Source organism: Saccopteryx bilineata, chromosome 1, assembly GCF_036850765.1.
Source record: "Saccopteryx bilineata isolate mSacBil1 chromosome 1, mSacBil1_pri_phased_curated, whole genome shotgun sequence".
NCBI classification, from domain to species: domain Eukaryota; kingdom Metazoa; phylum Chordata; class Mammalia; order Chiroptera; family Emballonuridae; genus Saccopteryx; species Saccopteryx bilineata.
Genome location: NC_089490.1, coordinates 375,777,532 through 375,849,620, shown reverse-complemented (window position 1 = coordinate 375,849,620; position 72,089 = coordinate 375,777,532). Strand labels below are relative to the sequence as shown.

Sequence of the window (72,089 nt, the reverse complement as noted above, 5' to 3'; positions counted from 1 at the left end):
AAAGTATTTAAAAAATATGTGCCCTGTGCACTGTTTCCATTTGGGACCAGCATGTTAATACAAGTTCCAGGACTTTTCAATAATTTAGTCTCCTGGCAAGGAGTAAAATATTGCAGATGAGGGAGACCTGATGTAAGAGAAAATCACATGGAAAAAAAATCTAGAAGTTTCTTTAAATGAAAGTTCCAGGTGAAGCATCGTGTAAATAGCTGCCAAACAAACAAACAAAAGACACTTGGGGAAAATACAGCAGGAATTAACACAGCAGGGTAAAGCGATGCTCCGACAGACAGATGAAATCTTGATTGTTCTGGCCCTCTGCGGGTTAAACTCTTTAGAAAGGACTTGACCAACTAAAGTGGGTTCAGATAAAAACAACCAGAACACTGAGAGTGTCAAAAAGTATGTTAATTCAGAAGTTCAAGGAATAGAGAATGTTTCTTTAACTGGGCTGTCAACAAAAGTTCTAGCAGGAAACTGAGTCTACCTCAGATGGTTGAAAGATTTTAATAACATGGCTACTTACAACTGGGTGGGCAGGGTTAACTGGGTGGGCATGGGGGAAGGGCTGTTGGACAAGGGTTATAGTCACAGAAGGACCTAAACACAACCAAAAATGGGGATCGGGAAGAGAGGGGAAAGAAATCACTAACCTCTCTTTCCTTCTGACATCCAGATTTCTTGGGTCCTTCCCATTGACCAAACCCAAGTAGGAATCAGCTAATAAGAGAGTCCTGACCAGTGCTCTGTAGGGTTCAGCTTCTCGGGACCTGTACAAGGGCACATAAGGCAAAAATGGGCCCTTAACAGTGTGAAAGAAGGGGAAACAAACAGAAAAAAAACAGCATACCTTCAAAATTAACGGACTTGAAATAGTTGGCGATGGATGTATGGAACACAGGATGCAGTCAGAGATCATACTGGATCACTGTACAGAAACATTCCTATGACTCAACTTGTGTGATGATAAAAACTCTGCCACATTAATTAGTGAGCTTCCTTTTCTGTACAGTTTGATCAGTAGTTGGATGATTGTCTATTGGGTGGGAGGTTATAGGTAGAATTTCTCCTTATGGTTCTCCAAATACACTATTAGGAAGAACAGAAGCATTGGTCCCCACCCTGGATCTGCCATAATTAACTTTGTTAACTCATTGAAGTCATTTTAGTTCTCCAGGGCTTAAATTTATCATCTACTGAACGAGGGGTTTGAACGTGCTGATCCAGGAAGGAAAGGCTGACAGCCGGAGTTCCCAATCTATCTTAGCATCCCGGACTGCATGAGGGGTTGTCGCTCCAATTCCTGACTCTCATCACATTGGACCCCTCCTAATTCAGAATTTGCTAAAACAAGGCAATCTCTAAGTTTATATTCCTTGTATTATTCATGCTGATCAACCCCTCAATTCACAGGGTAAATAAGGGAAATCTTTGTACTTCCATAAACTCAATCCTTTATTGAAAATTATCATTGAGAATGTTTTAAATTCGAAGCCATTTGCCTTCCGTGGACAAAAAAAAAATTATCAAGGCAACATATTCCTCACAGTCTAGTGTCAAAAGTGTAGTGACTCTCTTCTTTCTGTCCTACCCTAGTCCCAGAAAGAGCTTGAATAATAATCTGTAAAATAAAACCTTAGTTTTTGAATCTGTACCATGACTAACTCCTCAACTTTCCAAAACATCACCAAAAGTATGCTTAGATTTCCACAGACATAGTAACTTCTTTTATTGAACTGAAAGTCACTCATTTCAGAAGCCATGTCTGTCTTAGACATGTAATGGTATAATAGGGACAAAGCAATAAAGAGAGGCTCAAATACGCTGCAGAAGGTGGAATATTCCAACAGAGATTAGGAAACATCGAACAATGGCCACAGTAGTTTGAAATCAGTGCTAATTCAAGAAGTTGAGATAAAAGAACACATCTCCTCTCCTGACCTTCCCCAAATCCTGGGGACTCTAGTTTAGGCTGCCAGCCTGCCTGAGATGTTAATTTGTTCCTCTTTTCAATCCAGCTCCATTAAACAATACTGTGCACATTTAGAGCCCTTGATGGCTATTGAGTTAATCTAATAAATCACACCTGTGAGGTTTAATTAATGTTTATAAAATTCCTCAGGATCTCGGGAAGAAAGGAGCTAAATGCTCAGATTGGAAAGTGTAACTATTATTATTGTGGATCTTTTTTCACTGAACCCAGTCCTCACTGATAAGTTATTGGTGGTCATGAGACTCTGAGATTCATTAATTTCAGATGACTCTTAGGAGGACTTTTCAAGACTGTAAATGATCTTGGGAACAGCTCATTTCAATTTCTGTACAGTACATTATCTTTATTCATTAAAAAATTATCACAGTGATGGATTCTGCTTAATTTAAATTGACTTCTTTGTGGGGGGGGAAGGCAATTAAAGTTAAGAATATTTAAAAGGACTCCTAGGTGGGGGAAAGTATATCAGTGGGAAAATAAAATGGCACCTTGACACTCACACAATGTGGTTTCTTCTTTCCTCTGGTTGGAGAAAACCCATTCTCTTTCAAGTTTCTCTCTGAAATCTTTTAAACCAAATTGGTAAAACTCGAGCTACGTGGAAAATGTTTGACCGACTGTCTGAAAATAACCAAAATGAATATTCACCTCTCAAAGGAGGAAATCTACAATGTTTAAAATTGATAAATTAAGCAAAAATCGGGGATGTCTTTTAGAGACATGAAAATATCTCTTAAGGAGAAGACACGGTGACCAATCAGTGGTCCCAGTTTGTTCAGGACTGCCCTTGGTTTAGCACCAAAAGTGCCGAGTCTTGTGAAATCCCTCAGTTCTGGGAAAAGAGAGATGGTTGGTCACCTTAAAAATAGACACTAAGTATAAAAATGGTTCCTCAAAGAAGTGTACTAAAGGGTGGGAATTTATTTATAAGCCCTTTGGTATTCTTTGAGTTTTAAATCATCAATACATCAATACATGGCTTTGATCTCAAAGTTAAAATTTAAATATAAAGCTATTTTAGCAGGGAAGAAAGAAGGTAACTCTATACGGCAGGGAAAGAAGCAGTTGAGTAGGAACAGCAGGTGGTAAGTAGGGCAATAGAAAAAAAGATAGAAAGTTGAGCATTATTGTGTAGAGGCAGAGGTTACACAGATAAAGGAGAGACCACCACACTCTAAAGACTCTTCTTTGTGCCTTTCATTACCTTTACCCATTCCTCTCCCTTCTTTCTTTTCTTCCTTTTTCTTCTTTAGCTTCTAACTTAATACTTTTTTTTTTTAACAGAGACAGAGATACACAGAGAGAGGGACAGATAGGGGCAGACAGACAAGGAGGGACAGAGATAAGAAGCATCAATTCTTCGTTGGGGCACCTCAGTTGTTCATTGATTGCTTTCTCATATGTGCCTTGACTGGGGGCTACAGCAGAGCGAGTGAGCCTTTGCTCAAACTAGTGAACTTGGACTCAAGCCAGAGACCTTGGGCTTCAAGCCAGTGTGACCTTTGGGATCAAGCCAGCAACCATGGGGTCATATCTACGATCCCACGCTCAAGCTGGCGACCTCAGGATTTTGAACCTGAGTCCTCTGCATCCCAGTCCAATGCTTTATCCACTGCACTACCACCTGGTCAGGCTCTAACTTAAAACTTTCAAATGTTTCCTATAAGGTAGAAATCTTGGCATTTTTCATTTGATTTAGGCAAGATTTTGCCACATAAGATATAGGATGTACAGTTAAATTTGAATTTCAGATAAAGAATAATTAGTTTGTTCAAAACATTGTCCTAAGTATGGCATGAGATATAGTGATACTTAAAAAATATTTGTTTATCTTAAATTCAAATTTAATAGGACATCTGTCTTTTTATTTGCTTAATGTTATATGTGCTGTGGGGGAAGGGTCTGAGGTCGAAATTGAGAAAGATGGGTTTGTTATTTGGGCCTATTATTTAACTGTTTGGGGCTTCAGCTTTTACATTGGCAAAATAAGGGTAGAGATCCAGATAACCTCTCAATTTATATTCAACTGTAAAATTGATAAACTTACCTGGCTTAAGAATGTCCTTGACATAGCCACACATACGTCATGAGTGAAGGTTAAAAATGTTATTCTTATCTTTTCCTGACCCTTCCAAGAGAGAAGCAGGAGAGATTGGATGTTTCCACCTTGTGTCATGCCTCTGGCCAGACTCTCTGAGGTAATAGATTCCTGATAGGCTTACAGTGCAGGACACATTTTATGGCTCTTTCAAAATTTGGCAGCAAGAGAATTTGGACGAGACTTAGAAGATTATTTCCTGAATTTCCCGTTTGAGGAAGAAAGACAAAACCAGTATTACATGGCAGTTTCGGCCTGAGGTACGAGGGATACATCACGTTTACTTTGAGAAACAGGTACCCAGCCTCCATGGCTCAACACACGGATTCACCTGGCTTTGGAAATTTCATCCTTTAATAGATTAAACAATTTTCATGCATGAGCTGTGTAAATCCAGTAGCCACGGCCACCATCACAGCTGTCTGGCCCATGCAGGTTTGCATTTGATTTGGACAGACGGTAATGAAACAACAAAGGCAAGTACTGGTGAGCCATTAGCTTTAATCCTAGCTCGTACCTGGGAGGCAAGAAATACACACAGTGGGAAAACACTTCCTTTTCCATTCAGGGCTCCCAAAGCCACTGACTTATCCAAGTTTCCTAGAATCAAAGGTTTCTACCTCACCAGTCTTATTCACTCCTGTTCCCCATCTCTTTCTCTCTACACAAACTCTGTACAAACTGGCTTCTCTTTCAACACTCTGCCATCTTGGCTGCTTCTCCTCTTCTCCACATGGCCTTTCTCTGCTGTCCTCTCTAATGCTAATCTCAGGAACCAAAAGAGAGCAAGCTCCCGGTCTGCCCCACTTTTATAGTGTAGAAATCAAAACCTTTAATTCAATATACAAACAAGGAAGTCTCTGATAGAAAGTCACTTAGGGTGGGAAAGGCTTAGTCTTAAAACTAAGCCTTAGGCTATAACCACCCTGCCTGCTTACAGCCTGTCCCCCACACCTAATGCAAACCATAAGCCAGCAAACCTATATATCATATTTATAAACTTATTTGACCAACAAGCTGAAAGCCACCATTTCATATTTATAGCTGGGGGTGAGGGTCAATGTCATACAGTGGAGAGTTTACATGCTTTGAAATCAGTAAGCTAGTATGCAAATTCTAGTTCCAACCCATCCTACAGTTTGACCTTCAACAAGGAATGGCTCATGTTGAATGAGTACTTACCATGTTCCCATACCAAATGCTTTATTTGTTCACCTCAGTAAACCCTCACATTGTCTCTAAAACATAAATTATATTATTGATTATAATTACAATATAGTTTTGTCAACAATTACATATTTTCAATTATAAATGAGAAAACTAAAGTTAAAAGAAGTCTAAATTCTGGCCAAGGTCATATGGAATATGTGATGAAGCCAGAACTTGAAATCAAGTCTCTCTGTCCAAAACTCATGTTCTTTCCATTATATTCATTGCCTTACTATTGGTCAAATAAGTTTGTAAATATGATGTATATGTCTGTTGGCTTATAGTTTGCATTGGGTGTGGAGGACAAGCTGTAAGCAGGCAGGGTCGTTACAGCCCAAGGCTTAGTTTCAAGACTAAGCTTTTCCCCACACCCTTGACTGTTGCATAATGTGGGGTGGTGTACTCTCATGAGGAATCCCATTATGCCTCAGATAAGTGGCTTTGTATCAGAGACTTTCTTATTTATATATTGGATTAAAGGTTTTGATTTCTAAACTATAAAATGGGGCAGAGGAGCCCATGCAGGAGGAGAGCAGAGAAAAGCCATGTGGAGGAGAGCAGAAGCAGCCAAGATGGCGGAGTGCTGAAGGAGAAGACAGTTTGTGCAGAGAGAAGGAGATGGGGAACAGAGGTAGATAAGGCTGGTGAGGTAGATACCTTTGATTCTAGGAAACTCCAATAAGTCAGTGGCTTTGGGAGCCCTGAATGGAAAGGGAAGTGTTTTCCCACTATGTGTATTTCTTGCCCCCCAGGCGCAACCTAGGATTAAAGCTAATGGCTCACCCGTTCTTGGCTCCATTGTTTCATTATTGTCTGTCTGAATCAAATGTAAACCTGCATGGGCCAGGCGGCTGTGATGGTGGTCGCGGCTACTGGTCTTACATTTACACTTATAATGTTTCCCTTTTCCACAAGGCATTTCTATCTCTAAACATGTATCTTTCCTAGTGCTGTAGTGAGGATGTAAGATGTCATATAAATAAAGCAAGTAGCACAGTGCCTTGCACAAATGGGCACTCTACATTATTTTCATATTCTTTTCATTTGACAGTGATTAGTAATTATAGTCAATGCTAACCAAAAAGAATGTTGTAAGACTTGAATATTTCTTATTTTCCTCTAATCAAATGATTTGAGCACTTAAAACCATTCAAGCCTAGGGAACAAAAAACTCACTGGTTTGAGATGTCTATCAATACCTTAAAATTTCATTATTTTAGACAAGGGTGGATAAACCACAGTTCATGAACCAAAGCTAGCCAGCCTCCTGTTTTTGTAAATATTTTTAAAAGACATAGCCAAGTTCCTTCATTTGTCTGTTGTCTGTGGGTGCGTTGCTGCTACAACAACAGAAATGAGTAGTTATGACAGAGACCATATGACTCTTGAAGCCTAAAATACTACCACCTTTCCTTTACAGAAAAAGTTCTTAATTTCTGTTGTGGACCATACCAATGCTATAATTGTAATAACTGGAAAGCCTAATGTTGGGCAGATAAAATATATTATGCTCACTTTGTTAAAGATGGTGCTGCTTATGTGGAATCCTGTTGCCCAGGTGATGATATTAGTTGCCCTTCTCCCTTGGGAGGGGCGTGATAATGTTAATATGTGTTGGGGGAGGGCTTTCGTGTCAAAAGGTTTTAAAAAGAAGAGAGATCACGTTGTTCTGGGGGAAGAGTGATTATGTTCTAGGAGAAGCCCATGCTGTAGGAGAGTAGATAAAGGCCACGTGGAGGAGAGGAGAAGCAGCCAAGATGGCAGAATGCTGAAGGAGAAGCCAGTTTGTGTAGAGTTTGTGCAGAGAGAAGGAGATGGGAAGCAGAGGTGAATAAGGCTGGTGAGGTAGATACCTTTGGTTCTAGGAAACTCAGATAAGTCAGTAGCTTTGGGAGCCCTGAATGGAAAGGGAAGCATGCCGGGCGTGGTGGCGCGTGCCTGTAGTCCCAGCTACTCGGGAGGCTGAGGCAGGAGGATCGCTTGAGCCCAGGAGTTCTGGGCTGTAGTGCGCTATGCCGATCGGGTGTCCGCACTAAGTTCAGCATCAATATGGTGACCTCCCGGGAGCGGGGGACTATCAGGTTGCCTAAGGAGGGGTGAACCGGCCCAGGTCCGAAAGGGGAGCATTTTCCGATTGTGTGTATTTCTTGCCCGCTGGATGCAAGCTAGGATTAAAGGTGATGGACCACCAGTTTTTGGCTCCATTGTATCATTACCATCTGTCTGAATCTAATGCGAACCTGCATGGGCCAAGTGGCTGTGATGGTGGCCGTGGCAACTGTCTTTACACCTAGAAAGGAACAGAGCTTCATGTAAGGAGTTTCCTAGCGTTCCTACACAGATATGAGAATCTGTATGGGAGGCAAGGGCTGCCATGAACATGGCCATTACATTTATAGATCACAGTTTTCCACATGTACACAAATCTATGCTATAGCTGAAATTAAAAAATATTTTAAACCTTTATTAAATCCATTCACAGGAGCTCTGAATGGGGCATTCAACCAATGAATAATAAATATAACTGCTGCCATAAAAGGACCTTTAGAATTACTTTTTAAAAGGGAGTTCTAATGATATAACAATGTATTTTTGCTATCATAAAAAGTTAATATAACAAATTCTTCAAACAGCTTTGAGCAGGGCCCCTTGTACAATGACTAAAGGTGCCATTTTATAAGTCATTTGCTTAAAAAAAAAGGTAAGTTAAGATTTACAGGATTCCAACCATTGTCATTAACTGCATTGTTAAAGATATCTCCAAAGTGGACGAAATGGAGTTACTTGCTGTTTGGTTATTATTTTTGCTGTTTAATAATAATAAATTCAGCCACTTTAATAATTCAGACTGACCATCACCCATTAAGTAGAAATGAATAGGTTGCACCTCTTGTAGAACATAGCATATTTTATGGTTGCTTTTGTTTTCCATTTTGTTTGCTTTTGCAGGAGTTAAGAATCTTTTGCTGCAAGTGACAGAAATACCAACTCAAAATGGATTAAGGTGAAAGAAGAAATTAATTTGCTGATAAAATTCAATGTTTCACAAATACATCTGGCTTCAGGTGTGGCTTGACTCAGGGACCAAGCAATGACAGTAGCATCGGTTCATTGGCTTTGCCTCCTGGGGGTAGCTTCCTATAGGTTTGTTGCATTTTATGCTTTGTGAATTTCAGTCTTGCCCCTCCAGCTTTAAGGTGGCTGCAGATCCCGGCTTTACCTCTGTTTCCTGACAATTACAGTGGTAAAGAAAGAAAACTTCCTTTCCCCAGAAACACTAGCTAACTTCTCCCACTGATTCCAATCCTCAAACCAAACTGATACAAGGGAGGAGATAGGCTGGCTAGTTTAAGGCAATCCAGATATATTTTTAGAGCAGGGCCAGTGTCAGCCCCATCCAAACCTGGCTGGCTGAAAGTAGAGGAAAGAGAAGTACCTGGGGGAAAAAAATGGAGTCCTATTGCTGAAAGCAAGGGGTGTGGGGAGCAACTTGTATGATGAAGAGGTGAACAATCGATGTCTCTACAACTCTAAAGCAGATTTTCTGCTCCCTAAACCGGTTTAAATTTTGAAGTAAAAAGAGGAAGTAGAGTTTTGTAGTCAAAAGTATGTGTTTTGGAATCCGACTCCTGGAGTTCAAATGCCAGCTCCCTTCTCAGCAGTGTGACCTTGAGCAAGGCATTTGACCTCTCTGCACTTAATCTCCTCTTCTGCAAAACGAAGATAAAAATACCAACTTTACAGGTTGTCGTAAAACTAAAGAAGTTAATATTTACAAAGCATTTTGAACAGTGATGAACAGTGAACATTGCATGTATATTTTACCATTATTATGTTTAGGTTAAGATAAGTTAAATATGCATAGTGTTGCAGAACAGTTGCTGGTATGGATATCAGCAGCTAGTTTATTTTCTATTGCAATAATGACAAGATAGGATGAATTCCCCTCAGCATTTGTTCTCTCTTGTGTTTATCAGGATGGATTATGTTAAACTACAATAACAAACAACCCCCAAATGCTCAATGTCTTTGAACAACAAAGGATTATGTTTTACTTCAACCACAGGTCATCTGGTGTTATTGTTCTTACTTTGGGGCTGTGGATGACAGAGCAGTCACAGTCCGGAGCACTGCTGGTCTCCATGGCAGAAGTAAAGCTAATGTAGAAGAGTTGTACAGATTCTTAAAGCTTCTTCTCTTATGTTAATCCAGTGGATTAGCATTCCATTGGAAAAAGCCATCCACATGGCCATAAGTAGTTGAGAAAGTGCAATCCTATCACATGTCAGAAGGCGATAGACTAACTACATGCAGTCTTAATGACCATCAGATTATTTGTTGATATTTGTACTTAAAGTGTCATATTCTCAGATGACCTACCAACTTTTTGAGATATTTAGTTCTCATGGATTTTCCCACACAATCTAGTTCTCTGAATAGAGGTCTTTAATTGATATTGTCTGACATTAAGCTACCATATTTTTAATTGGTAATATTCCAAATGAGTCATTTGGATTATTGTCTCATTTATAAAAGGGAATGAGAGACTAGGAATTCAGGTAAAATAAGTGTTCAAAAACTTATTAGTTGGATAATCTAATTTTTGGGGTCTGTAAAATAGAAATAATACTAACATATAAAGTATTAAATGAGATAATGAGTACAAAGTCCTTGGTATAGTTTCTGGTGCATAGAAAATGCTCAGCATATTATAGCAAGCTCACATCTTTAGAAATATACCATTGTAGATTATTTCCCCATTAAGATTGACTATAGAAACAGAAATCATAGATATAAAGGATTCCATAACCAATCATTCACTGCCAATGAGGTAGCCCTTGTGAATGAGGATGGAGAGATTTCATCATTTTGGGTAGCTGGCTGGGAGGTGTAGGTAGGGTAGAGGGACAATTTTTGAGGAGGTGAGAGAGCTGATCACAGGCCATAGGAAGTTGACCAGCTGCCAGGACTAGTTTCATGGAAGTGTTACAAATGGCTGCACAGAGCCTCTAGTTTCTGCTACCTTCCTCCATAACTTCCCTGGAGGGAGGGACTGGTGATGGCAGTAGAGGCAGTAGAGCCTCAGCCACAAGGAGCATCTAAAAGGAAAGATGAACAAGTTCTCATTTCCCCCAGTGTGAACAGGGTCCTTCCTGAGGCTTTGGGTTCCTGGCTGGTGTCAGGCACAGTGGATTGCTAAGGGGGCTTCTTCAGTTTGGCCCATCTGGGAAATGTGATCCAGTCTTGAAGACAATGGCAGTATGTCTGTGAGGCAGGAAGGGATGAGATTGCTTATGTGTTACGTAGCACAGAGTCTTAATGCTTGAGACCTAAAGCAGTTACTGATTTTTGCTATAAATTGCTCATCTGGAAGTGAACAGAGAGAGATTAGTATCTTCCTCCTTCCCAGGAAAACTATGATGGAGTTCTGTCGAAGCAACAAGAAGCAGGACCAACTAACTGTAGGCTCCCAATGGAAAGGCCTCAGCAAGGTGCTGGTTGCGGGAAGGCCCAGGGCAGCCTGCAGGGCAGATGAGGTCAGCACACTCCCTTGTGGCTCCCTGGGAGATCAGACACACCGCTGAAACACTCGGGATTCACAGCCTTGTCACGGAGACTCCTCGCGGACAAAAGAAAGACATCCTGGAGAGTTTTATCCTTATGAAATATATGGAACATTCAGAAATATGCAGAAAATGTACCCACAACCCTGATTTAACACATTCTGACATTTTACCGTATTTGCTTTAGATGTAAAAAAAAAAAAAAAGAAACAAAATATTTCAAATTAGTGACTTTCGCCTGGCCTGTGGTGGCTCAGTGCATGGAGCGTCAACCTGGAAATGCTGAGGTTGCCAGTTCAAAGCCCTGGGCTTGCCTGGTCATGGCACATATGAAAGTTGATGCTAGCTGCTCCTCCCCCCCTTCTCTCTCTCTCTATACTGAATAAATAAAGTCTTAAAAAAAAATTAGTGACTTTCTTGTCATTTATTTCCTTTCTTCCCTCTTTCCCTAGACAGTCCTGCTGTGGCTTCTACTTTTACTGCAAATGCAGACATTCATAAAAATATATAGTATTATTTTCTATATTTTCAATTTTTACATCAGTGGCATCATAAAGTAGATATATATTTTATATACGTTTGTGATGGATCCGTGTTGCTAGATAGAGATTCATTGCATTCATTTTACGTGATGAATAGCATTTCACTGAATAAATGAATAGACCATAATTTATTTATTCCCTGCCATATCAGAGATAATGGGCATCCATGTCTTGCTCCTTACTTTAAAGAGAATACATTTCTAAGTTTCAGCATTAAGTATGATGTTTGCTAAGGTTTTTGACATGTGCCCTTTATCGTATGAAAAAAACTTCTTAATGTTTCTAGTTGGCTGAGTTATTACTTTACCAAATGTTTCTTTTTTTTTTTTTTTTTTTTTTTTGCACTAACAAGATGACCCTATGAATCTTCTCATTTAGCCTGTTAATATAATTAATTTATTTGCTAGGTATTTAAGGCAGATACAACTAGTTGCCTACTCAATATTTATTTTTTCTCCTTTTTCTTGTTAACAGAATCCTGGTTTTGCTCATGTAAGTGGTGGTGAAAGCTAATTATGAGCATCCTCTTCACTGTGGCATCCTCCCTGTCAGCTAGAAGGGGCCTCTTGCTAGTCCGGCTGATGACCTGTGAGGGCTATTCTGCCAAGAGGATGCCAGGGAAAATAGAAGGAGAAGGCAGAGCAGACAGATCCCTGCACCTTTCCTCCTCTTTCTTTCTTGAACCTGGGTCCTGTGCTGGAACTGGAAGCAGCCCTTTTATGACCCTCAAAAATGAGCTAAAATAAAAAATCACAGATTATCCATCTTGATATTGATAAACCACTGAGCCAATACCAGCAACTGTCTACCTCCAGATTTCTTGTCATATAAGTAAAGTAAATGCCCGTTTGTTCAAGCCATTCTAGACAAAATTTTTATTGCATGAACCTGAACATGGTTCCCGACAAAGTTTCTGTGATAATTATTATTGTATTTTTGAAATAGACCTTACTTGGTCACTGTGTATTTTAAATACAATATTGTATTTATTCCACTAATACATTAAGTTTTCTGCATCTGTGTTTATTAGATCTATAACTTTAAATGAAATTTCTGTCCAGTTTTGGTAGACCCATAAGAATAGATGAGCAGTTTTCCCCTCTCATTCTAATCTTCATAATATTCATATAACATGATGCATGCCTGTCAATATTGGAGCCACCTTTCTGGGTCTGGTTCCTTTATTTCTTTGGTGAATAAAGTTCTCGTTAATTTAATCTTTTTCAGTGTTGATTGTATGTACATTATAACAATATATTTCTTTTAAATTTAATTTTGAGAAGTCATGTTTTATTTCCTACATTATCTAAGACTTCAATATTACTGGAATAAACTTGTTCATGATATTTTCTGGTGGTTTAACCATCTCCAATGTCTAAAATTATTCTCTTTTATTCTTTTTAATATTGTTTGTCTGTATACTACTTTTTTCCATTCTGAATTTTCCCAATTGATAGCATTAGTCTTTACAAAGATCCAGCTTTTAACTTTCAGATCTTTATTGTTTGTTTTCTATGTTATCTTATGCACTTATTGTTCCTTTTTATTTGATTCAAGAGTTCACTGTTCTGGTGTTAGGGGGAGGGGGGCAAGGGGGATGTAGAGGGGAACACAGGGGTAGGAGGGATATATATTTGGGGGGACATTTGAATCTAGGTAAACACAATAAATTAAAATCAATAAAAATTAAAAAAATAATAATAATTTTTTTAAAAGCCTGACCACTGGTGACGCAGTGGATAAAGCGTCGACCTGGGAACACTGAGGTCGCCATTTCAAAACCCTGCATTTGTCTGGTCAAGGCATATATGGGAGTTGATGCTTCCTGCTCCTCCTTCCTCTCTCTCTCTCTCTCTCCCTCCCTCCTCTCTAAAATTAATAAATAAATAAAAATAATAAATAAATTTAAAAAAGAGTTCACTGTTCTTTTCTTCTACCTTCTTGAGCTAATTGCTTTGCTCATTTTCAGTCTTTCCTGTTTTAATAGTTGATGTATTTGAAGTTACAATTTTGCCTTTTAAATCTTTCTGTAGCTGCATGCTGAAGTTTAGCTGTGTAATAATTTCACTACCATTCGGTTTCAAACACTTCAGAAATTTCATTAAGATTTCTGCAGTAACTCATGAATGATTTAAAAGCATATTTTCCAGTTTCCAAACATTTGAGCATTTTCCCCTTTTTTTTTTTAGAATTGATTTCTGATTTTATTATATCATAGAATGTGGTCTAGGATAATGACTCATCAATATCTGTTGAGATTCCTTTTTCAAGGATTACTGATCAAATTTGTATGTGCAAATGGCCTTGTGGAGAGTACATAATATTTGTTGAATGTAGGATATGTATATGCCCATCAGATCAAAATTTTATTACATTTTTCAAATTTTCGGTATCCTTAATTGATTTTTGTTTGTTTCACTTACCAATTTTTAGAGGTATTGAAAAATCTTGTTTTATGATAGTTTGTCTCTTTTTTTCTTTATAAATTTTGAAACTACATTTGAGGTGCTCAGAAATAGGATGGTTATATATCTCCATTATAAAACTATATTAATTATCAAAAATAATTATCTTATTTTTAATGAAATTTATTATATCTAATAATAATATTGTTGCACCAGCTTGTTTGGCAAGAACAAAAAAGATAATGTGTATAATAAAAATCTCTTCCCACTCACCCTCATTCTCTAGGTTTCCCTCCTCAAGAAGTCAACTGTTGCCAGTTCCCCGTGTATCCTTTTGCAAATATTCTATGAGCACATGATTTCAATGAGAATATATTTATACCTGAGAGTTCTTTTGTGAATTTATGTTTTGTTTTGTTTTTTTGAGAAGTGTTCATTATTTTGTTTTGTTTTTTCATTTATTGGCTTTACTTTATAATACTTTCATGTGATTTTTAATTTTTTTGTTGTGAGCTCATCTTTTGAAGGGATTATTACTGTTGCCTGGTTTTATAAATAGGAGTCTGTGAACCCTGTATTGTGAAAGTGTCCCTAAAAAAGTTTTATAATCACTTCTGCCAGAGCTCTGGTGGTCTTGCCATTTCTGGCCTTGCTTTAAATTTTTCTCTTAGCTTTCCATCATTTTGAAGGCCCTGTATATATATGTGTAAGATGAGGTACAGAACTGGGTGTTTATATCTTACAAGTGACCTTTTTTTCTCACCTAGGTAAGCCTTGTTGATCTAGAAAACTACCTCCTCCTCCTCCTCCTTCTTTTTCTTCTCCTCCTCCTCCTCCTTCTCCTCTTCCACCTCCTCTTCTTCCTCCTCCTTCTTCTGCTCCTCCTTCTTTATCTTCTTTTAATTTTTCCATTGATTTGAAAGAAAGAGAGGAAGGGAGAGAGAGAGAAGCACCAACTTTGTTGCTCCACCTAGTTGTGCACTCATTGATTGCTTCTCACACATGCCTTGACAAGGGATCAACCCAAGACCTCCACACACCAGAATGATGGTCTATAGGCATTGAGCCATCTGACCAGGGCAAAATCTACATTCTTAATTTAGTGTGAAGAGTTATTCTAATTCTCTTTCCCTGGTTGGAAGATTCCTCAGGGCTCCAAGAATTGTCCAGGAAACTCAGTTCTAGCTTCCCTACCCTTTGTCTCCATTATCACATAGGCCATTGAAATCCCAGTCCTCAGCATTAAGAAACCATATGAGTTAAAAGCTTCTGTTCATTGCTGCAGCATCAAAAACTAACCATTGACTTCCTTTTGTTTTTTTCTGGCATCATTTTTCTTTCAAATTCAGCTATCAGTTATATTTAATTCATCATTTGTAAATATTTTTATTAGAGAGACATCCTTTGTCCTTGTCAACTAGTCTACCATTTTCTCCTGAAGTCTGGGATAGAGCTATTTGAATATTAAAATAAATTAATTATAAATCTTATAATATCCTTAAACCCATAACTCCATTTAATGTAAAGCAAGTGTCAACTGAGCTCATAGAAAGCCTCCCCTGAACAGGAGAAAGTATACATAGAATATAAATTACTCTGTGCAAACTCAGATATGCAAGAACTATTATATTTATTTTCTATACCTAATTTTCCGTTCTCAGACAAAGATTAACCTCTATTTTTCTATAGTTTTTCTCCCTCCCTCCCCTTTACTCTCACCTCTTCAACCATCTACCCACTCCTCTCTCTAAACTCTAGGTTGAGGGAGGGGTTGGCAAACAGTTCTATAGTGACATAGATAGAATGCCAAGACTTTGGGGGAAGTGTGACCAAGCTAATAAGTCATATGTCCACAAATTACCACTGAGATATTCATTGCACTAAGCAGCATAATTCTTCTATCAATTCTCTGAATTTTTAATTTTTTAATTACCTTTTTATACATGAAGTTATTTTTTTATAACACTGCATATGATTCCTTTTACTTATACTACAGCTATTTCCTTTATGATGTGTTACCTTGGGTTATATGCTAGAAGGGACACAATGCATTTCTGATAGTGAGTTCCATTAACGTCTCTAAGGACTTGCACCATTTCTAGATCTTTTAGGAGGTAGAGGTGCACCCGAAACTTGAGTCTTTTAGATCTCTTTCTATCTTTTTCTGTCCCACCTTCTATTCTCCTATCGTGCTAGAAGAGAAATCACAGGGGCAAGAGTACAGGATGGGGTGACTATAGGGAGATGTTTCTTTTAAGATTTTTCAATTTTCTTATTCATATTTTCATATTTTTTCCATTTGTTTGATTGGTGCCTGTGAGTCTTTTCTAATCTCAGAGCCTTAGTCTTCTAGAAACAAAATCTAGTTGAGAAGTATTTGCTAGAAAATTTACCACATCCTTCTCCTAAAACAATAAACAGAGTGGGTAAATACCTGCCTGAAATGGGGAGTAGGGAAAGAAGGTGGAGTGGAGAAAAAGAAATATAAATATTGTAGTATTTCAAACAAAGAACTCATCTCAAATGACAGAATATATTTGTGACTCTTAGAATCTTAGGAGCTCCTTCCCAAATATTTCTATATGTTTCCCATAGATCTTTCAATTGTCTTATGCATCTCTGACTATTTCCTACTAGAATCTTGCTGCTTTCAACTTTTATTTCCTTACCTGCCCTGTGGTCTTGCTAAAAAACAAGTCCCTAGATTATACTTAAATGATAACTGAATGAAGTATAGTATTCTAAATCGACAGTTACTTTCCCTTAGCACTTTGAATACATTATTCCATTGTTTCCTGTGAGATTAACCCATCAGAAAAGTTTTCTGACCAAATAAAGTTCTGTTTTCATCCCTGTGTTATCTTTTCTTAATCACATAGTCCTTTAAAATCTTTTAAATGTTATCATCTTTGAACTATGATTTTAAAATATTTTCTAACAGATATATAGAACTTAACCATTTAAAACACAGAAATGGCTGGTAAATTTTTAATTAAGTGACAATAATATTGTCATTGCTCAAATCACTTTAGAGATTTCTTTTTAGCACCTAGAATCAGCATCTCATTCTTTTAAAAAAATAGAATCAATGCCAAGTCTTGGTCCTTTGAGCAGTTTTGCAAGTTGCAGGCAGCAAAAGTTTTTGCTAACACAATAGATGGTCAAGTTGTGTTTAAAGATGACCATAAAGTACTGAACTATTATTTTTTGAATTTCATAAATAGCTTCCAAAGGTAAGATTCAAAGACATCTTCTAAAATTATTCTAAATAATGGCATAACTGTTGGAATGAATTTACAAACTCTTATTTGGTGAACAAGTTGCTAGACAAGTATTGTATCTTGATAACAAGATTTGAAAACTTGAACTTTTGGAATCAGAGATATCTAACTTTATACCCTGACTTTACCATTTACCTAGATGTATGACCTTGGGCAGATCATTAAAATTATATATGATTTAGCTTCTCGTATGGTAAAATGAGAATAATCATACTTATCTCACAGAGTTGTGCCAGAAACTCCCTTAAAAGGTTAAATATCAGAAATAAAAATAGAATCCTATTCATTTCAAAAAAAATAAGTTTTATGTGTTTTAAGCTCCAACATTGACACCCATTGCTGCCCTAACAACACCAAAACTCATAATAAACACAATTTCTTTTATAGTTAATACCACTTATCATTATACAGCCTAATAAGGTATCACCTTCATTTATTATTTTATAATTTTTCCCCTCTAGCTAAGTTTTTCTATAGCTTTTCTACACCATATTCAGAGGATTATACTCAGAAAGCACGTGTAACAGAATTCAATTTTAATGAAAAAACAAAACAGTAAGAGCCTAACAGTACAAAAGGGCACCATGAAAATGATAAAATTCATAGCACTCAGTGTATGAGATTGCCAGGGATGTTAAACCAGAGCTTTCGGGTGGCAAATGTCACAAGTTCCACCTTTAGAGCAGAAATGATGTCATGATAGCTTCCCTCCCAGCCCTGGGCGTTGTGTGTGCTACAAAATCCATGTCAGCCTTTGTCAGTGTAACTGACATAAATACCTTACATGCTGAAGAAGGAGTATACAATAAAAAGGCTTGAAAAGCTGAGCAATTATAACCCAAATAAGTCACTTCTGGGAGCACATATATATGAGATAAAAACTATATTTAGCACATGCCTGGCACATAAGAAGTGTTATAGAAATGGCATTTGGTGCTCCTATTGCTACATTTTTACCATTACAGCCTCTTCATTATTCTAGCTTAATTTTTATATTTGATCCTATAAAAGATAAAACTTACCTCCTTTTGTTTTTTACTTTGTTACTTGCAACCGATTTCAGGTTTAAATGGCTTTTATCCTTTTTCCTGTTAAATTTAAAATTGTGTTTATACCATTTGCAACTCACCCACATTCCCATGCCTCCGTGAAACAAATCTACTCGGAAAGATATATAATTGGCTTGTGGCTTCAGCAAGAGTCAATATGTCACTAAGCAATCATTTACATTTCCAAAACAAGATAAATCAGTAAGAAGTTAAAACAGCATTTTATGAAATAAGGGTTAAAGATTTTTTTTTTAATGTCATGAATTTTTCTCCGGAGAAAAAGTAACCAAAACTCATTATATTTAGAACAGATTTGTAGTTGTGGCCATATTCAAATTTTGTCCCCAAGTTTTATTTAAGATGATTTTTCTCTTCTTTAAGTGACCTTTGTCCCAAAACTCAGAGCCAGCATATAATGAGCATGAAACCCTGAGTCGGGGTGGAAACTATGACAAAGTAGCATCAGAGATTTTAATGAGAAGAGAAAATACAAGGGGGAAAAAAAATAATGGTTGAGTCCAATGTTCATTTCAATCAAATTAAGTATAAATATTTACTTTTGGAGCAGCGCAGGACCAAATCTTCATCTCCCTGCTGCACAAACTACCCTTTAAAACATGCCCGAGTCAAATCAGATGGAACTGTGAACAGTAACACTTTTGATTCTTCTACCTCCCCAGTCCACCAAACAGAATAATGAATAAGCCACCAAGTGCACCCAACAGCGCGTGCTTCATGATGTGTATTTGCAGGCACCATTCTTCTTAAAAGAGGCAAGTGCAGTCTGATTCTCTGGTAAATCACACGGTGATGATTTTGGCTCTGTGTGCTGGGTCATAATATATGAATGCTGCCACAAAACACTCACTGGCTGCCACTATAGCAGCCACAGTGTCACCCTGTGGGCTAAACACATGACTAAGGAAACACCTTTGTATGTGTGTTTCATTATGGAACTTATCTGTAAGATTTTCCTCTCCAGTCCTCCTTCTTGCTCTACTGTAAGCACATAGGCACTAGAATTCTTCTAAAACAATGTTCAAATACTAGCATGTCCTCTGGGAGCCGGGTTTCCTGGAAATGAATCAGAGATTTAAATTCAATGTTAACGGATGACAGCAATGAACATGAAGAAATTCAGATTTACCTTAAAAAGGCCAAATGCTATTCCCCTTTCTAAATACCCCAACTCTTATTAACGAAACATTCCTTACTGATTCTCAGGCTGATCACATGGATGAAAAGCTTTTTCATTTTCAAGTTGATCACTAGTTTAAAAATTAGGAAACAACACATTCTCTCATGATGTTGGATTAGATACTTTATATTAAAAATGTATGCAAAACGTTTGAAAGCTGCTGAACATTTTTCAAAGGTCACAGAGGCACGTATACAAAAAAAGACAAAATTTATCATTTGGGTATTAGTACACATCAGAAAGGAAACAATCTGTTATTTTTAAGAAGCAATTACTGTCTCAATTGAATTACCTGGTGATTAACAGAAAAATATTTTCGAGGGCAGATAAAGCAGTCCTGATACTGATTGCTTCAAGAAGATTGTGAGACAGATGAGAGATAAAAGTGAGTGTAGAGTTTCAACGTCATGACCCTAACCTTTGATAGTCAGATAGGAATGTCCACTATTGGGAAAATGAAATTCAGCAAAGAACGATTAGATCACTGTGTGCAGAGAGAGGAGATCTTATTCTTGCTTTTTTTTTTTTTTTTTTTTTTTTTTTTCTGATAGAAGAATAAAAGCATTGTGTTATTTCTCTCTCAGATGATGCATATTTCATTATGGGTGAAAATAAGGAATTAAAGTGGACCCTTCTTTGCTGTCCTACTTAACTTCTTCCTTGGGATGTGGAAACAAACTGAGAGAGACTTTTAAAAATAGCTATAACTTATATCATTTTGTGAACTTTTATAATTTACAAAAAGCACTTTTACGTTCATTGTCTGGTTTGATTCTCACTATGCTGTGAAAAAGAACTGGCTAAAATCATCATTATTCCCACTTTATAAATGAGGAAAAATGGTCAACGAGATTATATGTTTAGTCTAAGATCAAATCGCTGCGTTAGCGCCAAGATGCAGTTATTTTTGTGCGAATGCACAGCCGGGATATTTTCTCCACTTTCCCACTCTTTCTTTTCGTACAGTTTTTCATTTGAATCAGGTTTTGACACTATTGCCGTGGAGTTCATCATGTCCTGTGGTGGCAAACAATTTTCATTACAGCAGACTCAGGAAGCCTTTAGCCAAAATGACGAGTGGCAGTTCAGTTTAAGATTTATATCAAAACAACTGCAAACTTTTCTCTCTTATGTCTATTTTTTTGTCTCAGACAATCACTCCTCCCATGTCTATGATAATTTGTGATATACATGCATGGTCCAGAGAGAAAAGCAACAAATGTGTTATCACTGTGCATATAGGAAAGCAATCTGAAACAAACTCATGAGAGTCCATTGCAAAATATAATAAAACTCTTAGCTCCTGCTCTAATTTCTTTGAGGATATCATTTGACTCTCCTGTAGTCCTAATGACCATACCAGCCAAAAAAAAGAAAAGAAAAAAAAAGTTCAAAGGAAGGCCTGTGATTTTCTCTCTAGCTAATCATGTTGAGAAATCAGGATGTTGCTGTTTTATGTTTGTTTTACTTTAACAATGTATTCAAATAAAAACACAGTAAATAGACCAATTTTCACAGCAGCAATAATAGCATTTTTTCAGTAGAGTTCATGGTCCTACAAGCCAGGACACACAGTGTTTCTCTTTTTAAGAACAAACTCTGCAAAGCAGATGGATGCAGATGATGGAAATACATAGCACATAATTGTGGGAGAAGTGTTAAAGGCAATTTATTCCCGCCGTTTCCTGACAAATAAATTTGTGTTTTTATGGAAATACCCAGGAGGTAAGTTTAGTTTAAAAATTACACCGAAGGAACTGCTTCCCCACCCCACTCCCCAAATTAAAAGATTTCTCTGCAACCTTGATTTATGTGAGATTGCATCAGATAATTAAAAAATGGATCAGCAAGGCATCCTGGGAGAAAACTGTAAGGAAGATTTGGGGCTCTTAAATTTGTTTGCCGCAAAATCTGAAGCAGAGATATCATGGAAATAAAAAATAATCAAAATAATAATAATAGTTAAAAATGGCCAATGTGTGCAGAGCGCTTGTTCTATGTAAGCCTTGTGTTTTCACAGAAAGTGCCCACATGAATTATGTAATTCAATATTCATTTCATGCACAAAGGTTTTGAGGCTTAGTGAGGTTACGTGACCTGCCCAAGATCACACTGGTAATAAACGGTTTAGCTGCAGTTCCAACCTGGCCCAGAAATGAGCCTTCGAGAAAGAAGTCGGTATTCTGGTTTTACCTCTAGCTCCCTTCCTAACTTTGTGATTTTGATAATTCATGACCTTCATGCACTTTAGTTTCCTCAATAGTAAAATTACAAACTCAATAACTCAATCTGTAGTTGACAAACTCTTGGGATGTGAAAAGGACAAGAAATGGCCTAGGAATTTATTGCCAGTCTGCCAGGTAGGTACTCTTGTAAATTGAGTAAGTAATGTGTTTCGCTTATGTACACGCTTCTGCTTTAGACGTGTGTAGATCTGTTTCTGGAATATTAAAATAAACTTGAAAATTGTTTCTGAAGTCATAGACTCTTGGTCATAGAGGACATTCTCAAACAGTAAGCTAAAGTGTGATCACTATCAAATCAGGATTCCTGAAAGTATTTTTACATCCAAGTTGGACCTTTGTTTCTTCAGAGATAAAAATCAAAATGATATCTCAAAACCCTCCAAGATCTACATTTTATGATTGCAAGAGAGAATTTACATGACTTGATGATTAATTTTTTTTTAAACTTTCAGGCATGATGTATTTAATTATATTTCTCCCCTCATACATACGGTTTCCATGTGTTGCTTTTCAAGCAAGGCCGTGAATGTTTCCTTGAGATGATGGATGAAAAACAGAAGTTGGTAAATTTAGCAATGGCTGCCCCTTTGCACCCTCAGTGACTTTTCCCCCATAAATTAGCCTCTTTCTATCCTATTGGTGATCAGTTTGGCAAAGTTTTTAAGCTCTTAGACTTTGTCTCAGTAAGATGCTTGAAGAAAATTGATAGTTGAGTAGTTGAGTCAGAAAACAGCCACATGGGCATTTCATTAAGTGGGATTCTTCTCATTCTGCCCACTGAGAATGGTTTGGCCAAAATGAGTGACTTCTAGTAGGTCAGGGTTACATTTACAGCCCCACTGATTGTAGAAAGAATTGCTAATGGAAGGCTGCCTGTGGCAGCAACCTGAACCAGGGTAGCTCCAATGACAATTGTAGCTTTGCTCTGGAGTAACTTGCACAACTCTCCTTTCCTTCATATGATACAAACACATTAATTCTAATCAGGTAACCTCCATCATGGCCACTAAGGAAGCCCATTTGCCTGGCACAGCAAGGAAACTGTTACAAGCTTTCTGAAGTCAATTTGGTCACGCTGATTAAAATTTGACTCAGCAATTTCTCTTCTAGGAATTTGTCAATAGAAAAAAAATACTCACATATGTGCAAAATAAGATTAAAGATGTTTACCATAGGGTTTTGTTTATCTGTGTTTATCATAGAAATTTGATTAAATAAACTGTATGATAGCCACATGGAAATAGAGTATTTCCATATAATATAAATTCTATAAATATAAACATATGTTTATTTTTAAATAAATTTAATGGCAATGATAGAGATAAGTTAAGAAAGGCGTGTAGAATATATAGTATATTATATACATATAAATATTAATTTTAATAAAATTTAAATTAGTGAAATACATGAACAATTTTGTTTTGATTTTCTTAAATATAAAAGCTGCCGTGGCATTTGAAAATAGAGCGTAGTGTATATAACTACCTTTTTTTTTCCCTTCAAATACAACACAAACTTTCCCACTCTGCACCTTTGCGGTCAGGGTCTGTTTGTCTTGAAAACATTTCACCCAGATTTTCACATGGCTTGTTCCCAGAAGTCTTTGCTAATCATCTATCAGCAGCTACCCTTCAGTCACAATCACATCAGCCTTGTTTTATTTTCTTTATAACCCTTGTCACCATCTGAAGTTACCTTATTAGCTTTCTTATATATTAGATTTTTGTTTGTTTCTCTCAAAAGAATATAATATCTATGAGAATCAAGGCTTTATCGATCATATTTCCTGCTACACTGAGAGCCATGATAGACAAATGATCGCTCGGTAAGTATTTGTTGAATGAATGTTTTAGTAAATAGGTGCATCACATTTCTGTCTGTTCTGGTGGGTCTTTGAGATTCTTTGATTCTAATGCAGGAAGAAAACATGATATCTTGATATTTATCAGAAATAATTCGATTTGCCAGTAACTGTCAACTATCCTTACCCCATTTCCATTACTCATTTGGGAAACATTAATTGAGTCTCTTTAATGTATCAGAGCTAGTGCTTGAAACAAAAATAGATATAAATAAGAATTCAATTTATTTATTTGATCTCCGGAGGCCCACGGTGAATGGGCATACAGACATAGAACATACGGAAGGACAGGTAGTGAATACATGCTGGAATAGGAACAGAGAGGTGTTCAGGAGGTTGTGGGAGCCATGCAGGAGGAGCGCTGAAACACCTTGCTGAGATGGAAGCCTTCAGTGACGTGAGCCAGAAGGACTTTCAGGCAGAGAGAACAGAATGCATTCTTTTGCCACGTCGTGTTCCTAGAAGGATAAGCAGCTCAGTATGACTAGATGTAGGTGAAGAGATCAGTCTGGCCGCTTAGGCAAGAGTCTGATTGAGAATGGCCATATGCCCTGCTAAGGAGTGTGAATTCTTTCCTTAGGCAATAGGGGATGACAAAATATTCTGAAGTTGAAGATCCCATTAAGCTCATATTTTAAATTAATAGAATTTTCAATTACTTGAAAAAGAATATTTGAATTCAGTAAACATCATCTTTATTTTTCCTATTTTGGTCTCCCTATCTTCCACATCTAAATAGTGCGTCTTATACACTGAGCACCAATTTATATCTCTGATTATCTACCTTCTTTTATCTTCATTTCTCACTCACTTTCTTTTATCTTCATTTCTCACCCTCAGCCAACTTCTTGGAATTCTGCTTAGACTTCTGCAATAGCCTAGTAATTGGTCTTCTCACTCCATCTTGGCCTTCAATCTATTGTCTATGTGATAGCGAGAGCCACCATCTAAAATCAAAAGCATGCCACTCCCCTGTTTAAAATACTTTCTATTGCCCTTTCAATAAAATTCAAACTCCCTCCAATGATCTGTGAACCCACCATAATCTAGCCTAATGTTTCTCAATTGCCGGTCTGCAGATTGGTGTCGGTCACCAGAAATTTAGTGCAGTCCACGAAAGAGTTAACCACCTGATATTATATGAAGATTATAGACCCAATGATCCCAGTAGAATTCACTTCTGCTTAAGGTGATTGCACTTATCAGCAATGAAAATACCATTTTATCATTGATGAAAATACTATTGAGGTTGTCTTAGATAGGATTGGAAGCTGTAGGCTCATTTGAATAACCTTTTGCACCATGCAAAGCACTTACAAATAATGCGAAACAGACAAAAAGCATTTGGAGAAATGTATGTGGTACTCAATGCATTGTACATGTGGGGTTTAGAAATGAAGCACCAGCTTGTACCAAGTTGCACTATTACGTGTGATAGAATAAAACTTTAGGCTTTGTGTGTTTCCATTTCTGACTAGCTATGTCACCAGTCCCTGAGTGTAAAAGGTTGAAAAGCCCTGATCTAATCTCTGCTCAGCTTCCCAGGGTATATTGTGCATCTTCTTCCTTTAGTTAATAACAAACAGCCAAGACTGGCCTCTCCTCTCCTCAGACACACCAGCGTCTTCCTTTCCTTAGGTCTTCACACAGTGCTCCCTCTGCCTGAAATGCTCTTCCTCTTACTTTTCACCTTTGAGTATCTGTCTAAATTTAATCATTTTTCCCAAAAATTCTATCAAAGTTATTTCTTCCTCCTTTGGTAGCCAGCTCTAATAGTCCCTACCTCCTAGTATTCATGACATCATTTAGTCCCTGTGGTAGTGTCCTTAGGGATGCCATCATTAAGTTTCCCAAACTGGATGGCTTGGAAATGTCAGAAATGTATGCTATCATGGTTCTAGAAGCTGGTTGTGCAAAGCCAACGTGCAGACAGGGCCATATTCCCTCTGAACGCTCTAAAGAAGACTCCTTTTTTTTTTGCCTTCTAGTTTCCGGTGGTTGCCAGCAACCATTGACACTCCTTCACTTACAGATGGGATCTCTGTAGTCTCCGCCTCTGGCTTCACCTGGTCTTCTTTCCCGTGTGTGTCTCTCTGTCTCCGAATCCCTCTCTAAGGACACTAGTCATTAGGGATAAGAACCATCATCTCCAGTCTGATTTCACTTTAATTTGGTTACATTTACAAAGACCCTGTTTCTAAATAAGGTCGATTTGCAGATATCAGGGTTGAGTTTTAAACATGTCTTTTTAGAAAATGCAACCCCACCCACAACTGTTTCCTCCCACGCTGCGTAGGACCGACCTGTGCAACTAAAAGGATATGGGGAAATGACAGTATGGGATTTTTAAGACTAGGTCATAAATGACATTGTAGCTTACCCTTGCTCTGTCTTGGAGTACTCACACTGGGGGAAGTAATCTCAGACAAAAAAGCAGCCCTCTGGATAGGTTCCCATGAGAAGCAACTGGGATCGCCTGCCAGCAGCTGGCACAACTTGCTAGCCACAGAAGTGAGTCGGCTAAGTAGCAGATTCTCCAGCTGCAGTCCAGCCCTCCGATGATGGCAGCTCTAGCCGACCTCTTCTTCATCGCAACCCCATGCGATTTCTTAAGCCAGAGTCACCAACCTAAGCAAGTTCTGAATTCCTGACCCATAGAAACTTTGAGATAATTCATGTTTATTATTTAAAGCCACTAGATTTGGGGTAATTTGAATTCACCTCCAATTTTTTTGTTTTGTGCCAATTACAACATTAAGTATTTAATAAATGTTAGTTATTATTATCAGTTATTATATTTATCAGTAATTTATTATTACTGATAAATTATTACTTTTTTTTTTTTTTTAAGTGAGAGGATGAGAGATACAGAGACAGACTCCCATATGCAACCTAACCAGGGTCCACCTAGCAACCTCATCTGGGCCTGAGGCTCTGCCCATCTAGGGCCAATGCTTGTAACCAAGCTATTTTTAGCACATGAGGCAAAGGCTCCATAGAGCCATCCTCAGTATCAGAGGCCAACACACTCAAATCAATCGAGCCATGGTAGTGAGAGGGGAAGAGAGAGGGAGAGAAAAGGGGGACAGGGGAAAAGCAAATGGTCGCCACTCCTGTGTGCCCTGATCGGGAATCGAACCCAGGACTTCCACATGCCAGGTCAATGCTCTATTACTGAGCCAACCAGCCAGGCCTTACTAATAAATTCTTTACAAAAAGAATGTGATATTATTGTCTTAGGTATTCTTTTAATCTATTCATAATTTACCCATCTGCAGTTAGCTCTGCAAAATATGACAATCTCCAAAAGCCCCAATAAAGGATAATCTTGCTAAATTAGGAAAACAAAATCTATCATTTATTCAAAAGAAACAAACCACTAATACCTACAAAAGCATGAATGAATCATAAAAACATTATGCTGAGCAAAGTCTGACCCAAAAGAGCACATACTGTATAGTTCTATTTATATAAAACTCTAGAAAAAGACACATCTAATCTGTAGTGACAAAGAGCAGATCAGTGCTTGCCTGGAGCAAGGGATGCAGGGGTAGATTGCAGAGAGGCACAAGAGAACATTTAGAGGTGATAGAGATGTTCCACATGTTGATTGGAGTAGTCACATGGGTGTACACGTTTCAAAACTTATCAAATTGTATCCTTAAAATGCATGCATTTTATTATATGTCAATTATATCTCAATATAGTTGATGAAAAATGTACAATTTTCTAAGCATTCATAAGCCTAATGCTTTACATAATTATCCCTAGTACAAAAGCAATAGCCTCCTGTTTTGAAAATGGAAATTGAGTTTTAGAGTGATTGAGTTCTTCAAAGCCACACAGTCTCAGGTCCAAACCCTTTTGCTTGCTTCAGAATGCTTTGTCAGAGTTAAAAAAAGGATTTTACATGTCATCTAATCCAGAGATGGCCAACTCCAATTTTTTAGGAGCTCGGCATACAAGTATATATACATAGGAGAGAATCAAGGATAAGACAATAGAGAGGTTGAGATTATTTTTTCTGGACATGGGGAACACGCTCATTAAATAAACCACAGGCTCACAGTGAACATTTTACAGACAAGGAACCTGAGACTAAAGTGATTTAATAAATTTCTTGCCCGTGGTCACCCAGTTATAGAATGGCAGATTTCCTAAAGGTGAGAGACAAGTTGCAGTAGGAAGATCAGGGAAAAAGACGAGAAGCGGGAAGGTAAATACTTCAAATCCCAGCGTGTAAGAGGTGACTGAATTTATGCATTCTATAATATAAAATCAAAAGTTTAGTGAAGGGAACATGTAGCATAGTTCATGTGAGCTTTGGTGACTGATTCATTTGTCTTCATTTTTCCATCCACACGTTTACTGAGCCCCCACTGCACGCAGAGCCCCGTGCTTGGAGATCGCCTCAACCTGTGTGCTAAGTGCACCACCCTCTTTGAATCCTCCACACCATCAGCTCCATTAGCCTCCCCCTCATCCAACAACTCTTTTATGACTTCCATTCATACTGCACACGTAGAACCTTGCTCCACTGCCCTTGTCTCCAATTATCTGTAAAACACGCTTTACATTTTATTATAGCCTTGTATAAATGCTGTCTGGCCCACTAATTGTTTTAAATGTGTATGTCTTATCTGCCAAGCTAATTTGCTAGGGATTTCTGAGTAGTGTAAGAGTAAATACCTTAAATGGCTTAATAGCCCCCTAGTGCTTGGCACGGGGTTAGGCACACAGAAGATTCCCCGTCAGTCCTTATCTATTGATTATCTTAGTGTCCTGGAATAGAATCATGTGGTAGGTTGAAGTTCCCAGAATCCCAAACTGAGATAAGGATTTAAACGCAAGTAGATGTGATCTCTGGGAAGGGCCTGAGCATGTGAAATAAGGGAAAAGGTGGTAATAGAAAATGTTTACGGGCAGGTTGCTATGTGAGTAATTGGTGTTCAGTCCCACTGGGGACTTCTGGAAAAGTCAGTGGAAAACCCCCTTGAGTTGTCCACACTGTAGGGTGAGAAACAGAGGTATTTATTCATCAACTCCCATTCACCACTGGTTGAGAGTTGCTTCTTGGACCAGAGAAAGTCCCTAAGCGGAGAGTCCCAGGTGCCGGCAGGTAGGGCCTATTGGTGTGCGCAGACCTGAGGACTGCTCATGCAACGTGTCAGGCCAACGTCGGCTTCTGCTATGCAGCACATTTCAGTCGAAGGGAGGCTTTTTCGTGGCAACACCGCCCACCATGTGATGTTCTCTGGAATACAAAAATAAATACAACATGTTCCTTGTCTGCTAGGAATTTAGCTCTGTTATGTCTCATTGAAGATTATGGAGAACAGCCGAGAAAAAAAGGAGGAGGAAGAAAAAGTAGCCCAGTCTCCATTCCCTTCCAGTCTATATCCTCTGATAAAAATTTTATGCGAGTCTGCCCACCAATTCATTACAATCCCGATTCCCAAATAGCCATCGTGTTTAATGGCTTGTAGTCACTGTCAGAGTGGCATGGAGTCAGAGCAGAGTCTGGAAGATGAAAGAGGCTTCTTTGTTCACCTCGGGGCCCCAGTGTGCCCACGCTCGGCTTCAGTGATATTTCTACATCAATATTTCATTGCCCCTACCAAATGTGCAACATGATTTTCTGTGCCAATTAAACTAATATTTAAAACAAGGGAAGAAGAATCATGGGAGAGAGAGTCACTTACCACGAGGACCCTATAAAGAAGTGACAAGGAACAGGCGACTATATTTTGTGCTTCTGCCATATCATGAAACAGCCTGTTCTTGTGAAGTACTGTAATTATAAAGCAATTTGCTACCTCTAATGGGAGGACTTTTCTTTCATAAAATATTAACTAAATATAATATCAGTGCAATAGGTTAGAAACAGTCTTAGTTTCTCCATAAAAAGTCAATTTGTAACCACTGTAAATGTCTTCTTTGAGATGATGGTATCCAAAAACGTCCTCTGCGCCCATAGCCACTTGGCCTTGAATTCAGCACAACACATTTCCCGTCCTCTCCTGCTGACTAGATGCTAAGTGCCTTTCCCTGTAAACACGTTAATTCGCCGTGCTGTTCTACCTTCTTGCTGAACAGTTCTCGACTGAATGCTCTGCTGTTTGCCCAGGCAGTGTTGTTGGAATGTTGGTATCCCCCCCAAAAAAACAATTCAGGTTTAGGTTGAGGACTTGGTTTGCAAAATCGCAACCTTTTTGGACTGTAGGATTACCTGCCCCTTTTCACATCATGGAAAGGGGTGCTTCTTTTCTGTGAGACCATCCTGCAGGCAGGATGGTTGTCCGGACTGCAAACGCAGGCAGCCTGGAGTTACCAGTCATCTGCGCACGGACAAAGGCTCTAGTTGCAACTGGGGAAATCGAAGGCTAGCATTGTTGTTTTTTTTGTTTTGTTTTGTTTTTGTTTTGTTTTCCACTTATTTCTTCCTTCTAGCTTCTATCCTTACATAAAATGTTCTGCTTTTCTGTTTGTTGTTGTGTTTTATGCCCTGAAACTTGCATAATGAATTCAGGAGCTGCTTCCCCAAAGCAGCTTGGCCATTACCAGGTCTCATCCATCCAGGGGCAGCAATCACTCTCTCGCTATCCTAGATGATTTGTTTTTCTAGGGAAAAGAGGCAATTTGAAGTGAAAAGTGAAGATGTTTATCTCTCAGTATGATTTCTAGCCACTGTGCCATTTTTCACAGAGAGGAAAAACAGAAACAAAAATCACCCATATAACAAAAAACCCAACAGATCCCCAAACAATTTTGTTTTTAAAACCTTCTTCATTAGAAGTAATGTATAGAAAATCCATACTTGCTCATTTGGAAATTGCCTAAGGGCTGCATCCACTTCCACACATTCCTTTGTTGATTTATGCTTCTTAAATGGATCGTCAAACTCTATTGATCTTAATCAGCAAAATCCTTTTTGTTTCTTAGTCTCCAAATTAGCCAGGAAGTTTTGCAAGGAGAACGTATGTTGCTATATTAGGACCAGGAGTATAGGCATTTTTTAGATTAATGCTGAATGCAAACTGGTGGTAGACCTCTGGCCCTATATAGCATAACATTGCAACATATTTTCTGACTGGATGAATGAAACTATGAGTTTAATCAGATATTCATATTTAAATATTAGAATGTTGTTAAAGCAAGTTGTGAACCGGTATTCTAACATGAGCTAGTATTTACATATGTATTATGTATGTGTATTTGATTGCTATTATATTAAATACATTCTTTTTCTTTACCTTATATATGTATATACGTTCAAATATATGGTACAGTAAAATGTATAAATGTATATGCATACATAAATATAGTAAAGAAAAATAAACTGGAGGAATAGACACAAACTGATAAAACTGATTCTCTCTGAAAGATAAGATTTTCAGGGGGAGGACTTCATTTTAGTTGTGAAAATGAAAAAAAAATATCTAGTTGTGACTATTTCAAACAAATGGATTGAATACAGTCTAATGTAAGAAACGCAAGGAGCCATTTTCAGCGTTATCCAATCCCAACGTTACATGCTATTTTTTGCTTGAGATCATTTTTTCAAGAAAACGTTTCAGATATCAAAGAGCAGCTTTTCATTTTTCTTCCTTGGGTTCCCATACTATTTGGATTTTATATCATGAACACCTTTGTGATTAGTAAAAAAAAAAATCAGTTTCAATTTAAAAATAAATAGTAGAGCATAGCCAAACCGAGAGGAAGTGTGTTTTAACGGCTTGTGGGCAGTTGTGTTTCCAAAAAGTGTTGCTGCCCCTGTTATTAACTAGAGGTGATCTTGCCTCCTGTCTGATGGTCTACTCACAGTTATCTGGTAATGAAAGTGGCGAGTTGGGACTGAAAACCCCAATGTCAATTTCGGTGGTGGTAGGTACCACGTGTTCCTATTTATCTCTGTCAGCCACAGGCCCTATTAACTATTTTTAATGAATCACCACTGCTTTTACTTTTGCCATCAGCCATGACCTTCACCATTTAGAAACACATGGTCTCTCATAAATGATAGGCCAGGACATATAAACTTGAGAAGGATTCTATCACAGCTCAAACTACAATATCTATCACTAAAACAAACAGCTCATTCGAGCTGAAGAGACACTCGTATATATCACGAAACCAACCTTCCATATTTTGAAATTTACTGCCCCGTGTTGGCTGATTTTTTTTTTTTTTAAGGAGGCCAGGCAACCTTGCTCACTTAATACTTTTGATAAACTTCTGCTGACAAGGAGTGTGATTAATGATGGTTAAAAGAATTGAATCAAGAGTAGGAAAGACAGAGCCAAAAAAGCAGACTGCCGGGCTGATGGAAACTAACGTCTCCACAGAAATATATGATGGACCCTCCTTTTTTTACCATGCCAAGTAATTACTTGCACAGGCCTGTTGTAATAATTCCTATTACAGCCAAAACGGAAAAGTCAGTAACTCACCGCCCTGGGACAAGGTGAAGGCAAGGCCAGAGTAGCATGGATCAATATTTCATTTACTCACTGAGGTTAGCTCCTATCCCTGTATCAAATTCTTTTACAGAAAGCCATGAAAGAAATGAGGTTTGCTGCAAAACACCAATACAGGGGCCTTGTTTCCTTGGGGTGCTTATGAGGGAAGCAGAGCAACAAACCCTTTCAGGAAAACAATATGCACTCAAGGTCACTCATTACTTGCTACTGTTGGAAAATAAAGTGCCATTAGCCTGATATGAGTAATGTACATCAATCAACTGCAGACTAGGAAAAGTATGTTTTCAACTTGGTGGGGCTGCTCGTAATGAATGAGCCATTTGAACACTGTCTACACAACCTGACGATTGTGAAAAATTTTCTCTTGACAGTGCATCATTTGTGTTTTGTAGGTTTTTTCTTTTTTAAAAAAATACCATTAACATTTATCTCTGATTACCTCCTGCCAAAAGAAAGAAGAAAAGAAAGAAGGAAGGAAAGAAGTGAGTGAGGGAGGGAGGGAAGGAGGGAAGGAGGGAAAGAAAGGAAGGAAAAAAGGAAGGAAGGAAGGAAGGAAGGAAGGAAGGAAGGAAGGAAGGAAGGAAGGAAGGAAGGAAGGAAGGAAAAAAGGTTGCAGGTGAGACCATAATGGTTCTCTCTGCCACGAAGAAGCTCCTAATCTGCTACTTTTCTTAAAGAGAAATCACAGTTGAACTATGAAATGCCCTAGAAAACCCAAAATGAAGCATGTTGTTTCTCAACAGGTTGCCTTTTAAAAGAGTTGAAAATTTAAGATTCTCAGTTTAAATTTTCTAAGAAGCTTTCCGAAAAAGGACTCATTACTAACCAATTTTAGGTCCCAGGTGGATGTTACAAAACTAGTCTACTCTACTTTCGTTTTGAATTCTTGCAATTTCACATAAAATCAGACTTAAATAGTCTCAACATACATGGACCTCACAGGGAATGCACAATCAGCACGTTATTGATTCCTTACATTTCTTATCTAGTGTTTTGGGTTAGAACAGACTTTTATGCTGCCTTGTTCTCTTTCTTAAGAGTTTATAAGAACGTCTATGTATTTATAAAGCATATTTCCACCTCACACTTCCATGTGGAATGGTCTTAGGAAAATTCTCTTGTACTTGCTTTTCTGCTCCACGTCTATATTAATTCCAAGTTGCTTTTCTTAGGATTCCAGGAAGGAAGAAGGAATTGAAGGTTTGATTTACTTGCTTAGAAACATAGGCTACTGGCAGTAATGCCTGGTAACCTTGAATGTTTCTTACAGTTCATTTTTTTCTCTGAAATAAATCTACTTCCCTTCTCTGGAACATCAAAGCCACCCTCTACCAGATCTCCTATCTCCATGCCATGGAATGAAGTTTAAATCAAGGCAGGGACGTCCTGGGCTGTCACATGGGCCTTAGATGTGTGCTCCTCTCCAGAAACTAAGGTCAGCTGGCCTCATCATTGATTCAGGGCAGCAGGACTTGTGGCCTGGTCAGTCGACATCTTAGAAGTGTTTGCAAGTGTTAGGGGTCTGCAAAAAAATGTGCATTAGATTTTCCTAAGAATTCTCACCCCTCCTCCACTCCACCCCTTAAACTTGGACCCCAGGAGTATTTCGAGGGAAATTCAATCCATATGTGCCTGATTCGTGTTCACTTAACTCATTGACATGTTGTTTTCCAGGAGCTGATTGATGTACAAGGAGTCTTCTGACCTTTATTCCTGAACCTTGCAGAACTGCCTTTCTTTGAGCTGGAAAATTGCCTTTCACTTGGGTAAGTAGCACTTTTGAGAGTTGAAAGTTTCGAGCTCAGCTTGAAACATAGTTCCCAAATCTGTGTGGGATTCTAGGTTTGACAAATGTGGCCTTGATACCTTTGTATAAAGCCCTTTCTTGCCTCATTATTTTTTTCATGTGTGACACTCATAGCTAGCAAAAAAAAAATTTACAAAGATGATGATTACTTTCAGAGCATCCAAGCAGGTATCTTTGGAAGTCACAGCATCACTCTGATGGTGTAAGATGTCCAAGTCCATCTGTTCTCTTCAACCATCCTTCACTTGCCTTGATTTCTTTTATGTGGTCCCAACCCAAAGAACTTCCTCTGCCAAGTTTTGAGTGTGTAGTAAAGGTGGCAGCTGACTTTAAACCCCGCTTTGATTCTGTTAGGCAACATCTTAGCTTGGGTTAGGTTCCCTAGCAAAATATTTCAGCGGACTTACAGATTGCTACCCCTTGGAACTCATCCTAAGTTATGCCACTAAATCATGAAAGTTATAAAGACAAACTAGTCTCTCCATTATTTTGACTGGGTTCAGAGGGAGCTGTGGCTGGGGCGTGCCTCTGCTCAGGGACAGCTGGTTAATTGATCTAAAATAGCTGGCACAACACCATGAAGGGATCGTCTCTTTGCTCTTCTAACACCCTGGATAGAGAGGCTAAATTTGATCCTGTAGTAGGCATCTACTAACCCAGATGCCTACACGGGACAAAGCAGAAATGTAGAGTAAGGGGGACTGTTCAAATAGGGAGCTCATGTCTGAAGCCCATCTAAGCCAATGTCCAGAGGCAGCGACTAGAAACGGTTGCAAGCTTGGCTGTTGCCAGGTCTCTGGGGATTTCAAAAGGATCCAGAAATCTTCTCTCTTTTTTTAAATATTTGCATCTAATTCACATATGGAAAGTTTCATTTATGAGCCAGATTTAGCCAACCAACTGGGGACATTTGCTATGCAAAGTGACAGAGCGGGAGCAAGAATAACAGCAGTTGGCAATTCGGTGGGTAATCGTCAGGAGCCAGAAACTAGGCTAAGTGCTTTCACAGACGTTATTTCATTTGCTCCTCACCATTATCCTACCATATGGATATTATTATTTTTTCCTGTTAGAACAAGAAAAAAAATGAAGATTTGAAGTCCTTATTGAAAATGAATATTCTTAGTCCCCTCTCTTACCTACTGAGTCGGAATCTCCAGACATGGGACCTCGGGGGGATCAGAATGCACAGCAAAGCCAGAGAACCACTGTGTCCTGAGAGATCACTCAACCTATGCATTGAGCTTTAGAAAGAATCTGGACCAACTGCCCAGTTTACCAATGAGGTTGTCAGATAGGAACTGGCCTGCCCAAGCTTAGATAGCAGACCCAGAACTCAAACTTCCTGAGAATAATAATAATAATAATAATAATAGCAATACTAATTCTGATCCCAGGTTCCATTTACTCAGGACAGACCATGCACCAAGCACTAGACAACTAATGATATCCCCCTGATGTCAGCCTCATAGACACTCTAAAGAAGCAGATATTACTCTCTCCATTTTAGAGACAAGTAAATAGGCTCAGAGGAATGAAGTGGTTTGCAAGATCACTCAAAGAAAAGTAAAGGTTAGTCTCTGTTTTTTAATCCCAGTATGTTTTCAAATCTGGAGCTCTTTTCATGATACGACAAGGACAAAACCACTGAGTCCTTCCCTCTGAATGCTGCTGAAACTGTATCTATTCAGCAGAAGGCACAAGAGCTACATTCAAAGAAACCCATGATGGTGGTGGTGGTGGTGATAAGTACAAGGACGATGAGGACGGGAACGGGGAAGAGTCTGGGCTTGTCAAATTGCCCAACGGGAAAGCAACTGATAGCATCACTAACTTGCTGAATGATCTAACCCCAGAAGCCACTTATCCACGTAGGCGCTTGGTGCCGTCATCGTTCAGGTGAAAGAGATTTTCATAGATAATCTTGATGCCCCTGTACAGTTAGAAATTTCAGTAACTCTAAGTGGAGCCATAAGTACTTATGCAAATGTAAAGTCAGGAATGAGAGCTTCCATCTGCCGAGTCAGTCAGGACGGCTGTGCTGGCCCATTCCCAGTAGGTCTCACAATGCCACTGTGAGAAGACTTTCTTACCACCTTAGAATCCTCTACAAAACATCTTGGGGAAAAAACCCCAAAATCTGCGGGTTGTCATGCCCTTTCTTAGGAGGCAGCCTTTGAGCCTCATGCCTGGGGAGTGGCTTCTACTGATCTTTTTCCAGCCCGCTCGTTCTGTGATGGAGTGAACACCCTACTAGAGGTCAAGGTACTTGGACTTCTGCTACACTTAGCTCAAGATCCAGCCGAAGGCCACAATCAATACCACAAGTCACATCCGAATGACAACAAGGAGGCTCTTGTCCATTCTCTTCCCTGTAAAGTTGCCATTTCTAACATTTGAAAATTTCATGAAGTCAATTGCATCAGTCCTTAAGAGGCCTGTGCTGAAGGCTATCTTTGGCACCAAAAAAAAAAGCTGGTCCTTATACCATTACCTGAGCAATACTTAGCTCTTCAGGAGCGCCTACATGTCTACAAGTGGCTGTGCCCCAGACCATCAGCCTTCAATATTCTGAAGTACTCTGTACAGAAAAAAGATCAAAGGCGTTATGGGGGAAGAAACATCTATCTCTGCTGAATGCAGCAAGCTGTATGAATCCGTAAGAGCATAATGTCAAAGCAGTGCAATATAAATGTGACTTGTCATAAAGTTATCTTTTGCGGAAAAGAAATGCTGCCATTCAAAGACACATAAAACTTTAGCTTGCTTCAAACAGTACATACATATTACATCCTCAGATTCCCACAGCTAAATCCAGTCGGGGGTAAAGCCAGAAGATACTCAGAAAAGTTTAATTTCTGTGAATGCTACCCTGTGAAATAAGAGGAGAAGGCTTCACTCTTTCAGCACTTCTGGGTTTCAAGGGGAGAAAAGGGTCATTTGCCCCTCTCAATTTCTCAAGAAGCTTACTTTGTTTTTAATATTTCTGCTGTTCAGTATACACACAACACACAAGAATTCAGAAAGGAATTTCTGATGCCGAATCTAGGATTTGAAATAGGATAAATGATTTCATTAGACTCATCTGGACATGTTAGCAACTACGGGTTGTATAAAGATATCCATTGCAGCACTGTTGGTAATACTGATAAACTGGAAACAAACCTATGTGTCCATCAATAGAGGAACAACTAAATGAGCGATGGTATTGTTACATTTTGTTTGCTGCAGAACTACATGGTGCCGTGTATGACTAGTAACCTTGTCATTGTCACTACCACATCTTAAAAGAATGAGGTAGATTAAATGGACTAATAAGGAAAGATTTTCAGGACATGTTGTTGTGATAAAATCTCAGAAGAATGTATACGCATTTGTTTTAATAGCATACACTTGAAAAATAATAACGTGTCATGTGTGTTTATGTGTGTGTGTGTATACATACATGCAAAGTCTTTGGAAAAATATAGACTAAATTATGATAATACTTAGGTACTTGTGAGGGAAGGGACAAGGGAGAAAAAGCTTGGGTAACTATGAAAGTACTCTCTCTGTATAAGTAATGTCATAACTCTGAGTATCAAAAGAAATTTTTAAAGAATTTAAATAAAAACTGTGAAGCAGCTTAAACTCACATTTGTGATTATTTTTATTTTATCATTATATTTTAATGTACTTATATATAAATATTTTATGTTTCATTTAAATCATACTTAAATACTATCATATAATATTTATAATTTATTTATTATTATTTGTGACTATTTTCCAAAAAATTAGTAAGTGCAAGATGATAGGACTTATTATTGTATATTATTATGTGTTTATTTACCTATTTTTCTCACTAGTCTAGAAGCTCCCAAAGAGCAGAAACTATCAATAAATTCTTTCACCTTTAAAAACTAACACAATGGATAGCAGAAAAAATTGAGTTAATAAATTGATTAAATTATCATCATACTTATTCCACAAATATTTTCATAATATTTGTGACGCTGTGCCCTTAGAGTAAATTAGGAAACACAACCAAAAGAGTTCATTTTTTATGAATAAAAGAGAGAGAGAAAGAAAGAAAGAAGGAAAGAAAGAAAGAAAGAAAGAAAAAGGGAGAGAGAGAGAGAGAAAGAGAAAGAAAGAAAGAAAGAAAGAAAGAAAGAAAGAAAGAAAGAAAGAAAGAAAGAAAGAAAGAAAAAGACAGAGAAATCAGGATCACCAAATCCATTTCAAAAAATCCCCAAATAGGCCCTGGCCGGTTGGCTCAGCGGTAGAGCGTCGGCCTGGCGTGCGGGGGACCTGGGTTTGATTCCCAGCCAGGGCACATAGGAGAAGCGCCCATTTGCTTCTCCACCCCCACCCCTTCCTTCCTCTCTGTCTCTCTCTTCCCCTCCAGCAGCCAAGGCTCCATTGGAGCAAAGATGGCCCGGGCGCTGGGGATGGCTCCTTGGCCTCTGCCCCAGGCACTAGAGTGGCTCTGGTCGCAGCAGAGCGACCCCCCCCAGGGGCAGAGCACCACCCCCTGGTGGGCAGAGCTTCGCCCCTGGTGGGCGTGCCGGGTAGATCACGGTCGGGCGCATGCGGGAGTCTGTCTGACTGTCTCTCCCCATTTCCAGCTTCAGAAAAATACAACAACAACAAAAAAAAAAATCCCCAAATACATAATTAATCTACTTTTAAGTATTTCCTGGCTTAGAATTTCCAGTATTTGGTAATCATTTCCATAGGTAGCATAATTTTGGGTCAATTTTCTTCTTTCTTTCTTTCCTCCCTTCCTTCTTTTCTTTCTTCCTTCCTCCTTCCTTTCATTCTTCCCTTTTTAACAGGCTTTCTCTACACTTCTATTTTAAATTCAGAAATAGTCTAGTAGGTTTCCTTTTGGATTATGTTCTTTCAGCATAAAATAGGATGCTTGAAATATCTGTTCCTTAAAATATGTCTTCCAACATTTTTGCAAAGTTCTAGTTAATTATATTAATAATTTCTCACAACAGTGTTACTCTGTATATTTTACCAAACATTTTCTATATGATATATTTACCTGATCTTAAACATTTTCTTCTAACAGAAATATGATGAATATTCAGGGAAGTAATTATATTATGAGCACATGGACCAAATCTCAGAGGAGTTCAGCAACTTGCCCAAGGTGACACAGCTAAAAACTGATAATACTGGAACCAGATCTCTTGAGTTCAAAGCCAAGACTTACCCATTCATCATTTCTACACTTAATCCAAGAGTTCTGGGGCAAGCTACTTAAATATTTTAAGAAAGTAAGTTTATTTAAATGTTGAGACAAATGCAACTCAAGAGAAAGCACCTAAAGCTGTAAATTTGCATCAAGGTGTGCTAATAAACATTTAAGTTGGAATTACGCATGCTCGGTTAATATCTATGGCTTCTTTTTGCTTACCATTGAGATTTCAATTCATGAAAGCAGTCATGACAACAGCCAAGACAGTTTCTTAAGACTTTTCCTGCACTTCGGTGCCCTCTATTTGATCATCTGCCAAGGTTTGTGAATAGTGCCAAAGCAAACAGCACAGCATCTCTATGAGGTCCCTCCTGAGAGTTGAGGAATTCCGCCGTGGAAGCACGGGGTAAGATATAAAAGGCACAATTATGGTCTTCTTTGAAGAGTTTAGAGGCAGACAATGTTAATCTATTCCTTTGGAATTTCTAGTCTAAACTGCCTGCATGGAGCAGCTTCCTCACTTCCCCGCGCTCCTCTGGCCGGGCTATCCTACATGAGGATAAACATCCTAAACTGAGAAGGAATCCAGTGACCGATGCTTTGGAGCTTTCTCAAGGAGAAGACCGTACATAAGCATCAAAGAAACAAGCGGACGATTTCCACTGGCAAATCTCACTTACCTAAGAAAAAAGAGTAAGGTGTTTCTATTTTGATCTTGTTACGTACATCTTTAATGATCTCCTCTTTCTTTTTCTTTTATTTTTCTTTTATTTATTTTTTTAAAATAAATTTTTATTAATGTTAATGGGGTGACATCAGTAAATCAGGGTACATATATTAAAAGAAAACGTGTCCAGGTTATCTTGTCATTCAGTTATGTTGCATACCCATCACCCTCTATCTAGTTTTCTTTGTGCCCCTCCCCCTCCCCTTCCTCTCTCCCTCCTTCCCCCCTGCGCCCTCCCTCCCCCCCCACCCCCGTAACCACCACTCTCTTGTCCATGTCTCTTAGTCTCATTTTTATGATCTCCTCTTTCATGCTTCCATTTTTCTGACTTCATTGTTAAGAAGATGGTATTAGCATGTCACGTGTGATATTATTTTTTATTCAATGGTGATTAACTGCAGAAATTGTTTTGACAAATTGTATTCAAATTTTCTCTTCAAAATGCTCCTCTTGTTGTTATTTAACCATCTGATTTTCTATTTGGCTACACTCAATGAGGTAAGCCAATGGTTAAATCCTCTTATTCTTGAAAAAAATTAAGAAAATTTCTTCAAATTTTGCATTGTATTGTAACAGCATGGGACCAGTTAAAAATGCAAAGATACATTTTAATATTTTTAGGGTAAGAAACCAAAAACCAAAGTATATAACTTATCACCAGTTCTCTGTTTTTTCCTGTAAAAATATACATTTTATATGTGTATTCATTAGCCAACAGTTTCTGTAAAAGAGTACTAGTCTTCACCATAAACATTAAAAGTACTAAAAAAAAAAAGTCCTGGAATCTTAAGTTTAAATTTTCATTATGTGTTGAGATTGGCTAAACATTCCCCAAAACCATTTCCTCCTTCTCGGTAGAGGGCCAACCTGCATTTCCATTTCCTTCCTGGGTGAGGCCATGGGATGCTATCACGAGTGGAACATGAGGTACTATGTCACTTTCAGGCTCAACAATTAAGAGAAGGTCCATCTTCTTCACCTTGTGGTCTCCCAAGTGCGAGGTGAATTTCAACGTGCAGGAAAACAATGCCTGGGGATGGCACAGCTTTGTGACCATCCCTGGATAACTCCATAGAGCAGCACCAAAGACCTGCTGGAGAAGCCACTTGTGCTGCAGTATAACCGTTATCTCTCTGGATTCCTTTGTGTAGATCCATTCAAATCTTTCTGCTTAGCTGTGTTGCATTTGCAAATACGCTTTTCTGATTCGTTCACCCACATCACCTATAAATTTTACCTATCTGTCAATGGTAAAATTTTATTAGTCTAGATATGTTACTCCAGGTCATGAGTGAGAAATAAACTTTTATTGTATTAAACTACTGAATTAAAGCTTGATTTTTATCTTAATAACTTATGCATATTAATATTACCAAGTTACATTCAAATTATGGATGTGTCTCTCTTACATTTGGTGTTATAGTGGATTTTAATGTTCAATTTTAAGAAAATCAAATGACGTGCAATAAAATTCTTTCATATGGCACGAAACATTTTGAACACAAAAGTATAGATATAAATGTCCAATAACTATTTAAATATTTTTTAAACATAGTAATTAAAATAATAAATCAAAAAAGTGAGATTACTAAATTAGTATCTGTCAAAAAATTTTAAATGATTGTAGCCTGTCTTGGTGGATGCTTAGAGAAAGCAGGACTTTTATTCTCAACTAATTAAAGTATAATTTTTGCAATATTTTGGGAGAGAAATTTAATAAAGTATATCAAGATGATTTAAAATGTTCATCCCTTTTTACCCACAATTACATTTCTAAGAATTTATTCTATAGAAATAATTATTAATGTCATATGCAAGAATGATTATCTCAGCATCATTTATTTCAAAGTTTGGCAAACTAGAGCCCACAGGTCAAATCCCACCGGCCCCCTGTCTTTTAAATAAACTTTTATTGGAACACAGCCGCTGCTCTTTATTTACGTATTTCCTATGGCTGTTTCTGCAACGGCAGCGCTGAGTGGTTCCTGCAGAGAACTTATGATGCCCAGAGTTGAAACTGTTTCCCAGTTAGCCCTCTCTAGAAAACTTTTGCCAACCTCAGATCTATAAATATGAAAAATATGACTGTACTGAACATATAATAATAGAGGAATTATATAAATTATGGTACATTTTTATATTAAAATTCTCACATAGCTATCAAAAATATTTTTTAAATCAGAAAAGGGATCAAAAGATACAAATAAAGAAAAAATTATTTTAATTTTCAAGACGGTAGTGTTGAAACACGCTCTTTATATAAAACTAAGTGCAAAAAAAAGTATTTAAAATTATTTATATACTCTGATCCCAATACAATTTAAAAATATGTACACAGACACACAAATATAGATGAGGAAAACTACACAGCAAATGTTAAGGTGGTTATTTATGAGGGGTAGGATCTCCAATGGTATTTATGTTTTTCTTTATAACATATCTATATTTTCTACAATAAAGAAGTTTTACTTTTATCATCAAGTAAATAATAAATTTATTTTATTACTATAAAGGAAGAATTAAGTGGTTAAATTGTTGTAATGTATGAAGCCTAGAATTCGGTAGAAGCCTTTCTCACATTCCCACCTGAAAGACAGGTATGAGGGGCAAGACACACACTTGAGAAGGCCTCAAACATGACTGGGAACTAAACTGTCAGACAAAAGAATAATCAACAATTCAGCATGCTTAGACCTAAAGCAGGGTCCGTAGAGAAATGAAAGTTATACTGGTTATGTGTTAATCTCCTACCCCTTTTTGAAAGTGCATGGTGGAGGAATTTCAAAATTGAGATGAAGAGAATGATGGATTTATAGCCCTTCTGTCTTTGAAAGGGAGTTGCAGGTAGAAGGTTATTTTAGTAGCTCCTCAGAGTGGCTGCACTTTGCATACTCACATCTAGACAGAAACTTCCAGATCAGCCACTAGCTCCAGTGGGCAAGACCATTGCTCTGGACATGCTTTGGAGAAGCCAGTTGTGCTGTAGTATAACCGTTATCTCTGGATTCCTTTGTGTAGATCTATTCAAATCTTTCTGCTTAGCTGTGTTGCATTTGCAAATACGCTTTTCTGACTCATTCACCCACATCACCTATAAATTTTACCTCTCTGTCAATGGTAAAATTTTATTAGTCTAGATATGTTACTCCAGGTCAACAAGTAGGTTACATAACCTCCATGTAATTGCTGAGGAGGGAAAATGTATGTTCAATGTCACAGAGGCAGAGAGAGCAAGGAGACTATTTTCATGGGAACTTCTTACAGCTGCCTGAACAGAAGGAAGCAATTATGTATCTCAGGTGTGGAGCCAACAACTCAAAATCCTAAAACTGGGGTTGATGGAGAGAAGATTGAGGCTGATAACGAGTGCGTTAAAGTGAGATCTATAGCCAAAAGAGGAAATAAATAGTACATAATATTAACCTTTAATAAGACGTATTTGGTCTATTCCGACCCTCATATATATATATATATATATATATATATATATATATATATATACACACACACATACACTGCTCACAAAAATTAGAGGTATTTGTCACTTCATATTCACTTTGAAATATCCCCTAATTTTTGTGAGCAGTACACACACACACATATATATATATATATATATATATATATATATATACACACACATACACACATATAATTTCATTGCTAAGTGCAGGCATTGAGCTCTGCTCCTCACTTGCATAATTAATTTTCGCACAATCTTCTGATATAAGGACTTTTGTAATTATCACCCACATCTTACATTTGAAAAAAATAAACAGGCAGAACAAAGGTAAGTCACTTTTCTGTGGTCACGCAGTTGGCTGACAATGGTTGAACCAAGAATCAAACCCAGGTCTTGCTCCCACCGATGCCCACAGACTGTGCCACAGGACCTAAGCTTGCCAAGAGGATGATGAAACCAATCCTCCTCTGTGTTGGATGGATTCCCTATTCTTGCTCTTAAGCATGCACTTTTAAACCGATGCGAAGTAGCGTCAGTATTTTATTTCAGAAGGCCAGCTTTTAACTTGGAGTCGCCAAATCAGATAAAGCAATAAATGCCAAAGTGCTTTGCACACTATAAAGTGCTGAAGGAAATAAGTAAAAGATTAAGAATCATGATGCTTGATATTAATAATAGCCATGAGCGTATTCTCTAACATTCTTATTGTATTTTATGATAGATTAAAATATAGAGATTAAGAAAGAGACTGAAGTACAAATCATTGCATAAGCCCATTGCATACCTGGCTGGCTTTAGTCTGAGAATGATTTTCCTCATCTGTGAACTGGAGATGCTACAATACCACAGGAGAGCTGTGTGATTAAGTGAAATCTTAGATGTAAAGCTCAATAACCTTGTTCAGAGTTCATGTCCAATGAAAAATAGCAATTTGCTTAATAAATGAACAATTGTAAATGATGGAAACTGATTCATTAACCTCTTCAAAAGTGCACTCTACATTGTTTTTCTGTCTTCACATTTCACCTTGTTTTCTCTGTTTCTGTTTTTATTAGGACAGGACACCCTTAGAATAAATTCTCTGTTCTCTCCTTTTTGCCTCCTTGCTCATGAAAGAAATGACATGCTACAACAACACCCTAGAGTGGGTTCTCTACTGAACAGAGGAAGTGAATGACCCTTGAGAAAAGCTTTATGTCAACTCCTGCTTGGAAATAGTTTAAAACTTTAAAGCCGAGACATTTGGATGGTGGTCTGCAGACCAGCATTATGGAAGAACACGGGAGCTTGTTAGGAATGCAAAATCTCAAGCCCTACCTCAACTCCCTGAACCAGAATCTGCATTTTAACAAGAACCTGAAGTGATTCATAATTCACAGCACTTTCAAGTTTAAAGCACCTTAACAATGAGCCTGTTGAAAGACTCCTGGGACAACAGACCAATAAACAGCTTGGTTGTGTTGCTATTATGATGGCTGCTGGATGGGAAGTGCATAGCATGATTCCTGGTGTGTATTCATTCACTGGACAAGCATTTCTAAACACCTGCTATGTGCCAGTTACTGTGCCAGTTAGTGGGAATAGAAAGTTCAAGAAGAATTGGTCAGATTCTCAGAGTTCACATCCTTGTTTAAATTTTAGTCATCCAAATTCTCTCCTGGAGTTCTTTGCCTAAGGTTATCACCTATATATTTTTTTTCCAGGGAACTGATGACATTAATAACAGCAAACAGTCATGGATGATTTGACCTGTGTCAGACACTGTGTTGAATCTTAAATGCTGTAGTAGACATCGTTGCTTAGTATACCCTCCATTTTTTCTTGTTGTGGTGCCCCCTCCTTTTGTTTGAGAGAGGCATTCCTCACCCACTTCTTTGTCTGTGCTGTTTTGTCTGGGGTAGATATAACTAATTGGTGCCAATCTGAGAATATTTTCTCCTGCCCTCAGTCTAGAGTGCATGACTCGGGACCCAGAAGTGAGATTCAGCTTTAAGAATTTTGCTAGAACCATGGGGGGGAAAAATACACTTTTTCACTGTAGTAGCTAAGCTGTAAAATGTAAGTGTGGAGCGTGCTGTTTGTGCTCATCGTTGCCAACGCACAGAGAGAGACTGCTTGAGAATAAAGCCAAACTAAAGAAACGCAGAGCCAACAGTTGGAGAAGAAGAGGCAGACTTGAAATACATTCATTGAATGTCTCCATCCAACCATGCCTGAAGCCAGTTTTGCACTTCCAATTCCTTATTGCATGAACCAATAAATATCTCTTTATGTTTGAGTTGGTTGGAGATGGATTTTTTGTGACCTATAACTGATGACATGTTGACAGCATACAAAAATGTTTTCATTTAATCTTTACAACATGCTCTGGGATAGGTACCATTCATGCATTCATTTTCCAAATGAAGAAATTGAGGTTTGAAAACATTAAGTATCTTGCCCAATGATACATAGCTGACAAATGGCAGACTCAAGATTTAATCCCAGAATACCTCATTACAAAGATTTACGATTCATTAGTACCATTGCAAATATTGTTTATAATCTGAAATCATTAAACTCTGTATGTGAGAAAGATTGAAAAGAAGTAAATACTCTAGCAACTCGCTCTAATGGTATCTATACTTTAAAAGCATGGCCCTGAAGGACCACTGGAATAAGAGATCCATTGACAACTTCTCACAGCTGGACCTTCTTGAACAGGGTTCATTGCAGACCACATCTTCATTAAGTCCATGCAATACCAGGTTGCAGGTTTATGGCTACAGCGTTGGGTAATTCAATCTAAAAACAAAGCCATCTCAAGGTAAACTTGCAAAATAAAAGGTTTGTGTCCATGAAACTTTCAGCATTATAATTCTATTTTTCCCATGTCCCACTTGCCAAGAACGACATCCCTCTCTAGCACTTTTTCCTGGAATCCAATTAAACCTTCTTTTAGAAAAAAAATATCAAAATATTTTTCATAGTAAGATAATCATGATTGAAAGCAACCTTCATATCTTAGGTCATCTAGTTCAAAGCATCTAGTTCAAATAGCTCACAAAAATGAGCTATTAATAATGGAAATCTATGATCAGAGAAAGCAAAGTTTAGCCAAGGTTTACTGTGATTATAGTACCAATTCCATCTATCTGTAAGTCTAAATCTGAGTGGGTCTGTGAATATTTCGGGCCTACAAACAGTCCTCTCTAAACAAACAGCTGTTATGGGGTCATGTTCATTGAGAGAAACTAGAACATAATTCAGCTCATTTTCAGGGGAAGTGAGAAGTCAAACTGGGGAGTGATGTGAAACTTTCACAGATATTGGGGAAAGGCAAGATGAACCGGGAATTTGGCAGAGAAGTATTATTTTATTAAAATGAGCTACCAAAAGTAACCCCTACCAGTAGAAGAAATTAAAAAGCCCTCGAAATATCGAAATCCCGAAACCGCAGCTTGTCTGTGCGAGTTGTTTCGTCCGCTTCAGCCCCTCAAACGCCCCACCCTGCTGCCGTTTCACTTCCAAGACAAATTGCTCATTTGTCCATTCTGCAGACCTGCACTGCATTTGCCAAACTAAATCTTCAAATGGTGTATTCGTAAGTGAGGTTAGTTGAAACTACCTGAGAAAAATTAAATCTTATCTACCTTTTCCAAGTGTACTTGGAAAAAATTCAATGCCTAAAAATGTCTTATCTTAATAGGAAAATTGTTATCCTCTTAATTGTGGTCATAGCCATGAATAAATGTATGTATATTTTTTTTCATTTTTAATTTTACTCAATCCAGCCCTGACCAGTTGGCTCAGTAGTAGAGTGTCGGCCTTGCGTGTGGAAGTCCTGGGTTCGATTCCTGGTTAGGGCACACTGGAGAAGCAACCATCTGCTTTCTACCACTCCCCCCTACCCTCTTCCCCTCCTGCAGCCATGGCTTGAATGGTTTGAGCAAAGTTGGCCCACAGTGCTGAGGATGGCTCCCTGGCCTTGCCTTAGGTGCTAAAATCGCTCAGTTGCCAAGCAATGGAGCAGTGGCCCAGACAGGCAGAGCATCACCTGGTAGCAGGCTTGCCCAGTGGATCCTGGTCAGGGCGCATGCAGGAATCTGTCTCTGCCTCCCCACCTCTCAATTTAAAAAAAAGTTATTCAATATAAATATGCATCCATTTATTTATTTAAAATACACTTATCAGTGCCTACTATTAGTGAGACATTGTGTATGATAGATTATGTAAAGACATAGAAATAAAGGCACTCCAGGCTGTGGCTTCCTTTTTCCCAATAAATATTTATCCAATACATAACTAAAGGCCAGGCACAGTCAGACAGAGCTATGAGCAATTTATACAAGTTTCCTGCTCCAGAAAATTACATTCTAGTGGGAAGAGACCAATAATAAAAGCAAACTTTACCAAAGTAAGATAATTTCAGAAAGTGATAAGAAAATAAAATAATAGAATAGAATATTCAGTAACCAAGGGAAGAAGGACAACTCAAGCTGCAAGTATTATTACAAAAAGTTCCTTGGAGATGGTTTCACGTGAGCTTAGTCTTGTGATAGGTTATATCATTCCTCATTCCAAATTTCCTTCCTCTTCCTTGTAAGAAGATTATACATCCCCATCATTTGACCTGCACGGTCTTGGGTAGGGAGAGTTTCATTCCCTACTATGCTAATCAAGCTTGGTCATCTGATATGCTTTGACCAATGAAATGTGAGCACAAGCAACAGTGTGCCAGCTCCACAGAGAAGCTCTGAGAACTGGTATTTGATTTCATCTGCTTGCTGTTCTCTTCCTTCTGCCATGAGTTTGGCATATTCCAGACTGGATTTGCTCTTTCTTCCTGAATCTCAGGATAAAGAAGATCTGGGGAGCAGATCTACAGCTAATTCATAGTTTATGGATCAGTCAAGCAACATATGCAAGAAATAGGACTTTATTTTTGTGAGAATATAACCTGGCAAAAGCTGAGTAATACTAGAGCTAAACAACGAGAAGAAGCCAATTTTGACAGGATCAGGGGAAGAGCAAGTGCGAGAGAGAGAGAAAGAGAAAGAGAGAGAGAGAGAATTCATTTGGCATGCTCAAGGAACAGAAAGAAAATCAATGTGGGTGGCACAGAATTAGAGATGATATGAGAAGGTAAGAATGGGCCAGATGGTGTAAATCTTTGCAGACCACGGTAGAAAGTCTAGACTGTATAAGATCCTAAAAAAAAATTTTTTTAATACAGTTAAAAGTTACCTTTAAAACAATTTTTACTGATCACATTATGCTTTATTTTTAACCTTTTTCCACTTCATACTTACCTAAGAGTTGCATCAATAACGCAGAGCCTTGGTTCATTTCATTGCAGAGTGATGTTTAGAAACTAAGATCTGGGTGCTACATGTATATTACTACTGTGATGCCCTCTTAGCAGACAGAACTATGTGTTTTGAGCAACACATGTATATACATCTACGGTTTTATATCTATCTTTTTATATATTAGAAACCATGAGGTTATGCTAATTCTTCAGATTCTAATGAACACTTTAGAATTCACTTCAGCCTTTCTCCTTTTCTTATTTTTAATTTCTTTATCTGGTTGGACATGTGGTGGCACAGTGGATAGAGCATTGACCTGGAACACTGAGGTTGTCGGTTCAAAACCTCTGGCTTGCCTGGTCAAGGCACATATGGGAGCTGATGCTTCCTGCTCCTCCCCCACCTCTCTCTCTCTCTCTCTCTCTCTTTCTTTCTCTCCCCCCCTCTCTGTGTCTCTGTATCTCTCTCCACTCTCTAAAATGAATAAATAAATAAAAATTTTTAAAGGCTTCACGAGAAAAGTTTTAAAAAGAATTCTTTATTCAACAGAGAAAAACCAAATTCTTAATATCTATCATGTATTTACCTATTTGTTCAATTTGCAATGACCCATGAAATTATTTCAGACTTGCCAAGCCATATACTTTTGACAAAGATACCTACTGACAATTTTACAGAATTCATGCATGTATAATAGTCTGGGTCTTTAGCCTTACACTATCCTATCAAGATAGAGTTTTCCAAAGTGCCTTAGGTTAGTTCTTTTCTTTCCCATCCCATCAGTGTGATAATGCTGTTCATTTGCATTACAATCCAATCATCTATAAGTATCTGTTCCATTTTGCGAGTCCCTCACCTCCTGGTTAGTTTCAATTATTTCTTATGTTTACATGTTGATAAAAATAATTTTAAAAGTAATATTTCATATATATCCTTTATAATATTTGGGTATGCAAAGAAATATGACTATGGTTCTAAGAGAGACAACTCTAAAATATATACTCAGAAAAACTCCATGCCCTCCTCATCCCTGCTAACCTGTTCCAATTCCCTCTCTTTCTTTTTTTTTTTTTTTTTGTCCAGAGAACAGTAGGTTCATTCATTGATTGTAATACAATGGGGAAACACACATGAAGATATAAATAATTTTTAGAAACAAAGTTGAATGAAAAATCAAATCATGGAAGATACGATTTTATTTTTATGAAGTTCAAAAATTGTCAACTGATGGTTGTTGGCACCATTTCAATGCCAGCAGGAACCCCCAATTTGGAGTGTGGTGAAAAAACTGTATTTAGTATAAAACGGCTCAATTGTGATATAGCACGGCTGTGAAAGATACATGCAAAAAAAAAAAAAGAAATTAGACCACCTTCTTATGCCATACCCAAGAATAAACTCATAGTGGATTAAAGATTTAAATGTTAGACTCAAAAACATACAAACCCTAGAAGAAAACACAAGCAATAAAATTTCAGACGTTTCTTACAGCAGTATTTTTTCTGGTCTGTCACCTCGGGCAAGGGAAACAAAAGGAAAAATAATCAAATGGGACTACATCAAACTAAAAATGTTTTGGTCACAGAAAAGGAAATTCCCCATTCTTTTCATCTCTTTCTGATGTACCCCGTTAGGTAACCAGTCTCTTTAGTCTCTGTTTTACCTTTTCTGTTTTTCTTCTGAGAAAATGAAGAAACAAATGTGTATTTTTTCAAATCCCTCCCCCCCTTTTTTAAATTATACTATAGATCCTTTTTGGCACTTTGCTTTTTTATGCAACAATATGCCCCAGAAATAAACAGTGAATTTTAAAATATGGTGAAAGACACCATATTGTCTCAATCAGCTTATTACTCTGCATGTACAACCTAATACATGATAGCTCTGAATTAAAGAAAAAAAAAATAAGTTTCAGTATAATGTGTTCTTTGAAGCATACTGATTAAATGTAAACCTTTAGAATGTTCTTATTTCACATCCATCTGTATTTGTCTGGCAGAGGAGCAAATATTTTAGACCAGACCACAGACTTGCATTCTCTGGCCAGTGTTCACTATTGTCAAGCTCAGCTTTCCTTGAAGGTCAGCAGGCCTGACATCTGACATGAAGTCAAGCAAATTGTCTCTCTATTTCCGCAGTTGGAAACCACGCACACTGATGGGAAAAAAAAACTGGAAACAACAGACTGTGTTTGGTTTGGACAACTTGCCCCAATAAGAGGGAACCCAGCACGAGTTGTGCCTGAATGATGTCTGAAAATCTGGCTCTTGGGTCACCTTAACAGCCTACCTATTTGAATTTGACTGCAGTTCAGATACATAAACCAAATATCTTTGCCTTGGCTCCTCTTGAGTCATATCAATCTACACTTCATCAGGAATATGAAGTTTGGAAGACAAAGAAGCGATTGAGCATCCTAAAACCAGCTGTTAATTTTGGCCTTCGAGAATGTCAACGAAAGGACTAACAGTTGTTTGTTTAATCACATTTCATTGGTGCTTTCTATGATTAGTAGGAATTTGAGTAAAAGTGTAAGTATAAAGAATTCTTTAAAATGACAACTTTTATTTATGTTTTAGATTTCAGAAAGCTAACTCTTAAATTTAGGACTTTTAAAATTACACTTTTATAAAAGAAAACACATCCAGAAAAGTAGATGTCAACTAATATTTTAGGAGATTGATTTATTTGAATATTGAGAAAGCCAACTATATTTTCATTTGGTCAGTTAAATAATTTTTTTGTGCATTTGTCAAATAATATTTCAAAACATGGTTTAGCGGTGTAACTGCAAATGGAAAGATTAACAGCTTGAAAATTACATTTTTATGAAGAAAGCAAAAGTGGAGTTTACTTTATTTGAGTTATAGCTTTTCAGCCAGATTTGGAAATACTATATCTTTGTCTAGTTCCATCAAGAGTGGTAGAAATTCTCTGCAGAAAAAAAAAAAAAAAAACTTTTATAAATATCTACATCTCAAAGGTAAGAGTATTAGGAATTAGAGAACCAAATTATCCACATGATCACCTCCACTCCCCACTTGACCTTTGTATGTAAATGCCTTTGTGTGGTCAAAGCTCCTACTTATAAACATGTTTTAAGATACTCTATATCTCTAGAACAAATTTTCTGGACACTAGAAGCATATATAAAACATGAAAAGGGCAAATGCCCAGGCTCCATCCCCAAAGACTGACTCAGTTATGTCTTGAACTCTGTATTTTTAACAAGGGCTAGTAGTTAAGAAACTCTCCTAGATGGGATGTGGACAAAAAGAGGAGCTATCTCACCCCACTCATGGTGCAAATGAAGATACTGAAGACAAGACAGAAGTCATAGCTAAAATAAAATAACTGTTTTTTTAAACATTTTTATTTATTCAGAACATATTTAAGGGCCCATAGTCAGTGCCACTAAGCATTGGGAATACAATGGCGTTTAGCCAGATTTGTGCCACACCTAACAAGAAGACAGAGTAATGGCAGAAGTAAGATTATGAGAACTGGGTTATGTCCCAACTCAGGTGTTGGGCAGATAAAATATATTATGCTCACTTTGTTAAAGATGGCGCTGTCCACATGGAAGCCTGTTGCCCAGGTGATATTAATGTGTGTTGGGGGCAGGCTGTGGGCAGGCAAGATGCTTGTAGCCTGGGGCTTGGTTTTAGGACTAAGCCTTTCCCTCCCTTTTTGATGTGAGGTGATATAATCCCATCATGCCTCAGATAAGTGGCTTTGTATTAGAGACTTCCCTATTTTGTATAGCATTAAAGGTTTTGATTTCTGCACTATAAAGTGGGGCAGATCGGAAGCTTGCTTTCTCGGTTCCTGAGATTAGCATTAGAGAGGAGAGCAGTGAAAGGCCACATGGAGGAGGCCAGAAGAGGCAGCCAAGATGGCGGAGTGCTGAGAGAGAAGCCAATTTGTGCAGAGTTTGTGTAGAGAGAAGGAGATGGGGAACAAAGAAGAATGAGTCTGGTGAGCTAGAAACCTTTGATTCTAGGAAACTTGGATAAGTCAGTAGCTTTGTGAGCACTGAATGTGAGTGGGTTTTGGAGCCCAGTGTGTGTTTTTACTTGCCCACCGGGTGCGAGCTAGGATTAAAGATGATGACCCACCAGTTCTTGGCTCTGTTGTTTCATTACCATCTGTCTGAATCCAATGCGAACCTGCATGTGAATGGCCTCAATGGCGACTCTTGGCTTTACACTTTCCTAATAGTTATATCTTCTCATGGTCTCGTCCCTAGAAAGTTTCAGGGTTGCATTGAAATGGTGAGATCTGGGAAGCATCTGCCCCTTACCTACCTTTAATTTCCCAAACCCACATTGGTACTAACATAACAAGAATCTTAATTCCTAATGTCAAGTCAACTTTTGGTTAAGCTGAAGAAGGCAAGCCCACGTGCAGTCAAACTTTTGTAACTTTTACTTATTAAAAAATAGATTGTTTTGTTTGTTTTGCATTCAGTGGAGCAAGTAAATCAGACACCTACTTAACAGTTTCTTCTTTCTTTCCCTTGAAAGGCGTTTTGGTTGATATATTTGTATGGACTTGAAAAGTTTGGAAGTAAAACAAATCTCACAGTGCAAATTGTGGCATATTAAACCTCTGTAAGAAATTGAAAGAGCTCATAACTAAAAGCTGATGGTTTGGAGATTAGTTTAAATTCCAGGGCTCATATACAATCTCACCATTGCTACCGTTGGTGTCTGGACTAAATAAATATCCATTTCCAGGGTCTTTAACAAAATTTCATTCTTAACAAGTACCCCTGATTTAGAGGCATTAGGTACCCAATCAAATTCTATCAAATGAATGAAGAGTGAATGGCAGTGACATAGTTTTCAGCAAATTGTAAAAAAAATTTTAAAAACTTTTATTAAAAAATTAGTGTAACACCTACTGTTTCAATTGTAGATTTCATTATAGGCTTATATCAGAGATTTCTTAAGCATACTAACAATGGTACTAACTTTTAATTTTATATTAACTTCATAGATGATGCAATATATTAAAATCAGTGTTAAACTTCAAATTGTTTTACTCTTGTCAGTTAAATTGTCACTTATATTTGGATGAAATTTTATAGAAAATTTTTAAAAAGCCAAAGGCATGAGAAATTATTCCATTTGCTATCGTAAAGTCTGCATGGTGACTCAGAGGTTCTGACCCTGCAAATCTGTTAAAAGTGGTATGGAAACCATTCGTGAACGGGCTTTCTCATTAGATTGTTGGCACTTCTGTATTGGTTGTGGCCAAAACTCTGAAGAGCAAAGGCAAAATTGGAACACATTTATCTAAATATTTCAGAACCTCTGAGGGGTTACTTCCAAAAGCTAAGGAAGGGCCATGGTGATTCTTTTCCCCCAACTTCTTTGTCTATAAAAATCACTATCCAAATTCATTATGAGAGATTATTGTTATCTCCAAATGTGCTTTATTTATGCAATGTACATGCAAAAACTTCTTGGTTGAGTTTTCGGTCCAGAAAACAGTCTCTTTAAACACTGTGGCCATTCAAGTGCAATGTAAAGATTCCATGGCAATTTTGAAAAAAAGCAAGGATTAATCCTAAATCCTGGCCAATATCAATAAAACAGCTTCTAATTTCCACAGTCCTATTTGAGGTACTGTCAAGAGCATAATGGCTTTCTTCATTAGCTTACATAGTTTCTCACCACCAGTGTTTAACTCATTACCTTGTAAAACACTTTAAAGTACTTTAAAATATCCCAAGTATAAAAATCACTATTCAACAAATACATACCCCACATAGGTGGGATAAAAAACTGAGATTCATGGACACAGATAAAAGTGAAGTGGTTACAAGGTGGAGGAGGGTGTAGGGATGGGGAGTAAAGAGGGACAAATATACGATGATGAGAAATGATTTGACTTTGGGTGATGGGCACACAACACAATCAACAGTTCAAATGTTATAGAGATGTTGACCTGAAACCCAAGTATTCTTATTGATCAATCCCACCCCATGAAATTTAATTTCTAAATTTAAAAAAATCTGTATAATTATGTTGAGTGTTACTCCAATGAAATTCGATTTAAAAAAATAAAGAGAGAGAAAGAGAGAGAGAGAGAGAGAGAAAGAAAGAATATGTGAAACAACATGGATGAATTTTGAAAATACTATATTAAGTAACAAAGGTTCACTTATGACAACCATGATTCCACTTATATAAAATGTTCAGAGTAAACAAAACTATAAAGACAGAAAGTAGATTAGTAGTTGCGTAGTGCTAGGGATGATGATGGTGAGGATTAGGAGATAAGGGCTAATAAAATCCGGGCTTCCTTTTGGCGTCGTGAAAGTATTATAAAATTAATTTTGGTTATGGATATACTGCACAGTGAATATATTGAAAGCCACTAAAGTTTGTACTTAAATGAAAAAGAAAAAATCCACTGTTTAAAAACAATTTTGTGCTGTTTTGCCTCATGTTGAAACAACCGCGCTCACGCACCTGAATCTAATGATTCTTAGACTTGAGGTTTTTTTCAAAAGTCTTTTTAAGTCCAATTCCAAATAAAGTAGATGGCACTATGCAGGCTATTTCAACCCATATCTAACTAACACACTGTAACTTATACTTGTTTTTTGAAAATGACCATGAATGGTGTATGTCCCCTCCTTGACTACAAACATGGAGAACAAGATCCATTTTTAATTGGTCTCCCTCAGAGCCAGTCTTGGCTCCTTAAAAAAGTAGATAATAAATATTTGGTGTAAACATTGTTATTTATGTATTAGTCCTTTCAAACATCTACCCATCTACTTTTCATAGTCTTGAATCAGATATGACCAGAGCAATATTCTGAACAAGGACAAGACTGCCCCAGGAGGGATGCTTTAAAAAGCTAATGGGGATAGTTTATTTGGTCCCAATGATTAGTGGGTACTACTGGCCTAAATAAATGGTAAAAGGGCCAGGGATGCTAGATATTCCATAATGGGAAAGAAAATCTTGCATGATGGAAAATCGCCCCAAGTACTGCACATGTTTGGAATGTCCCTTCAGACATTTGTGTCAATGAAAAGCTTAGTTATAACTCTCTTGGCATCGAGTCTAGCCTCACGTTGCATACAACACAAAATATTTTTGCATACTTTAAATAGGCACGGAGATTTTCAGGAATGCAATTGTCAGGTAAATCGTAGTAAGAAAGGTCTTTGCTTTGCCTGGAACTTTATCAAGAGTCATTTGTCATCTCAAAAATAACCGATTATGCAATACAGATTTTGGTATCCGAGTTGCCATTTCATCCACCTGTGTCAATCCGTATTTGTAATTATCACAAAGTGATTCTATTTAGAAACACAAGCATCTGGCAACTTCAGTGTAGTTGTGCCCAAGTGTTTTATATTTTTTTATTATATATTACTTTTTTTCTTCGTATTATAATTAGAGTGTTTAAAAAAAAACTCTATGCACAATTAAATTATTTTATCGACAAGTTTCATTTCAGAATATTAAAAGCATATTACAAAATGCTTGTAACAAAGGGGACTTCAGGTTATAGAGGAGAGAATGGGCTGGTGTGTTGATAGCATCTCTTTCCCCAAAGATCTCAGTCGTTACACGTAAACCTCTAATTGCCGCAAGATGTTCCCAGCCGTAAAGGTTTGATTATAGTTTAATGCTTGCTGAAAAAAATAAACGAGCAAAATTAAGTTAGGGGACTACTTAGTTTTCCCTGCATGAAATATTTTAATGTGATCTTATATTTCTATTTCCCTGGCTGTTTCAACAACATAAAAAGCCCATCCCATCTCGGCGTCCAAACAAACCAGTTCAAGAGCTGTCTCTATCTATCTCAGTAGATGTGATTGGGCCTAACTTTGAGATCCCCCAAAATTGGCTGAAACGCAAAATAAGATTGCGACGTGTTAAAGGAAGAATTAGTGCTAGAGCACATTGTCCTTGGAAGAAAATTACTTCTCTTTTTCTGATTTAAAAAGAAGACGTGACGTTAAAACTCTCACTATTTGAAATGACGGATTCTTTTACTCCAGGGGTAGGCTACCCGTCCCATTGTTGTCACTATGATAAATAGGTACCTTTTCTTATTAAAAAATGCTTAGAATAAAGATTTCAACTGAGCTAAAAAAGACATCAGAGCAGTACAGTATTTGCCTTAAATTTGCACTAATACACAGAATATAAATGCCTGCTGGACTTTTATGTCATTTTCTTTTCCCTTTTTTTTCCCTCCCCGTTCTCCTAATTTATCATTCTCGTCATCACCGTTACCACCACCACCACCCACATGTGGAGGCAGTGTAAAGATGGTTGGCTTTAGAAGCAGAGAAACTTAGGTTGACATTCGGAGTCTAGCTGAAAGGCCCGACCACGTTGCTTTTCTTACCATGTGCTTGATTTTTGTTATCTAAGAAGTGAGGATAATATCACATATATAACGGTCCAGGCCTGGGAAGAGGCTGCTGCTCAACAAATGCTACCTATCACTGAAGGCGCTGAGCTCCAAGCAGAGGAAGAGGTATAAAGCAACCTTGAGCAACCTAAGGTCTATTCAGAAAGACTCTTACATAAAAGCTGAATGCTATAGAATGTGAAATAAAATCATGGCCAAATGAACCAAGTAGACAATAACTACTGAAGGAGTTCCCACAGGCTGAAGCAGGCAAGCAGGGCTTTGTGGAAGAGGAAGGCCTGTGATGAGACTTAGAAGATGGTCAGGACAAGCAGGCAGGTGTTTGCAAGAGTAGGGCTGGAATCTGTAGGCACAGGAAGCACGAGGCTTCGGGCCCATGATACTTTTAAGGGTCCATAAAGCCTTTTAATTTTAATTTCTTTTAAAATTGTAAAAATCAATATAATAGTAATGAATGCATAATAATCAACCCAACTTGGGTTATAGTTGTCTTTATTCTAACACAGCCATAAAATATAATTTTTTACTTTTTTTTTTTTGTATGTATGGAAGAAAAGGTTGAAGAAGGCAAATGTTCTAGGGATTTCATAGGTCATAATGCAGCCCTGCCAGAGAGGGAACTGGGAATTTTTTCCCAGGAATCTCTATTACTTACTCTGTTGTTTACTCCTTGTTATAAACTAAATATGTCCCCCCACGTGCTAAAACCTAATGCCCTATGTAACAGTATTAGGAGATGGGGTTTAGGGGGGATTAGGTCATAAGGGTGGAGCCCTCATGAATGGAAGTAGTGTCCTTATTTAAAAATGAAACAGCGTTCCATAACTCCCTTCAATGTGTGAAGTTATCACTTTCTAGAGTGCAAGTATTCACCACACACAGAATCCGCCAGCACCATGGTATTGGACTTCTCATGCTCCAAAACTGAAAAACAAATGTTTGTTGTTTATAAGCCACTGAGTTGATGGTATTTTTATTATAGCAGCCAGAAAGAACTAAGACTTCCTTCAAAGACTTTGTGAATCAAACCCCAAATTAATGGTTGTTCTATAAAAAAAAAAAATCAATGATTATTTTAAAGAAAGGTTTTCTGCCTTTCTTTCTTTCAATTCATCCAAACTTGCTTGTGTTTTATGTCATAAAAAAATATTCCAGCCTGACCAGGTGGTGGCACAGTGGATAGAGCTTCAGACTGGGATGCGGAGGACTCAGGTTCGAGACCCCGAGGTCGCCAGCTTGAGCGCGGGATCATCTGGTTTGAGCAAAAGTTCACCAGGCTTGGACCCAAGGTCACTGGCTTGAGCAAGGGGTTACTCAGTCTGCTGAAGGCCTGCGGTCAAGGCACATATGAGAAAGCAATCAATGAACAACTAAGCTGTCGCAATGTGCAACGAAAAACTAATGATTGATGCTTCTCATCATTCCATTCCTGTCTGTCTGTCCCTGTCTATCCCTCTCTCTGACTCTCTCTCTGTCTCTGAAAAAAAAAAAAATTCCAAGTTTATTCTGGATTCCCAAGGGCTCCAGGTGCAAAGTCTGCAATCCACGGACCTCCAGAAAGATATGGCCTCTCTCTGTGCCTGTGCTCACTGAGACAGTGGTCACTACTTTTCCTAGAGACAGCAAAGGAACAATCGGAGCTGCTGACTAGAGTCCCTGAGTCCCTACCGAGACTAGTTACCACTACTGGAAAAGAGACAGTCATATCATGCCTCATTAGGAAAAGGAAGAAAAACTAAATTTGAAATTTGCCTTGTTTAAAATAAAAAGCTCAAAGTGACTTATCTTATTACCTACTTGATTCCAGAAAGAAGTATTATGTTTCTACACTCGCTGTCCCCAAATTCAAAGGATGTCAATAAATTGATGAGTGAAGTGCGTGAATTCTCATCTTCCATCTGCCTTCTTTCTCAGTGAGCATCACCTAATTTTAAAGCAAGATGAGATCGTGGGCTCTGAGATCCAACTGTTTTACTTGCTGGCTGTCTCTAAGCTTACAGGAACTAATTATCATCGCCAGATTGTCACCTGTCACTCTGCCACTCAACCTTCCCTCCTAGGCTGTGATGGACTGATGAATCTTTCTTAGGATGTTTTGTAGCTCCCCTTCTTTCACCTCCCCTGTCACTGTGGGGCTCACCAGGTTTTCATAGGTTTCATTTTTCTTTTTATTATTATTATTATTATTTTTTTAATTTATTTTACAGAGGAGAGGGAGAGACAGAGAGAGAGAGAGGAGAGACAGAGAGAGAGAAGAGGGGGAGGAGCTGGAAGCATCAACTCCCATATGTGCCTTGACCAGGCAAGCCCAGGGTTTTGAACTGGCGACCTCAGCATTTCCAGGTCGATGCTTTATCCACTGCGCCACCACAGATCAGGCATTATTATTATTTTAAATCCTGTCCAGTTTTAACTTCTATTTTATCATTGCCTCAGCAGGGTCAGGGGATGTCTACCAATGACCATTGTTCAGAATTCGTCTTAAAACTTTTTAGTTAGAAATATAAATTTTTACTTTCAATACCATGAAACTACAGGTCAACCTTAAGCATATGTTTTAAGGACAAATCATTTTTATTTTTTTTTACCAAAATGTTTCTTTCCTCAATATAATCAATGAAGGTTGAAATTAAGGATCTCTTGATTTCAAGAATGGTGGCTGCTAGGCCCCAGTCTTACCAGCCAGTGGATTTTACATTTTCTTTTTATGACGGGTTTACAATTTACTCCGATGAAAGATAATCCACACTTTTACACAGTGGAAGACCTCACATCAGGAGACTAAAAATGCCCTTCCAGCGGATGAAAAACAGCATCTGTTATCGATTATATATGAAAAGGTGAACTATTCTGGAATAAAACTAATTCTAATGTTCCATCTTTATAAAAACTGTCACCTAACACATAACGGCTACTGAATGAGCTGCATAGCTTTAACAGCTTATAAAATGAAATGTAAAATGCAATACAAAGTAAAATTCACGTTTATTTACTAATTGGTTATATGGGGCAGGTAGAGGGTATGGGAAAATAATCACGGGATTTGGAGCTATGAGACCTGGGTTCCAGCCTCAGCTTCTGGTGACTTGGGTTCATACACTTCACTTCTCTGTGATTTCTGAAAGACTGGAAAGTTGATAATAATACATCATCAGTTTGGTGAGGGAGAACATTTTAGATATAAAATGTAAAATGTTATGCAAACATTTTCCTTGTAGCTCATAATGCATAAATGGCTTATAATTTTCTTTTATAACTATTAAAATATGTATTTACTAACCCATTTAAAATAACAGTAATAAACTTATTGCATGTGAATGAAACACATTTATGAAAAATAGTATAGTCTCTAAAACAAAAACACTTAGTGAGAATAGCATTGTTTTACATTTTTATAATTTTTCTTATTTTTCCCCTTTATACGTTTTCCTTTTCAGTTTACCCTCAATATTATTTTTTATTAGTGATTTTCTTTATTAAAGAGCTATACATTCTTTGACTAGAGGGAGGATGCTGAGATAAATAGCTTTCTGTCCATTCTGATGATTTCTTTTATTATTTCTGACCTTTATGCATTAAGAAAACTTGCCTTTGTCCACTCAACTCAGCACATTACCATGTCCCACTCCCACTACACATGGCCATAATAGGTGCTTGAAAATGTTTGCTGAATGTTGACAAATATTCTGAAATTCCAGCAGAGCCCTCAGAAAATTTCAGTGATGTCTATACATATGGGAAACTTAGCGACAAGACAGTAATGAAGAAAGGTAGAAAATCTGAGTGAAGCGATAAAAACCAAGGCATCATGCACTCGTGAGATTTGGCTGGAAGTGGGAGTCATGCGCCCAGAGGAGGCCCAGGAGGGGGCTTTCTGTCCTTGGTTGGGAGTTCCCTGGTTCTGATGTCCTCCTTCTCCTGACACGGGTGTCCATGGCCAGCTTCCAGCAGGTTGTTGCCAGCTGACTTGCTTCCCTCTCTCCATCACATTTACTTCTTCTCTATTACCTCCTGCCTCTTACCTTCTCTTCTTCCTTCCTTTTTCCTGTCCTTTCTCTCTCTTTCCTTCACTGTTTGTGACTGTGTGCATGTTGAATAGAAACAAACACACACATACACACCCAATCATACACACTCACTAAAACTATATTTAAAATGGAAACTTAAGAATTCAACCAAAACTTTATTTTAAAGAGTACCGAGCCTGACCTGTGGTGGCGCAGTGGGTAAAGCATCGACCTGGAAATGCTGAGGTCGCCGGTTCGAAACCCTGGGCTTGCCTGGTCAAGGCACATATGGGAGTTGATGCTTCCAGCTCCTTCCCCCTTCTCTGTCTCTCTATCCTTTCTCTCCCTCTCTGTCTCTCTATCTCTGCTCTCTAAAAATGAATAAATAAAATTGAAAAAAATTAAAAATAAAAAAATAAAGAGTACCGACTAGTAATATTAATAGTACACCATATTACTAATAGTAATACGATGATTTTTTTTCTATTAACTGGTGCTCTTTTGTGTTGCTTTTATGTGTCTAGATACTTCTTCCATCTAAGCCCTTAGTGAAGGGGAAGTACAGCTAACACTCAGATTCTTACAGAGGTCTTGGCACAGCTAGTAGATTTAGAAGGATATGTAATTGGACAGAATTGGGTTTTTCTCCCAGTCGGGAGTTGAAAGGGGGTTAGGGAAAGAAAACAGAGTAAGATAAAAACCACAAAGACCCTGGTAGGGTCTCCATTTGATGCCCTCAGGGGACAGAACAACAGAATCTCCTGACAAGTGTGCTCAGGGAGTAGAGGAGACCTGTGCACCACTTTTCACACAGAGCTCAGCAAAGTGGCACTGTGGTTCAAAAGCCCCCCGGCCAGCATGGGCAGGGGTAATAGAATCCAAATGGCTGAGTACATTAGTTTGCTATTGCTGCCTTACTATAAATTACCAAAAACTTGGTAACCTAAGACAACACAAACTTCTTCTCTTACAGTTATAAGGGTCAGAAATCCAAAATTGTTTTCAACAGGCTAAAATCAAGGTGTTTGTCAGGCTGCATTCCTTTCTGAAAGCTTCTTAAGGTTGCCCACATTCCTGTGCTTGTGGCCCCTTTCTTCCATCCTCAAAGCCAGCAATGACCAGTGTAGTCTTTCTCACACTGAATCACTCTGACTGTTCTGCCTCCCTCTCGTCCATACTTAATGATCCCGTATGGTCACATTGGGTCCATCTGAAAAATCCAGGATAATCTCATTTTAAATTCAATTGACTGATAAACTTATTTTTTGTGCAACCTTACGTTTGTTTACCATGAAGCATAACATATACATAGATTGAGGTTGAAGATAAGGGCATCTTCAGCAAGCCGTATTCTGTCCAGCAGAGGTGTGCCGTATGCGATAACTGATACAACTTCACAGACTGCCCAAGGTACCACACAGAGTGGCAAAATGCTTTTTCCTCACACAGCTGAGAATAGCATGGGCAATATAACATGGCCTGGGGGTCTCAGAGAGGCTGTACTGTACAACTCAGGAGAATATAGCAAGAGATTTATATAACAGACCAGTGACTGGGAATGGAGAACCAGGCACCATGGAGGCTGATGTACATTTCTATGACTGCCTTCATGGGAAGACAGCAGCTGAGGATCCAACAGCCTCTTTTCTCCTAACTCCAGTGACTTTGTGATACGTAGTGGCCTGATCGCCCTTCCTGCGTCCTGTGAACTTCGATGCAACCTCAGGGAGAAAAGTAAATGGGAAATCTCTAGGCAGCCGAGTTTCCCTGGAATTAATTATGACTAATTTTCTAAAGTCAATAGATTAGGGGTCCTATATATATATATATTCGGTACATTTATGGGGGGGAGATAAAAAGCATATTTTATATTTGAATTTATTGTCTGATACTTTACACACATTAAACTCTCAACACATTTTTTTTTTAACTAGAATGAGCACTTTACTTTCTTTTTAAACCCACTGGGTGTGTGTGAGCTCATCCGTGCTTGTGCTTCTCACATGCCAACATTACAGACGAAGGAGAGGGCGATGACCCTGACTGGACCCTGTGTCCCCTGGAGGCAATCTCTCCTTTCCCCTTTCGTTTCAAAATGGATTAGTTTACCAAGGAAGAAACATGTTCCCTCAATATATACTTCTATTTCTATTCCACTTGGGTTATCTTGTGGTCAAGTTAAGATCCTCACCCCAGAAAAAAGTAACTTTTTAAAACCATTGCCTTCCCAAGGCTCATGTGAACAAACTTCCTTAGAAGACCCTATTTTACTATCCACATGGAATTTTTCCTTAAGAAATATCAATGGAGAAGAAGGTAATGGCTACCAAAGGCTCTTCCTTCAGGCACTTGATTTATTCTCTTTAACCCCACATTAATTCTTAAAAATAGATAATATTATCCTCCATTTGCCTATGAAAAAACTGAAGTTCATAAAGACCCGGCACTTTCCCAAGGTACCTTACTGGACCCCCCACCCCCCAGTATATCTGGGAAGAGGGCCAAGGAGCAGGGCTTAGGAACATAGGGAAGAAAAAAAATTGCATTATAAAGTTGGCTCCTTCTGAAGGTGACAGAGCTTGACACTACTATGCCCTTCCAAAAAGCCCTGTGAAGTATGTCACAGAACTGTGCGTCTAGGTTAGGAAAAGGAGAGGAATTTACATCTGGTCTTCCACGCTGACAGGTCAAGGTGACTCACACGTGCTAACTCTGTAGCCTTTCCAGTTCTGCATGTTCAATGCCAACAGTGTCCCCATAGGTGCCTTAACTTAAGCCATGGGGCAGGAAGCTAGAGATATGGGTGGAGTGTGGCAAGGCACTGTCCTATTTCACTGTACAATGCTGGCCGGAGCTTGTGCAGATGTGGTCAGACAGCAGTGACTGACAAGAAGAAAGAAGTGCAATGATACACAGAGGTGGCTCATATCCAAGGTCATGTGGCTATCTGATACTCAAAATCAGGTCAGCATGACTGCAAGGCCTGGGTACCTTCCGTAATTCCAAAGAGTTCCCAAGAAGATATTTCGCCTTTGGAACTTAAGCATGACTTTATTACCCTTGGCAATTCGATGAGGATCTGGTATTGATTTTACACTATATCAGAAGTGGACCATTATACATTCACTCTTTGTGTACCTAAGGTCATGAATTCATCCACCATTAACCTCCACAATGGGTTTGAAAATAAATATGTTAAATATATACTCTAGAGCAGCACTATCATGCCAAAAAATAATGAGTTACATGAGAAATTTAAAAATTTTTAGTAGCCACATACAAAAATGAATTAAGAAACAAACAAAATTAATTTTGATCATCTATTTTATTTAACCCACCGTATTTCAAGTATTATCATTTCAACATGTAATTAACAAGAAATAACTGTTGGGCTATTTGATTTTTTTTGCAGGGGGGGCATACTAAGTATTCAAAAATCTGCTGTGCACTGCAAACATACAAGCATATGTCAGTTTAGACTAGCTAGACTACCAGTGTTCAAAAGCCACCTGTGGCTGCTGTTACCACTTTGGATAGTGCAGCTCTTGGGTTAACTGAAAGAGTTCATCTGCGAAAGGCAATACCATCATATTTTGGTTTCTATTGTTTCTGTTTGAAATAAATCAAATGTTAAATCAACAAGGATCATGATCAGAAATTATTAGAGCAGTAATTTGAAGACAAAAATCAAACCATCCATGAATTTAATATTTCAGGGTTTATTTCCCTCTTATTCCCCTGTCTTTAAACTGCAAGGTAGGTCATTTTTACCTTAGAGAAAAAGAAAGCTTTACACATTCAGGCACACGGCACATGGTGAACAATATGAGACAGTGACTCTAACAGGGAGTTACAAACCAAGTTTCCTATTCCCCTTGAACTTGCTTGTCCATCCTATAAAAACTATATTTTTATTTTTATGGGTTTATATTTCACATAAAGCAATGTGTCATTTATATGAAGTTTAATACAATATTTGGTAGATACGGGCATTAAAGTAAAACATAATCGTTAAAAACACAAGATTTAGAGATGTACGTGGGTTCAAATTCCACTTCGCCATTTACTGTGTGAAACTTTGAGCCAATCATTTCCCCTCTTGCAGACCTGTTTTATCTTCCCTGAAATGGAGATAAGAATAGCTATCTTATAAAGGGCTTGGTGAGAATTAAACAAGGTAGGGCATGTTAGCAACTGTGCCTGTTCATGGTTAACACTCAATAAATGGCAGCTTTTACTATTAGTGAGAAACTCTAACACAGCGGTCCCCAAACTTTTTACACAGGGGGCCAGTTCACTGTCCCTCAGACCATTGGAGGGCCGGACTATAAAAAAAACTATGAACAAATCCCTATGCACACTGCACATATCTTATTTTAAAGTAAAAAAACAAAACAGGAACAAATACAATATTTAAAATAAAGAACAAGTAAATTTAAATCAACAAACTGACCAATATTTCAATGGGAACTATGCTCCTCTCACTGACCACCAATGAAAGAGGTGCCCTTCCAGAAGTGCGGCGGGGGCCGGATAAATGGCCTGAGGGGGCCGCATATGGCCCGCGGGCCGTAGTTTGGGGACCCCTGCTCTAACAGTAAGGCAGGCTGCATCATGTTCACCTTGCCTCTAACATTTCTCACAGTCCATCATTTAAGAAACATTTGTAGGCCCTGGCAGTTTGGCTCAGTGGTAGAGCGTTGGCCTGGCATGTGGAAGTCCTGGGTTCAATTCCCCGCCAGGGCGCACAGGAGAAGCACCCATCTGCTTCTCCACCCTTCCCCTCTCCTTCCTCTCTGTCTCTCTTTCTTTCCCTCCCACAGCTGAGGCTCCATTGGAGCAAAGTTGGCCCGGGCGCTGAGGATGGCTCTGTGGCCTCTGCCTCAGGCGCTAGAATGTATCCGATTGTTGTGGAGTGGCGCCCCAGATGGGCAGAGCATCGCCCTGGGTGGGCATAACGGGTGGATCCCTGTCAGGAACATGCGGAAGTCTGTCTGTCCACCTCCCCCACCTCCACCTGTTTCTCACTTCGGAAAGATACAGAAAGAAAAAAACAAAAGAAACATTTGTAGCCCTCACATGGAACCATGAATGTGCATGCATGAATTTTACAGTGTTCAGAAATTTACCAATAAAGGGGGCATTTTCCATTCAATGCTGAGCAAAGTGTTCATAAAAATCCACAGGCTTGAAGCGAAGAGGAGGGGGGTGGCCGGGTAAGACGGCTGCTACAGCGGCTGGTGGCTGGTGTGGGCCGGTTGGAGGAAGAAGCGTTGCGTCGAGAGGAACAGCTGAAGGCCTTACAGGAGAAAACCGGGCGCAAGGACAAGGAAGATGGGGAGCCAAAGGCCCAGCAGCTCAGAGAAGAGGAGGAAATGGAGGAGGAGGAGGAGGAGGAGGAGGAGGAGGAGGAGGAGGAGGAGGAGGCCGAGAAGCACAGGGGACTCAGGCTGCGGAACTATGTCCCCAGAGGATGAGGACCTGCAGAGGAGGAGGGCGCCCCAGGCCAGACCAGGGGCGGTGGGAGAGAAGGTGCAGGAGCAGCGGGAGGCCGCCCAGCCAGACCAGGGGCGGTGGGGGAGAAGGGGCAGGGGCAGCGGGAGGCCGCCCAGCCGGAGCCGGTGGAGGATGAGGACCTGCAGAGGAGGAGGGCGCCCCAGGCCAGACCAGGGGCGGTGGGAGAGAAGGTGCAGGAGCAGCGGGAGGCCGCCCAGCCAGACCAGGGGCGGTGGGGGAGAAGGTGCAGGGGCAGCGGGGGGCCGCCCAGCCAGACCAGGGGCGGTGGGGGAGAAGGTGCAGGGGCAGCGAGGAGGCTGCCCAGTGGAGGATGAGGACCTGCAGAGAAGGAGGGCGCCCCAGGCCAGACCAGGGGCGGTGGGGGAGAAGGTGCAGGGGCAGCGGGAGGCCGCCCAGCCCAAGCCGGTGGAGGAGGTGGACCTGGCCAACCTCGCACCCCGGAAGCCTCATTGGGACCTCAAGAGAGACGGAGCCAAGAAGCTGGAGAAACTAGAAAAGCGGACCCAGAAGGCCATCGCCAAGCTGATCCGTGAGAGGCTGAAAGGCCAGGAGGACAGCCCGGCCTCTGCAGTGGACGCCGGCACTGGGCAAGCGGCCTGCGACTCTGACTGCGGCACGCCCTGTCCCCCATGCGCCTGTCCGGGCCTGCCCTGCAGGAGGGTGGTCTTGGACAGGGGTGGGGGCTGAGCCTGCCATTGCTTCCAGTTTTCCTTCAGAGCAGCGACTGCCTGCCCCGTCGGGACCCCGCCATGGGGTGAGGTCAGCTCCTTGTTTTCCCAGCGGTCCGGGTGGGGGCAGAGCCCGCAGCAGCTTTGCGAGCTTGCTGTGTCTATACATATGTGTATTGTAGACTTTTTTGGGGGGCAGGGGATAAGAAACAAGTAGAAAAAAAAAATCCACAGGCTTAAAGCAACCTGACTGGGAAGTTTTGTTTTGTTTTTTTCTTTTTTTTTTTTCCTTCTGTTCCTTTGTCTTTTAATCCCCACACTATGGCCTGATTCCCAAAACGGCTGAAATTAGCACTTTAATTTCCACATTATCTCTTTCATATTACAGATGAATAAAGTGCTATAATAAAAAAGAGGATCTTAGGAGGAATAACCAAAGATGAAAAAAAGTATCATGCTTCTTCCTGAACAGTCTCTTGTATCCTGTACTGAATTATCAGTGGCCAAGGAGAAGAGATCTCCAGCCTTTCCGGCTGGAGCCAGACCAGAAGCTCCCCTCTGGGGACGGAGTCTCCTGAGATGAGCCTCCTGCGTTACTTGTCTCCCCTCTTTTCACTACCCACTAAAGCCAAGTAGCTTAAGTACACTTGCCTTTGAATGAAGTGTTATAGGTTGCACGTTATAATAATAATAGCTAAAATTCATTCAAATGCTGCCTGTGAGCTAAGTATTGTGCTGAGCATGTCACATGCTTTAGCTCATTCATTCAATCCTTTGAGGTATCTGACAGATGCAGGAACTGAACTGCAGAGGTCCAGCAGCTTTCCCCAAATCACACAGCTGGTAAGTGGTGGAACCAGAACTCCACGACAGATATCTTGACCACCATCCAAGCCCATCACTGCACAAAACGCAAAGGAGACCCAACACATGTACAGTCTACTAACAAGTTCTGCCGGCGCTACCTCTAAAACACGTTCCTGGTCCATTCCCTTTTCCCCATCTTCACCGACACCACCAGAGTCTAAGGCACCACCATTTCTTGCCTGGAGAACTGCAAGTTTCCAACTAGTCTCTCTGCTTCCATTCTTTACCTCCTACAAGCTCTTCCATACAGCAACACATAACATTTTAAAATATAAATCAGATTTGGTCCAATGCATGTTGCTCGCAACCCTCTTCTTTATCCCTTTTGGAATAAACCCAAAGTCTTTACCGTAGTCTTTTAAAGTGCACATAGTCTGGGCTCTGTCAACTTCCTCACCTCATCTCTGCCTACTCTACTTCTCACTCATCACCTTGGCCTTCTTTTGCTCTTACGTCTATTAATCTCATTCTGTGTTTAGGGTCTTTGCACTTGCCATTCCCTCTGCTTGGCATACCCATGCCTCACATCTTCACGTAGCTGAATACTAGTTGTCATGCGGGCATTAGCTCAAATGTCACCTCCCCAGAGAGCCCTTCCCTCATCGCCCGAGCTAAAGGCCTCTAATCCTTCCTCCACTTCCCCATGTGCTCTCTACATGACCCCGTCTTCCTTTCTTCACAACATCTCTTTCTACCAAATCGTGTGTCCCTTTATTTATTCATTTCTTTGTTCTCCACCTCCCTTCTGTCAGTAGCACAATATAAAATCTTATAAACCAGATACCTTGTCTGTCCTATTCATGGCTCTAACTGCTGGGCCTAGAATATGACTTAGTACATAAAAAAAATTTATTGAATAAGAATATGAATAAGTTAATTAATTACATGACAATAAAAAGTCACCTTTAAAAACATAATCTTCTGTAGTCCTTCTATCAATATCAGCAAGGTAGTGAGAAAGAGGGAATAGTAGGGATATAGACAGAGAAACTATAAACAATTCACTCTGAAAAGAAAGAGGGGGCCAGACAAAATGTGCTTTATGTTGTTGACAGTTTCTCCACGCCTCCTATTATATCTCTGCCACAGTACTGTGTCATTTCTGTTCTCTTTCTTCTCTTGAACAAACAATGCTTAGAACTTATATATGAGGTGTTGTGTTAGCTACTAGGCTATGTAAATGCATAAATAATTCTAAGGAGGCTCTACGTGGTCTCCCAAATAATGATACAGATACCCTCTTTGTGGTTTGTAGAAAGTGTTATTAACAATGGGAAATCAAGCAATCATTAAGAAAAATCAATCGATTTTTAATTAATAGCAGGGACATAACTCTACTATAAAAGATTTTGAGAAAATATGACATGACTCAGATATCAAAAATATGCATTGAAAATTACTAATACTAATCTTAAAGAAGGTCATTACTAAATTATTTGCTTCCTGCCAGTGGAATTGCAATTTATTTTTTCTTCCTTCTCTTTCTCCTTCTCCTTGCTCTAATTCAATCACCTTAGTTCTAGTTACAAGAAGAAATGATCCCCAAATCTCTCATGTTCATATCTACCATGGGGGTAGACACAGCTCCACCCCAGCTTCTCTTCTTTCTCATCCATGGCTGAGGGATAAGCCTCTATTTCAGGTATTCCAGTCTCATGATAGAGGTCAAACAAATGTCTTTTTCTTGAAAGTGACATATGTCACTTCCTTCATCTCATATTGGTTTGTTTAAGCAAGCCCCATGGCCACGTCCTCTGTTCATGGGGGAAGAAACCACATTCTTTCTATAAGGAGAGGCCTCAAATATTTAGAAAAATAAAGCAGTCTACCACAGGCCCTTCTGTTCTTCCAGATTTTTGAATGAGAGCATATATATTTATTAAAAGAAAAATATCTGAGATGTTGATTTTTTTAAAGTAATTTTACGTCTCTTTAGCTGAAAATTTATTTAGGTGGAATAATAAAACATTGACTATCAATGGCTTAAAAAATAAAGGCCATTCTCTTAAATAAGAAGAAATGTGAGGTTAGGTGGCTTCAAGCATTAGCTTAGCAGCTCAGTTATGTTAGAGTCAACTTCCCGTTAATTCTCTTGACTTTTCGCTAGTCTGTCTGTACAGCCCATTGTTACAGATGGCTGCTGCTGTTCCAAGCCAACATCTTCAGTAAAGAGAAGAAAAAAAAGAAGGTAAGAAAAGCAGAGCAGTCCTTTTATCGGAAATGCAAAGGTTTCCCCGAAACTTCCCCTGCCATCACTTTCTCTCATCTCCTATCTACCAGAAACAAATAACATGATCATTTCCAAATACAACGAGACTTGGGAAATCAGGGAACAGTATTGTGATTGCCTTGGAGCAATCATGATCTTTCTTGGGTTTAGCATATTTCTCAACAAAGCCTGGGTTATGCTAGCGAAGAGTCATTAGGACTAGTTACTGGCTACGTGTCTGCAGCAGAAGCTGAAATGACATTCATTCTGATATGTGGATGAGGTTGACATTTTAGTTGGATCTGGAAAGGTAGTGGAATTTTGCCCCTTAGAGTAAAGGAGTGGTATTTCATAGAAGAAGTGCATCATGAGCCCCAGCAGGAAGGTAGTTTGGAAATGCTAACTAGTTAGTCTGATGTAACTAAAGTATATTCAACACAGAGTAGAAACTGGAGAGATAGGATAAGGCCAGATGGTGGATGATGATCATTGTTGGCATTTGCTGGGTGTTTACTAGAGATCAAGTACTTTTACTTCCATCATTTTGTTTAATTTTCACTCTCCATGAGTGCTACTCTTTCTTCTTATTTTACATATGAGATTACGTAACCTGCTCAAGGTCACATAGCTAATAAGAGGTAGAGCTGGGATTGAACCTGGTCTACACTGTAGTGATTCAGAGCATGTGTTCTGGAGTCAGACTGCCTGGAGCCAGCACCCCCCACCCTCACTCATTTACACTCCCTCCGACAGTGATCCCCAAGGAAATGATTTGTAACCACAAACACACAAATTACACATCTGTGTACTTTGAGCACAAATTAAAAGCCAATGTGGTAGAGAACTCTTGTGTGTGAAGAAGGAAATAAACCAGGAAGGGCCTGGAAATGGGAAGATTAATAGAGACTGAGTCATCCAAGAGGATGCTTCTCTTTGTCTGCACCTCTCAAATCAGAGCCAAAGGGAGACTGTACCTTCCAAATGCGTGCTCCTCCCCTCAGCCAATTTACATTATCTGACATAAACAAGAAAGCATATGAGCCAATGGCTGGGCTATAACTCATCCACTATCAGAGAGGAGATGAGCTTAACAATAAGGCTTCCCAGAAACATCTTTCAAGCACCAGTTCAGCTGCTTGAATCACTAATAAATACTGGCAATCCATGCACTGCATCTTCACCAACTCTAACCATGATGTATATGAGGCTTCCAGAACTCAACAGACCTTGCAGTCACATGGCCCACTACTTATTTTAGAGTATGACAGTTTCCACTTTTTTTCACCCAGACTCCTAAGATTCTTTTATAAAGGTATAACTTCTTTCCCCATCACAATTTTTTTAAAAGCAAAGACATAGTCAAAAATGTATAATATAATAAATGTGTGATTATTTTAATAGTCACTTCTACAACATAAACAATTTTAGTGTTCTACCTTATTTTAAGGTGGCATCGGTCAGTGTTTTCTCAACTGAGCATTACTGTGTAGACACCTTTGGCACCAAAAGCACTCCCCAACCATTGTGATAATCAAAATTAAACTAGTTCCCACATTCGTTTCAAAACATACTCTCCAGAAACATTTTTTCTTCTTTCTTTACTCTCTTGAAAAACACTGGTTGAAATGTGACAAAATAAGGACAGAATTTTGATTCTATCTATTCATAGGAAATAAATTAGTTTCCATATCTGTAAAATGAGTATAATATTAGTACCTACCTCATTTTATGGATCAAATAAAACAGGTAAGGCACATCACTGATACACAGTCAAGCACATAAACCCATCCAGGTAAATATTCTCGGTGGAACCCAACACAGCATCTAAACTATTTCTCCTCCATCCCTAGCAAACGCTTAGATAAGTAAATAAAGTTTTAACTCACTGTTTCACTCTGCATTGCCATATTCTGGCTTCTGTTCATCTAAGAATTAGATCAATTGAAACAATATTTTCAAAAATTGAAAAGAGCTATATGATTCGGGTAAAGTAAAATATTATAG

At 38.7% G+C, this 72,089-nt stretch overlaps 1 protein-coding gene across 1 annotated transcript; it reads left to right on the top strand.

The window, feature by feature from the left end:
- The first annotated feature begins 45,748 nt into the window (after positions 1 to 45,748).
- LOC136319669 (coiled-coil domain-containing protein 12-like) lies at positions 45,749 to 67,089 on the top strand. The gene is made up of 4 exons (XM_066252812.1): positions 45,749 to 45,888; positions 46,554 to 46,697; positions 66,019 to 66,291; positions 66,647 to 67,089. The coding sequence occupies exons 1-4, from the start codon at positions 45,749 to 45,751 to the stop codon at positions 67,026 to 67,028; spliced, it is 939 nt and encodes a 312-aa protein (XP_066108909.1). The 3' UTR covers positions 67,029 to 67,089.
- Positions 67,090 to 72,089: the final 5,000 nt, after the last annotated feature.

Coding starts and splice junctions, on each gene's coding strand:
- LOC136319669 (XM_066252812.1), top strand. CDS start 45,749: ATGGCCCTGAAGGACCACTGGAATAAGAGATCCATTGACAACTTCTCA. Junction 45,889..46,553: donor GTTTATGGCTACAGCGTTGG/GTAATTCAATCT, acceptor CCGAAACCGCAG/CTTGTCTGTGCGAGTTGTTT. Junction 66,292..66,646: donor AGGCTGCGGAACTATGTCCC/CAGAGGATGAGG, acceptor AGGCTGCCCAGT/GGAGGATGAGGACCTGCAGA.